The sequence below is a fragment of the Haliotis cracherodii genome, unplaced genomic scaffold (genome assembly GCF_022045235.1).
Source record: "Haliotis cracherodii isolate W230 unplaced genomic scaffold, xgHalCrac1.p SCAF_17, whole genome shotgun sequence".
Taxonomy (NCBI): domain Eukaryota; kingdom Metazoa; phylum Mollusca; class Gastropoda; order Lepetellida; family Haliotidae; genus Haliotis; species Haliotis cracherodii.
Genome location: NW_027266272.1, coordinates 5,687,488 through 5,759,576, shown reverse-complemented (window position 1 = coordinate 5,759,576; position 72,089 = coordinate 5,687,488). Strand labels below are relative to the sequence as shown.

The following is a 72,089-nucleotide window of genomic DNA, read 5'->3' as shown; positions in this document are numbered from 1 at the left end:
TCAAGCGTCGTGATATATTTTTATTTCAAATGCTCTTATCATATTTCCTTAAACAAGCTATTCAAAGTCAAATACAATGGCTTATGGTAGGAAACTACTTAATATTACCTGATTCAACTTGTCATGCAACAAGTATTGCAGGCAGGTTTAGACAAGTGTCACACTCCTCTATATACATTTAGACAAGTGTCTAAATGTATATAGAGGGATGTGATTTTTATTCTTTACGAATATATTATGTCATACACGCGACCATCGAGTTCCTGTGCATTAAGCTGACACGCCGTGATATAACTGGAATACTGTTAACAGCGGCGTGAAACACAACTAATACACTAATACACTTGCTTCATCAGTAATACAGCAAGACGATATCTCCTCCGAGAAGGGGGCACGGGTGGCCCAGTCGTCTAAGGCGCCGCAATTCGCTGTGCACATGCCGAGACCTATGATTGTGGGTTCGAATCCCGGTTCGCCCCAATTATGTTTCTGGATTTGTCAGCACCATACCCATGCTCGTGGGTTTCACCAAAGTGGTGAACGTCTAGGACCTGCATCACATCAGGTTTTCCTCCCACATCAAGCTGATACGACGTGATATAACTGAAATACTGTTAAAAGCGACACCACCCTTGCCAATCCATGAGGGTTGACGAAATCAACTGCACTTTGACGATTTAAAACACTTAGCTCCTGCTTTCTAACCGCAAAATCGTAGTACATCAGTTAGTGTGGCTATAGCCGCATTTATGTCGTTATTGAGTAACAACTTGAATTCTTCTAACATTTCAACAGAGGCATCTGTACCGAGAGCATAATATAAACTGTGTTGCTGTTCCTCAAGTAATTTTTAAGAAATTGTTGTATATAGTGGCTTTTCAAACTTGTGAGGGGCATTATACTCAGTGTGTATAACATTTCTCAAGACACTGATCATATGACTCAGGTGGGCACTTTACCTCAAAGAACTGTGAAGATCCTGGGTAGAATAGGTCTTCAGCAACCCATGCTTGCCGTAAAAGGCGACTAGGCTTGTCGTAAGAGGGGACTATCAGGATCGGGTGGTCAGGCTCGCTGACTTTGTTGATGCATGTTATTGTATCCCAATTACGTGGATCGATGCTCATGATGCCAATCACTGGATTGTCTGGTCCAGACTCGACTATTTGCAGACCGCCATCATATAGCTGGAATATTGCTGAGTGCGGCGTTAAACAACAACCAACTAACCAACCAACCAACTTTACCTCAAAACTGATAATACTGGGAAAGAATTCCGTATCTGCTATAAAGTAATCCACTGTACCGGGTTTGTCAAAAGCAGTTTGAATACTTAAATAAATGTATAACATAACATTTGTGTATAGTGTCATTAGATTGCCGTGGACATGAGAATTCATCAGAATCGGAATAATGACCAACAGGGATATAATCAGATTCGTCATTGATAATATAGTCAGTTCACTCGGCGTTATGGCATTAAAGTCACCAAATAATAGGAACTTGCTTGATTCTCGGTAATCTTAGATTATCTGTAGGGTTCATTTTCAAGAATGTCTACCCGTTGTCATCTTTGGTGGAGTAGTCACGTGACTTGAAGATGTATGCAAAACCCACATATACTTGTTGAAGGGTACAGCGACTTGTAACTTTAAAGAAGATTCAGTTATCCCAATTGCTGTAGAGTCTCTAGAAGCAGGACGTATCTACCAGCATTGTGCCGTCTCTTGGGATTGCATATGAAGTTATCAAAATGAAGGAAATTAGTGTCCAGAAGGCGTTGCGCAATAGGGTGATTGTTTCAATAAAACCTGTAATGCAATGTGACATACGAAATTAAATAAAACATCATTAATTTAGACGTAAGCCCACACACATTCCATCAGTATATATATTCTTAAAAGAAAAAGAAACGCAAAGCCAGATTTGTGTAAGGTAGATAGGAAAAGTCCAAGGTGAAGGTCTGCTACCATCAATAACGCGTATGTCCCCCGCTGGAATCGATAGCGGCCCGACATCCCATGGAAGAGACGAGTAAGCGAATCACATCCTGGGGAATGGTAGCCCACTCGGCCTGCACTGCTAAAGACAGCTGCTGGAACGTCTTGGGTTGTGGTTGACGTCGGCGTAGCCGTCTATGGAATTTATCGCACAGGTGCTCTATCGGGTTCACATCCGGGGATCTGGAGGGCCAGGAAAGAAAACTTCGACGTTGTTGTTGTCTGGACAGGCTCCTGTGATCCGTGCTGTATGCGGCCGAGCGTTGTCCTGCTGAAATACACCGTTGCAATTGGCTGCAATTGGGAGGACTTATGGCAGGTGAATTTTGTTAATGTATCGTTGAGCCGTAAAATTGCCCTGGATATAGACCAAACGTCCTGAAATGTTGAGAGATAGCTGTCCACACCATAACGCTACCCCCAGCAAACCTGTCCACTTCCTGTACAGTTTCCGGAGTAACGTTCTCTCCGACGTCTGCAGACCCATGCTCTTCCATCCCGTCGACGGAGGAGAAATCTTGATTCGTAGCTCAAACCAGACATCTCTCCAACGCAGTTGAGGCCATACCCTGTGTTCACGACACCAAGGCAGTAGTTGTTGACGATGTTGTCGACTCAGTATGACGCATCGATCCCCAGACGTCTTGCTCGTAGACCTGCTGGTCCTGGACGGTTTCGTACGGTCTGGTCAGGGATTCTGCGCAGTCCGGGTATTTGGCATGCGGGTGAGGTGGCTGTGGTCGTCCTTTCGGATGTAGCGATCTTGGGCTGGGGTGGTTACTCTTGGTCGTCCCGACCTCGGACGATCGCGTGTTACATAGCCTTGTGATGGTGCTACATTGAAAACCCTGGCTACAGCTGATCGCGATTCCCCTGCCCATGACGTTGTTTCTTTGCCCTTTTGTTAATCTTGGCATGTTGTTAAACTGTCACTGTACAATTGACGCAGGTGCCAGGCAATCAAAAACCCTGCACTTTAATACCGTATATAGTACTACTGCACGTGCAGTACGTGCAGCTCCATGGCCTTTTTGTTAATGCACTGGGTGCGGTTTTTTTCCGAATCGTACGTGTTTCCCGAATAATGGTTTGCATGTCCTTGTTGTGATCATTTGGATCCGGGAAATGTGTCCTTGACACTATAACACATTAAACCTTTCATTTTGCACCAGGTCCTCTCGGTCCGCTAATTTTGCTTTTATGGCCAAAAATATCCGTATTTTGTTTTAAGAGTATACTTGTGTATCATTTTGTATTTGATGTGGTTAACTTGATATTTTAGAAATTATAGTTGAAATTGATACATTCGGGCAACTGCCATCTTGTTGATCCGAGCTAAGGCAAGACGTGCCAACATGAGGTGTACTCGTACATTGTACCAACATCTGGCAGCTCACCGTCAGAGGGCCTATTTCTGTTCGACCAGTGGAGACGTCGGCCAACTTGACATATGTCATTAGCCCCCCTCATCAATACCATCGCCGTTAATTACAACTTTGTTGTAGGCGGTCTCGTTTTTGTCCCCTGCCTGTTTCATAAATGGGAACAACTGCTGACGAATCCACGTCACTCTCTCAGTAGAACCCTCGGATATTCTGTGATCAGTGTCACCCGTTAAGAGATGCTGAGCTATGTCCACAACGGAAAGTTTATCCTCATAGAATGACCGAACTACCGGATTTCGAATGCAAACGAAGTGCTCTGTCAATGGGAAAAGTTTCCACATTTTTCCAAACTCAGTTTCTTAGATAATAAACGTTCCGACTTTTCTTCCGCGTTATTATGTCGTTACGCGACATAAATATGCATATAAAATATCATTATGAACACACACTGAACAAATGCATAAGTAATTGATAAGTTTATTGATTTCAGTGTGTGCATAATTCAAGGCCGGTGAAACACGAGAAGGTATCACATTTACCCAGGGCATGTGCTCGTTGCCCTGTGACAGGTGTATTGAGTTCTCAACATAACAAAAGACTATGAACTGAAACATAGCATGCAATTGGGCGTGGGACAACAAGCTTTGTTCAGTGTTGTTGGTTTAATCAAGGCAATTCCATACAAGCTTCAAACAACATTCTCGGTGTTTTATCAAAAATCTAGACAAGACTTTGAAACGGACAGTGAAAAGTATGGTATTCGAAAGGTCGTTTTTTGTGGTGCTGATCTGTTTATTGGCCTGCTTTACATTATCGTATGTATTGATAATGAGACCACGAAGTAATGACAACCTAGAAACAACAAGAGAATATGGCGACGTAATGAGGTCAAGATCATATGAAGCTGATGGCTTATGTTTACATGGGAGTGTTTGTAAACGAAAGTCTGGTAGCTTGTTTTTTGAATACCGTAGAGAAAAGACTTTCGAAAGACGATTACGACATGCGCCGAAAGACGTGACACGGGCTGTTCCGAACATTGTTCATTTCACGTGGTTCAAAGGGGAAAAGGCTTACTTCCGGTTTCATCAGCTTCTTTCCATAATGGCGGTCCAACGAGCCATGAACCCAGCTGTGTATTTCTGGTATGACTATATGCCTTTTGGGCAAAACTGGGACAGACTTACCAAACTTTCGCAAAACATATATTTCGTCCACAGAAATTATACCAAAACGAACACTCAACAATCTCTCATTGATCTGGAGTCCAATGCCAGATATGAAGCTCTGCTAGAGTTTGGTGGCCTAGCTGTTGAATATGATATATTCATTATGAAATGTTTGGATCAGTTCTTTGATTTTGAAACAACAATGGGCACTTTCCCATCGAGTGATATCACTAGTGGTATCATTATTGCAAAACCTTGGTCAACCGTTATGAGGAAGTGGTACATGATTCAGACCGATTCACACGCTTATCATGGAACCCCTTCGGAGACTTTGACCAAACTGGCACTAACTGAAGGAAATGGGATACACCTTGAGACGGGAATGGTCCTACCTGACCCTCACAACAGGGCGTATTTGTACAAGGAGGGACTATATTTTGACTGGCGGAAGGACACGTTGTGTGTAAAGCTCTGGATTGAGGATCATGGCAGGGAACACAGCGTAGAGGATATTAAAACATGGAACACGACCGTTGGTGATATATTTCGCTATATCTACTTTGTATAGCGTGTTAATACACCGTCATGAAAATGCGTGCTGTCTTAAAATGGTTTTGCTGGAATTTAATGATACCTCTAAGGGTGATACGTTAGGGTGTGGGGGGGGGGGGGGGGGGGGGGGGGGGGTATTTGTTCCGCTAAGGCAAAACCAGATTGGTTAAATTAAAACTATGAGGCTAAATATTGTTTCAAGGAAAAGACCTTGTATCAATATATTTTTTGCGGCAGACTGTTTCTTTTTTCCAACGGTCTCAAGCATTATTAATTCTTTTTCAAATCATTTTCGGGAAAAAATGTCTTTTTAAATATAAATCCCCAGGCCAGAATATCTAATAGTCGGTCCCTAACTGACTGTTAATCGGTGAAAGATTGTATTGATCAATGGCAATTTAAAGATTGAGTGTATTTTTATTCTGTTCATTTAGATAGGAATCAACAACCGAAGGACAAACTATGAACCCACGTAGCACAGTTCACCCTTATAATTATATTACACAACAAAACATTGTTTTTCTCAATAATAGTTTAATGACAAGTATAAGATAGTCAAGCGATAAATCGCAAAGAACAATGAAGAACCAAGCGTGGTTTATTTCACGATAACACATTGTTCTATCATGAAGTCATTCTATTGAGGGAGCCATCATTATTCTTCCCCGCCCTTAAGGTGGGCAAGTATACGGGAGAGGTTAGTTTTATAGCAAGTAAGTCGACATGTTGTTTTCTTTGAAATTTCAAGCCACACAGTTACCGAAACGAAACATACAAATCATGTGAAATGTGCGTGAAATGTTGATGTTTATCTTTTCCAGCAATAAGAGATACTTCAAAATCGTCTTGCTATTCTGAGACTTAGTCCCTTTTCGTAATCCTGATAACCCATGCAATGTGTTCATTTTGTTTTTAAAAGATCTAAAAATGATCTCATTTCGCTAAAGTTAACCGGTCTATATTTTGTAAGAATAAACTATTGCGCATTGAGCGATTATCTCCTTTAGCTATAGGCGTAGTATAGAAGTGATAAATCACGCACTGACCTTGCGTTGCTGTACATCGTATCTTATTCAAGCTGTATCACTGCGAGTGAGTGATTATCTCCCTTACCCGAACAGTTCAATTGCGCACTACCTTTGCAACGTATCGTATGTTATTCAGGCAGCCATCGAGAAACGTTCAAGAAAGGAATTTAGGCCAAGCCTGTCACACGCACTCTATTTTCACACTGCCATTGCAACATATTGTTCAACACGATTAAATAACTGGATTCTATAAAGTATGACTTTGTTCCATAAACAACACATGTAAAACAACGGCTTTGATATGAGATATATTTTATTAGTTGTCTTCATAATCACATGGATGGCGCTTGCTGTGCATAGTTGAGCACAGCATTGTTTTAAATACTTCACTGTATGTAATGTATGGTACATAGCGTTTCATGCGGCGGTTTACGTTTCTGCATGGTTTATTGCTTTGACCAAAAAAAATTAACTTCCAGCAGAGATCATACACCCGAAATCAACAGGTTGGTCTGTAGTTTGCAATTATTTTCCAAAAGGATAATACGGATGCGTGATATCTTCACGATGTTTGGGTTGAACATAGTGACGTAGCTTGCGTTCGGGCCGTTTTGCCTTGTGTGGGCGTGGTCCCGTTTGTTACGTCACAATAGCCAAGATAGTGGGGGAATTAACTTGGTAGAGCTGATTACTCGGCTATCACCTTAAAACAGAGAGAAGGCTGCTGAGTCCCTTTACGTCTTTATTCGTGGCAGAGTGTAATTTCATATATAGAGAGATATTTAAACAATATTACGTTACAAGAGAGATGCAGTGAATGACTTGTTACATTAAATATATAATTGACAACCATACATGAATTGGTAGCGACTCGTTTAAACTTTCTTAACAGGACTGTTCTAATAAATAAGGTACAAAAACGAATTGTGAATAATAAGCGACTGGGAGGTATTTCATGTTATTCTAGCTACACCATTTCATACAGGAACTGTTAACATTTACTTTTACGGCATTCTTGTGTTACTCATGTATTTACATACAAATGTATTTAACATACTGCATAATTTCAATGCCGTAAATGCTTAACCAAATGATAGACGTAGCATGGCCAATATTCGCATGAGACGGTATTTACGTGAGATTACCCGAGGGTATTTACCACAATGTACTCTTTCTCATGCTATGTAATGTACGGCTTTATCTATCACTTGGCATATCAACAGTTAATGTACAAGTGAATTAATCTACTAACATCTATATAAATACACACATACAATTAACATTCAAGTTACTTTGCGGTATAATGAATGACATATGACTTATTCTTAAATATTACAAACCATGGTAAATATATAGTTGCTTGCACAGGATATCATATAAGTTAAAGGCAAGGGGAATTTAACAAGAAAATAATGTTATCTTACCTTAAAACAGAGAGAAGGCTGCTGAGTCCCTTTACGTCTTTATTCGTGGCAGAGTGAAGTATCTGCCACTGGACTCCGTATATATAGGGACTCAGGCCTTCTATAGAATGCATTAGTTACCTAATATTGAAACTATGATCTAAATCTGCTACATGCGTGCCGTATTAATTACAATTATTCGACAGTTACAGAGCACACTGACCGCGTAATATCCTTTATATTCCACCTATCTGATACTTAAATGACGATGCGTCCGGCCATACACAGCATGTTATAGCCTGAGGCATATCCCTAGCCTGGCCACCTGGCTGAGTTAGATAATCCGGAGTCACTGGTTTGTGACGGTCAGTTACGTGCATGGCAACTGACTAACATTATCGACAGAAATATATTTAGGTTTAGCTAGTTGTAAGATAAAATATTGAGAAAAATACAAAACATATTAAATATGACCACTATAATTATGGGTTAATTATAGTGATTTTAGGACTATGACAATATCCCTCCGCTGTGGGAAGCTTTTGACCGCAAAAGCACAAAATATATGTTACATGGAACTAGTGCAACTGAAAGATACAATATCCATTTGTAATGGTAACAAACATAAATTAGGTATTGAAAAAGGAATACAATATTTGCGCAATAGTCTACCAAACAAAACATGTTGTGACAGAGTATCGTTCTGTTATGAGAACCCAAAAAAGGTACAACATAATGAAGCATAATACATTGTTTTAGCAACATTTGGCTTAATAGAACATGTAGAGTATTGTTCTCAGCAGGAATTCGGCAGTTTGAAAACTTTACTTGATGAAAGAGGTCATATACATGTATATGTATCGGTTTAGTTCATGGATGAGTAACAGTTCATACAACGTTAACTGTTTGTTTTTTATTAAGCTTTAAGTTTTAAATAGTTATGGGATGAAGGTGGACAAATAGTGTCATATTTGGACATAAAGTTTGTTTCGATTTTGAAATATTATTACATTATAACAGCATAATCTATAATAATAGATAAGTGAATCTGACAACTCTGAGAGAAGATCAAGTGGGTTGATTAGTGTTGATAACAGGTTTGAAGAGATGACATTTGCAACTATCATCCTTCTAGCACTTAATAACACAGGAGGCCCTGCAGGTTTGTCGACAACATCTAACTACTCACAATGAAACTAACTGCCAGGTTTTATCAAAGTCAAGGATAACTATATTATTAGAGATTAGACAAAATATTTGTGTGAACGTTTGTGCTTACGACTGCGTCCAGCCTGTGTTTTATGCACGTGGAAGTCTCTGATAAGTCCTTGTCCTATATTATGGTGTGGCTCCCATGTTGGTGTAGGATGCGCAACCCATTTGACAAGAAAATGGCGTATGCCATTGATGTCTTTGTACTTCAACAGTTTTTCAACATCATAGAATTGATCTTGATTGCGATCTTTTGTTTGCTTGTGATTGTGCTCTGATGGCACAGTTTCATCTGCTTTTGCAGTTGGCTTTTCACTAGAGACTGGTGATTCTAGTGGAGGACTGCCTTGCAAAGTTTGTGCAGGAGGATCTGGTAACGGTTCCTGTGCTCTGCTTGAAACCAATGTAGGTGCAGAAGAACCTGATGCGTCAACATGCCGTGCAACATTACCTCTGAGGACATAGGGTTTCAGGCGATTGGCATGGACCAAAGATTTATGTTCTTTGTCATCTGAACATCTGTGAATTTTGAAGGTGTGGTTTGGACCAATGTCTGTGATATAATAAGGACCTGTCCATGATTGGGACAACTTCGGGGAAAGTCCTTGTTTGACTACAGGGCTGTGTAGAAGCACCTGTTGACCTAACATGAATGAAGGTTCTGATGATTTTAGCTCTTGATGCTCCTTGTCTATCTGTTGACTTACAGACATGTTGTCGCGAGCAATAGATTTGACAACCTTCAGATTGTCGATGAGCTGCTGGAGATGTGTCTCTGCATTTTTACCAAGTGTTGGCTTTGGTGTGAGTGTAGTGTCAAATGGAAGACACATTTCCCTGCCAAAGAGCATATGGTGTGGTGAGTAACCAGTTGATTGGCATGGTGTGTTTCGCATTGACATGAGAACACATGGAAGAATATCAGCCCAGTTGGATTGGTCAGGCTTACAGTAAGATTTTAAGGCTTGTGCAATTGTACTATTACGCCGTTCAACCATTCCATTTGTCTGAGGATGGTATGACGATGTGAAGTGATGCTTGACCTCAAAGATTTCACAGATAGCATTGACCAGCTTTGATGTGAACTGGCGACCTCTATCAGTGACTAGAGTTCGAGGTGCACCGTACCTTGTGAAGACCTCATTAAAGAGTTTTGTTGCTACTTCCACAGCATCTTGAGTGTGCAATGGAAATGCTTCAATCCACCTTGAGAATGAATCCACAGCTACAAGAACATACTTATGCCCATCCTTTGTTTGAGGAAGAGGCCCAAGGATGTCAACATGTAACCTGGAAAAGTTGTCTTCAATAGGCATTGGTACCATTGGAGCTGGTTTTGAATGGGCCCAACGTTTGCTTTTTTGACATTCTTCACAAGATTTGATGTATGTTTCAACATCTTGGTACAAGCCTGGCCAATGGTATTTGGTCAAAATGGACTGACGGGTGGCATCACGACCAAAGTGGCACCCACCTGCTTTTGAATCATGGTAAGCATAAAGCAGGGACTTCCTGTCAGAAATAGGAACTGCCAGTTGTGTAACCATTGGGTGACGTCCGTTCTTGTGTCCTCTATGCTTTGGCAGATAGAAATGATACAAGATGCCATCACATAGATCATACTCCTGTGAGAGACCTTGGAGACCTTTGACTTGAGAATCAGTGTAATGAGAGGGAATCTCACCATTCTCTAGAAAGTCAATGATCGGCTTGAAATCTGGTGAACCTTGCTGTCTTTCTGCAAGATTGTTTTCCGGGATATCAGTTCCAATTGTTTGAACTGTTGGTCCTGATGGAATCTCATCTTGATAACAGAATTCAACATACAGATCTATCGACGATGCTGAAGAAGGTGCTATAGCCTTCTGACCAGATAAATGAGGGTTTTCTGAAGTTGAACATTCAGGAGATATACCATAGTCATTATCTGCTGCAGTAAGCTGACTAGCAATCTGGTGATGGGTTGTTGATGATGGGTTTTTGGGTGGTGTTGAAACCACTTCAGCATATGAATGCTGGATTGGATGATGATTTGACTGGGTGGTGGCTGAGGTGTAGCTGATAGAGGGGACTGGTGGGACAGGGAAATCATCAGTGACAGGTTCTATGATCTGTGCAGGATATGGAATGCGAGAGAGAGCATCAGCATTTGTACTGCTCTATTTTCGATCTCATAATCATATCCCTGCAGCATGAGAGACCATCTAGCAAGACGACCTGTTTCCTGTTTGATGTCCTTAAGCCATTTCAGAGCATGATGATCTGTGAAGACTTTAAACTTCTGCGATGTGAGATACACACTGAAAGTTCTAATGCCTTCTAATACAGCCAAACATTCTAGTTGAGTGATGCCCCGTTTCTTCTCAGCAGCATGAACGGCACGGCCACCATAGCAGATGACGTGTTTTTGGCCAGAAGCATCTCGTTGACCTAAGATATACCCTATGGCTGAGGTAGAAGCATCTGTTGTTAGAATGAATGGTTTATTGGGATCAGGATATGTTAAGACAGGGGCTAAAGTTAGACATCCTTTCAATTTGTTAAGTGCCTGATCACACTCGTCTGACCAATCAAATGTGGCATCCTTTTGAAGCAAGTTATACAATGGTGATGCTATGCGGGAAAAATTTGGGACAAATTTGCGGTAGTAACTTGCAAGACCCAAGAAATGTCTGATGTCATGGACATTTTTGGGAGAAGGGATGCTTTTAACAACTTCTACCTTTGATTTGTCAACTTCTACTCCATCTTTGCTGAAGACGTGGCCTAAATACGTTACTCTCTTAGCTGCAAATCTACATTTGCTTGGTTTTAAGGTAAGACCAGCTTCTTTAAGTTTGCCAAAAACACATTTCAGATGATGTAAGTGTTCTTCAAATGTTCTGCTGTAGATTATGATATCATCAACATATATTAAAATGTGTTTCCAATTCATAGCTTGAAGAGCAGAACAAATGGTTTGCTGGAATGCTGCTGGTGCATTTTTGAGACCGAAAGGAAGACGATTGAATTCAAAAATGCCATCTTGCGTGATGAAGGCGGATTTATGTTTTGTTTCTGGGTGAAGTGGTATCTGCCAAAATCCACTTGCACAATCAAGAACAGAGAACATCTGAGCATGTTTTTCACCAATAGCATCTATGACATCTTCCAAGCGTGGAAGAGGGAAAAATATTGGTTTCGTAACCGCATTGAGCTTACGATAATCTACCGCAAATCGATAACTGTTGTCAGATTTCTTGACCATGACTACTGGCGAATGCCATTCAGAATGACTTGGTTCTATTATGCCTGCGTCTAACATTTCTTTAATTTGCTTAGCACATTCTTTTCTAACTAAAGATGACTGGCGGTAGAAGGGGAGTCTTACAGGACGGGTATGCTCTGTTTCAATCTTATGTTGATGCAGATGTGTTTTGCCTAGCTCTGACCATTCTCGTTCGAAAACAGATCTTTGAGACAACAGGAAGCACTAAAGCTGTTGCTTCTGGGTCTCTGTGAGATCTGAGTCACTCAGGTCAAAATTCAGGTTCGCACTTAGTTTTGATGGGCTAGAAGGGACTGCAGTGTTGACTGAAGGATGGTCTAAGATTGGCTCAGATTCCAATGTATGGACAGATGATGGGTCAATGATGGATGCTGTGGCTACTATTCGTTGACAACAAAGTGTGACAGGTTTATCAGTTGGGTTGAGAAACCTCATACATGGTCTACCCTTGGCACTTTGAATGAGACATTTGGCTCCTTGGAGTGGGAGTGCCTCTAGGCCAGGAAATGGTTCCAGTAGCAATACTCTGTTGCTCTCACAACGGGAGATTTTAACAGGAATATCAGCCTGGGAGTGGGGAGGAATCTGAACTGTTTTGCGAGGTCTAGCAAACCCTGCATTGGCATCCACCAAGCTTACGGATATTAAACCATCATGCAGGTGAACAGTGCGGTTTGATAGATCAATTTTGACATGGTTTGACTGGAGAAAGTCTAAACCAAGAATGATGGTATGATGTAATGATTCGAAGACATGAAAATCTTGTGAATAAGAAGCATGGCCTATGTTAAGTTGTAGAGTGACTAAACCTAACACAGGATGGCGTTCTCCTCCTACACCAATAACCTCTGTTAGATGAGATTTCTGAAGGTGAGACTCAGTAAGTCCTATTTTCTTCAGAAATTTCATATGAACACAGCTGATTGTTGCTCCAGTGTCTATCAATGCCGTTGTTTTGACTTGTCTGACCTTAACTTGAATGGTGTTTTTAGATAATGGGGCTACAAGAGATACATGATGTTGTTTAGCGTTAGTAGAGGAAGGGGAAGTAGGGGTAGTATGCCTAGTGGGTGGGTCAGATGGTTTAGGTTGTTTGAATGGGTGCCTGATTCTAGGTGGATCCTTGGAATCAGGCACGCGTCCCTATTTATTATCTATCTTTGACAGAAGAACCTGGTAACATACAGATGTATGGTGACCTTTCTTTCTACAAACATTGCAAATGGTATGCCGATGGGGACAGTAATTACGCTGAGAACAATACCCACCACATCCTGAGCATCTTTCTCTGTTGTTTCTGCTGGATGGTTGGAGTTGCTCTCGTCTGAAGTCACGTGGTCTGTGCTGCGACTGTGGACTGGCATAAAATGACTGATGACTTGGTCTCGAGCTGTAGTCATCAAGTCGAGGTGGTGACTGGAACCTGACTCTTCGCTGACAGTCATCATGGAGCGTCCCATGCTGTGTTGACATTGCTGCTGCCAAAGGCTTCTGTTGGCTCTCCATTAGCGACATCACTAGTGTTGATAGCTTAGTCACCTGGTCTGTGAGACTAGCTTGATCTGGCTGTTGGATGCTGAGGTATGACTTGGCCGCTAGTTCACCTTGTTGACGCACTTCTTCCAATGTTTTGGGTTCTTTGTTATAGACCCATTGTCTGACGGAAGGGCACAGACCATTCACAGCTATGGCAACTAAGATGTCGACTGGTATGGATTTACTAGAGGTGGACTGCTGTAACCTACTGATGTAATCTGATACTGATTCAGCAGGTTGCTGATTGATTGCCAATACTGACAGATCAAATTGTCCTGATGGTTGAAATCTAGTAATGAAAGCTTGTTTCAAGCTATTCCAGTCTGACTTGATATCGTCACTCAAGGCATGATGCCAATGTTTGGCTGGTCCTTCTAAGAGGAAGTTCAACATTAAACATGCTCTGTCTTGGTCAGTACCTTGGAGTTTAACCCAAGTTTCTAGATCTGACCACCAGTTATTTGCATCCTGCTTACCGGAATATTTAGGAAGCTGAATATGTGCCATGGCCATGCTTGTGTTTGAAGCTGTGGAGGAAATACTTTGAGTAGCTGCTGTTGATGATGTTGTTGATAGCGTTGATACGGTTGTTGATACTGACGTAGATGTTGATGTTGACGTTGACGTTGACGTTGGTACATTTGATGTTGACGTTGTGTATGTTGCTAGTGATGTTGGTATTGTCCAGGGTGGTGTCTGTGATATAGAGCTGTTGTTGATGATGACTCTGCCTGGTAACTCAGGGTTACGAGTCAAGACTAAAAGACTGCGGCCTCATCCTGTTCTCTGTGTTCTGCCGTTCATCAGCACCGGAAACTTTGATCTCCATCAACTGACGTAGCTTGCGTTCGGGCCGTTTTGCCTTGTGTGGGCGTGGTCCCGTTTGTTACGTCACAATAGCCAAGATAGTGGGGGAATTAACTTGGTAGAGCTGATTACTCGGCTATCACCTTAAAACAGAGAGAAGGCTGCTGAGTCCCTTTACGTCTTTATTCGTGGCAGAGTGTAATTTCATATATAGAGAGATATTTAAACAATATTACGTTACAAGAGAGATGCAGTGAATGACTTGTTACATTAAATATATAATTGACAACCATACATGAATTGGTAGCGACTCGTTTAAACTTTCTTAACAGGACTGTTCTAATAAATAAGGTACAAAAACGAATTGTGAATAATAAGCGACTGGGAGGTATTTCATGTTATTCTAGCTACACCATTTCATACAGGAACTGTTAACATTTACTTTTACGGCATTCTTGTGTTACTCATGTATTTACATACAAATGTATTTAACATACTGCATAATTTCAATGCCGTAAATGCTTAACCAAATGATAGACGTAGCATGGCCAATATTCGCATGAGACGGTATTTACGTGAGATTACCCGAGGGTATTTACCACAATGTACTCTTTCTCATGCTATGTAATGTACGGCTTTATCTATCACTTGGCATATCAACAGTTAATGTACAAGTGAATTAATCTACTAACATCTATATAAATACACACATACAATTAACATTCAAGTTACTTTGCGGTATAATGAATGACATATGACTTATTCTTAAATATTACAAACCATGGTAAATATATAGTTGCTTGCACAGGATATCATATAAGTTAAAGGCAAGGGGAATTTAACAAGAAAATAATGTTATCTTACCTTAAAACAGAGAGAAGGCTGCTGAGTCCCTTTACGTCTTTATTCGTGGCAGAGTGAAGTATCTGCCACTGGACTCCGTATATATAGGGACTCAGGCCTTCTATAGAATGCATTAGTTACCTAATATTGAAACTATGATCTAAATCTGCTACATGCGTGCCGTATTAATTACAATTATTCGACAGTTACAGAGCACACTGACCGCGTAATATCCTTTATATTCCACCTATCTGATACTTAAATGACGATGCGTCCGGCCATACACAGCATGTTATAGCCTGAGGCATATCCCTAGCCTGGCCACCTGGCTGAGTTAGATAATCCGGAGTCACTGGTTTGTGACGGTCAGTTACGCGCATGGCAACTGACTAACATTATCGACAGAAATATATTTAGGTTTAGCTAGTTGTAAGATAAAATATTGAGAAAAATACAAAACATATTAAATATGACCACTATAATTATGGGTTAATTATAGTGATTTTAGGACTATGACAATAGTAACATTCTTCTAAACTAATTTCAAATCTATGCCGGAGGCAATATCAACACAAACCCAGTTAGCCAAACGGAACCATACACAAGAGTGAGTTAGGTAGTTTGGTTTAACGCCGTCTTGAATAGTATTCCGTGTCAGCTTGATGTGGGAGGAAAGTCTGAAGTGATGCAGGTCTTAGACGTTCACCACTTTGGTGAAACCAACGAGCAAGGGTTTTGTGCTGACAACAAAATTGGGGCGAACCGAGATTCAAACACACTGTCACAGGTTTCTGGCATAGCGAATTGCATAGCGAATTGCAGGGCCTTCGGCGACTGGGCCAACCATGCCCCCGTAAACAACTGTAAGAAACTATTATACAACAAAGATGTTTTAGATGAGATATGTATCACAAACTACAAAATACATGCACAATAAACGACAATTAAAAAACACAGGAACATTCAACATTCAAAGGAGGTACATTATAACAATTTTATTTAAAAAAACAAGTGTATTATAATGATATGGAAACAATATGAGAATTGAGCAAAACTATGGTAATGTTGTACATACATGTACAAGGAATTTGTTTGTAATTGTTGATATGTTAACAGATCTTGGAAGTTGTTTCTGGATAACTGTGGGTAAACTTATTAAGAATCTGTTCCTTTTAACAGAGTGTACCAAATTCTTTATCATGATTGGGGATTATTTGTGATTCTCTTTCTTGGTTGTATTATGTAAGACAGTGCATAATGTTGTTCATCTTCTGAGACATCACATGTTTCACAGAGGCGTTGTTCAAATGGGGTTGGTGTTTTTGTATATCTACAATTGTTTCAATTTTTAGTTTGTGATTACTTAAACGAAGTTTTGAGAAAAGTGACCTATGGCCTCTGTTTTTACAATATGTAAGATAATTCTCAATATTTATAGATAACGTGACCAAACTGTATGTTCCTAACTTGCTGCTAGATAAATGAGAATCCATTAATGATTGCGTGAATTTTTACATTTGAACTGACGTATATTTAGAGTGGATCCATTACATTTTTTGTGTTTACTATTTTAAAAGTTTGCTTTATTTAACCCAACCAACATTTTGACCAGAAATATTGATATTTGCTGCAAAAGCATGCTTTAGAATGACATTTGTTGTGTTATCTATATAGGATTTTTTTTATTGGTACTAATAGTGGGTATATATCAAGTTTTGCCTGACAGGCCCAGTTTTCTTGCCTGGGTTTTCTTTGTGCTGACCAGTTAAAGACACTGTTTCTTTTATTGTGCTTTCCAAAGATAAGTACATTAATAACAACCAATTTGTACTTAACACAAATTCTCTCCTCCCATAGCTTACACTTCCTTCCTCTGCACATAACATTATATTGCGGGGAGCTATTGATGCCCTGCAGCAATCTCTACTTGTTTAAATAGGGGTTAATATAATTCTTAAAGCTTGTGTATATATCAGAAGCCAATGGGTTTGAAAGGTGACCCTGAACTAACATGATTTTGCTCAACGTTTGGTTCTATGACTGACTGCTGAACAATAGTGTCAGTTTTTATTTGTTTATTTGTATTCCCGAGGTCAGTCCCATCTTTGATCACATTTCAACAGTAAAGCATACATGATCAACTGTTCAATGGCCATCCCATAAGCTGGCTCCACAAACACCATGAGAAGTCGGAGTTGGGTGGGGTGAAAATGGGTGCATATAGCGAAGTAGCATGTATCTTTTTAAATCGACGTTTCTCGTTATTTAAAAAACTCGAAATTTCGATTTTAGCTAGAAAGAACTCGAAAATTCGAGAAAATAATTGAAATAACGAGAAATTTCAACCTAGGAAAAATAAAATTCTGCGACACCAAGTGGCACCATCTGGCTATTTCCATTCTTTTACCTATCAGTACTAATTACCCCCGGGACCCGTGAAGATTCCGAGGTAGAATAGGCCTTCAGCAACCCATGCTTGCCGTAAAAGGCGACTAACGGGATAGGGTGGTCAGGCTCGCTGACTTGGTTGATACATGTCATCGATCTCAATTGCGTGGATCGATGCTCATGATATCAATCACTGGATTGTCTGGTCCAGACTCGATTATTTACAGACCGCCGTCATATAGCTGTAATATTGCTGAGTGCGGCGTTAAACAACAATTCAATCCAACCAATTTCCCCCGGCCTCCCGTTTGCCTATTTTCCATTGCCAATTACCAATCAGTGATAATTGAAGTCCTGGCTTCCAGATGTCCATAACTATCAGCGCTGATTACTGTAAAGTGTTGGCTTCCATTGTCTATGCTAATCACCGATCAGCGCCAATCATCTGTTGGCTTCCCTTGTTAAGTTTCCGCCTTTTGTTGTACATGTACATATATATGCTCTCTGTCTCATAGCATTCATTCACATGATGAATGAGTAAGTATATACTCCGAAACGTTGTTTCCTCATAATAAAGAAGTTGACATCCATACATTCTCTTCCTTATGTGTATCACTTCTAAATGCCATTCAAAAACTTAGTAAGTATCCTCTTCCAACGTATGACTCGGTTGGAGATCGAAGCACAGGCGAACCGTTCCCCGGACATGCGCTCTATCCACTGGAGCGCGGATGCGGTCGAATCCGACCTAGAACTGTTGTTTGTTGTTTTAAGCCGCACTCAGCAATATTCCAGCTATGATGGCGGTCTGTAAATAATCGAGTCTGGACCAGACAAACCAGTGACTGACATCGTAAGCATCGATCTACGCAACTGGGATACAATGACATGCATCAACCAAGTCAACGAGTTAGACCTCCCGATCCCGTTAGTCGCCCCTTACAAGCATAGTCGCCATTGACGGCAAGCATGGGTCGCTGAAGACCTGTTCCGTACCGTATGTATAAAGTTTGAACCATATCCGTGACGTATATTTAGTATTCTTTTCCCGTTAATATCCATCAATTTGGTTTCATAAACAAGGATGCGATAGGCAAAAATGTCTCACGTTTCGATCCGTTTGTCACCTTTTACAAGCATGGTATGCTGAAGACAAATTCTAACCCATATCTCCAGGGGGCCAACATGCTTTAAACTAGATAAACCTGAATCCTTGATCAGACAAGCCCCCAGTGAAACTATGAGCTTCAATCATCATCAAGAGCTGCTTGCACATACGTCATTCCTCACGGCAAGAAATGATGAGGGCGTGTGTGGGAGTGCAAACATTTGGTTTCTAGCATGAGTGAGTGAGTATGGTTTTAAGCCGCTTTATTCCAGCAATATCACGGCTTGCAACACCAGAAGTACCTTCACATACTGTACCCATGTGGGTAATCGAACCTCTCTCTTCCGCGTGATGAGCGAACGCATTAACCACGAGGCCGCCCCACCGCCCCTCCTAGCATGAACACACTGGGATATGAGTCAGTCGATGCCACACACTGTATTTAGTATAGTTTTATGTTGCTCTTATTCCAGGACTATCACCAGTGTGTCACCAGCAATATTACCAGTGTGACACCAGAAATGTACCCTTTTACAGGACGGACGGAAAATCGAACCCAGGACGAGTGACAAATTTACGAGGATGCCACCCCTTTTTGGTACTCCTCATAATTTAGAGGGTATTCAAGACGTGGTAGTGTGGTACGTGGTGGTAGGCTCATGAACGCATCACATGTGACGTCATAGAACCATGACTTGAGATGCACCATTTGTCTCGTGCAGGATTTGCGGTATAGTTTGGAAATCACATGCAGCATATCGTGATAAGAACAAAGACACTGTTGTAACACCTGACTGATTAATAGTTTTGTCATTAAGTGGTACACATTGGAAACAGCTCTTCTCAACGTACATACTTCTCTATATGTTTGTATGGTTCGCTTTTCTTATGGTGGTGAGTATCTATTTGTTATTCACACTGAAGCCTTCTCATGACATGCTGCTCGACTTGCACCCAGTAAAGTTTTAATTAAGAGACTATCATACTTCATAATTTCCTCAAATATCCTGAGGTGAGGTGAAATTGGGTTTAACGACGCGTCTAAGATTATTGCACTTATATAGCGACGTGCATGCACGTGTGTGTGTGGCTTCTTGTACTAGTCCGGACTGATGCCGATTTATAGTGCTAGCACAATGAGATACCATGCGCTGGTAGTGTGGTACGTGGGACGCAAATAAAATCGCATTTGGTCCTCAGGTTCAACACCAAACAAAATTGATGGTGCATGTATAAGCTTCCTTCATAATATTTTTTTAATATTATATTTTCTGTAATTTTACTTCAATAGCATCTTTCTCAAAGTTTTTGAGATTGGTGGCAAGTAGTATTTGGAATACATGTGTGAGCAATAGAATAATTTGATGGCATTCATTCAGGAAGGGTGGGGTTGGCACCTAATTTACCCACAACGCGACCACCACACCTCACACTAACCATAGACTTGAAATCCTGTCAGCTCTTATGGCAATGGTCTCATACTTGGGTGGGGAGCAAAAATGTCCTGTTCACATCTTTGGAAGTTTGCTTGTTTGTTGCTTAACCCCATCCCAAAATATTCCATCTATATGATGGCTGTGGCCTGTAGATCCAGATCCAGAGACCAGACAAACCAGTGATTGATATTGTCAGTAACGATCCACATGGTCGGGTACGATGACATGTAATCAACCAAGTCACAACCCGATCCATCTGGTCACCTCTTTAACCTGGAATCACCACTGGGTACATCAGATAAAGCTTTCAGCATTTATGTGATGTCATCAGAATTGTTAAAGGGGAAATTTGGCAGACTACTGAAAACCATTTCCTCCTGGTATACTAACCAACAAAAGAAACGCAAATACCACACGTTGGATAATGTGTGAAGACTTACTCATATTCCAGAGATATTAGATTGGTTCGATGTACAAACGGACATACTGTTATGTTTTGTGAACCGACGCTCATGAACGCATCACATGTGACGTCATAGAACCATGACTTGAGACGCACCATTTGTCTCGTGCAGGATTTGCGGTATAGTTTGGAAATCACATGCAGCATATCGTGATAAGAACAAAGACACTGTTGTAACACCTGACTGATTAATAGTTTTGTCATTAAGTGGTACACATTGGAAACAGCTCTTCTCAACGTACATACTTCTCTATATGTTTGTATGGTTTGCGTTTCTTATGGTGGTGAGTATCTATTTGTTATTCACACTGAAGCCTTCTCATGACATGCTGCTAGACTTTCACCGAGTAAAGTTTTAATTAAGACACCATCATACTTCATAATTTCCTCAAATATCCTGAGGTGAGGTGAAATTGGGTTAAACGTCGCGTCCAAGATTATTGCACTTGTATAGCAACGTGTGTGTGTGGCTTCTTGTACTAGTCCGGACTGATGCCGATTTATAGTGCTAGCACACTGAGATACCATGCCGCAGTTTAACATGAATACCCCACTCAGACACAGTATACTGATTCCGAGCTGGCCAGTCGTTGTTTTAGCCCCTTAATGCCACGCGCCAGACAGGGTAACAACAAGTACCATCTTTTAACGTCTTTTGGTATGACGCCGCTGGGGATCAATCCCCGGACTTTACGTTCTGCCGGCAGACGCTCTACCACTAGACCACGGAGGCGATCAAATATCCTGAGAATAAGACCTATCAATAATAGACTTGTAATAGTGTTCCTAGTATTGATGTTTGTTGTTCACATTTCACTCCGCTACATGATGGTATTCCCACATTCAATGGCAACACACAGTGGCATACAACTTGAAAGCTCAAAACAGACTGAACACACACAAGCACATTCCATAGACCCAAACTTTGGATACACAACCATCGTCAAATAAACATTTCTTGTTTGATTCACTTTATGCTGCAAATCAAACTTTTTTTGCCCGTCAGTTGATTTCATACAAATGTCACAAGTGTTCAATTGTTATTTATTATCCATTTAGTCTAAAAAGATAATAGTTTTGGTTCTCAGGCACCACCTGCATCATCCTAAAGTCTTAATTTCCATTTTAAAAATATATCATACTTCAACACAATGCACACAAAAAAATGAAAATGGGAACAAAAAGGAAACATGAAATGAACTTGATGATCATGAGGGCAGTGCCTGAGAACAAAGACTATTATTTTTTTAGCCTTAGATCACAGTACATCACATCAAATCTAATCCATGAGTTCCAGTTCTCAAAAACAGTACAGAGCTCTCACGATTTCAACTCCCTCAGACAGAGATAATCTAGTGTTGAGTGTCATGAATCAGGTCCACTGACATTGAAAAACACTCGTTGGACATCCGGGTTTTCTTCCATCTTTTAAATGAGCTTCTCCAGGACCTCCTGCTCCTGTGGCTGGGGGGTGACGGTGGTCAGTGGCAGGTAGTCCACCATGAAAGAACGGACGTCTACCTCACCCTCCAGCTTTCCCTTCACAGACATCAAGGTCGTCGGGTCACATATAAACTGAAGCAGAGAGGTTGCTTCAGAGAGTAATCTTTTGAAGATTGGTTTTAAAAGAAATTGATAGTCAAATATTTGTTTTGATTGTTGTTTTATGCCATGGTAGGCAATATTCCAGCTGTATCATGACAGCCTGTAAATAATCAAGTCTGGGTCAGCCAATTCAGTGGTTGATATTATGAGCAACAGCTCATGTCATCAGGGCGGGATGACATGTGACAAAGACACAACGAGTGAGTGAGTGAGTGAGTTGGGTTTAACACCACTTTTAACTGTATTCCAGTTATATCAGGGCGTGTCAGCTTAATGTCAGGGGAAAGCCCGAAGTGATGCAGGTCTCAATACGGTGAAACCCACGAACATGGGTATGCCGCTGACAAAACCTAGAAACATAATAGGGGTGAAACAGGATTCGAACCCACAATCATAGGTTTCTGGCATGCCCAAGGGACGCAACTCTGCACAGCGTATCGCTGCACCTTAGACGACTGGTTACCTCTTATGACAAGCAATAGGAAATCCTACATTCATTGAATTCTTTCTCAATATCCTTCATGTAAATACCAGTATATAAAATTACAAACTTTCAAATGATATTTACCTAAGGATTGCTAAACAAATGAATTTGTGAGGAAAAAAGACACTACTGCCATGAAGATGTGACTGTTACCTGATTCTTAATGCTGCTGTAGGCTAAACAGTATTGGCCATCAATTTATTAAACTGAACTCATGTCATTGGAAAATAATCCTATCCTTGTTTGGAAACTGAAACAGACCATCACTGCCAACTCAGCTTACTTTAAGAAAACTTTCATCCATCTCATCCTTCTCTGTGGTGACATCTTCGGCCCCAGCTTCAATAGCAACATCGACGTACTTGTCCATGTCAACATTCTCCTCCGAAAGAGTTGCCATGATGATACCCTTCTTGTCAAAAGCATGTCTTGCCATGCCTGATTCGCTAATAGAAGCCCTGAAATTGGTTGGTTTGTTGTTTAACGCCACACTCAGCAATATTCCAGCTATATGACGGCGGTCTGTAAATAATCGAGTCTGGACCAGACAATCCAGTGATTGATATCATGAGCATCGATCCACGCAATTGAGATCGATGACATGTATCAACCAAGTCAGCGAGCCTGACCACCCTATCCCGTTAGTCGCCTTTTACGACAAGCATAGTCGCCTTTTACGGCAAGCATGGGTTGCTGAAGACCTATTCTAACCCAGAATCTTCACGGGTAGAAGCCCTGAAATACCAAGAAGAACATCTCATGAAGATCTGGGGTAGAATGGAATAAAAAGCGACTATGCTTGTCATAGGAGATGACTAATGTGATCGGGTGGTCAGGCTCGCTGACTTGGTTGATGCATGTCTTTGTATCCCTATTGAGTGGATCGATGCTCATGATGTCAATCACTGGATTGTCTGGACTGGATTATTTACAGACCACCGTCACATAGCTAGAAAATTGCTGAGTGCGGCGTTAAACAACAAACAAACAAACCTGCTGCAAAGCCATCCTTGAGATACACATTGACATAGTTCTGTGTGATTTTAGTCTGGTACTCAATCCTTGCCTCCATGTTGGGATTCAGGGCACAGTGCTTCAATAGTTAAGAATATATACTACTGTGACAGGATGTTAGTGGATGGAGCCTATGTGTATTAATACCTATTGTAAAATATATTTTTGTGAAATACAGCATTAGAAATTGGCACTAGTCCTGTAGTCCTTACCAAATTGTCCAATAGTTAAGGTATCATAAGGACCAGTAGAAATTTGCCATTTTTAATGGTTTGCTATACGTTATCATTATAAGGACTAGTGGATTATAAATGTTTGGTTTCTACCATTGAAATACATACCCAAACCTCTTGATAATATTTTGAAGGTGGTTCTTTGTTTTTGTGGGCTTGGCAGTAAATGCTTCAATGATGAAGAACGTCCCACAAGGACCACGTCCTTCGAAGAGGACCACGTCCTTCGAAGAAGACCACAGAGGAATTGTCTCGGGCCTTTGCCTGCAAGTAGCAGAAGAATAACTCTGAGAAATCATCAACACAGGCACTGTTGAACCAAAACGTCATCAACGTCCACTCTCAGGTGTTGTATATTAACAAAAACATATCATGCATATTTGTCTGCTATCCAAATGAACACAGGGTAGAACCTTATCCTACAGCAATCATTCAAATACAAGGAAATATGTAATACAACCTAAACAAATCTCTGTAACACCCCCCTCCGCCCCTACAGTAACACACACACACACAAACACACTCACAGTAATACCCTAACCAGGTCCCATGCCACACACAGTACAACCCCACCTACACACACAGCAGCACTCACAGTAACACCCTAACCAGGTCCCATGCCACACACAGTAAAACCCCACCTACACACACAGCAACACTCACAGTAACACCCTAACCAGGTCCCATGCCACACACAGTACAACCCCACCTACACACACAGCAACACTCCCGCACTCACAGTAACACTCACAGTAACACTCACAGTAACACCCTAACCACACACAACCCATCCCCCACACGGTACAACCCCACCTACACACACAGTAACACTCCCGCACTCACAGTAACACCCTAACCAGGTCCGAAGCCACACACAGTACAGCCCCACCTACACACACAGCAACACTCCCACACCCACAGTAACACTCACAGTAACACCCTAACCAGGTCCCATGCCACACACAGTACAACCCCACCTACACACACAGCAACACTCCCGCACTCACAGTAACACCCTAACCAGGTCCCATGCCACACACAGTACAACCCCACCTACACTCACAGCAACACTCCCACACTCACAGTAACTCCCTAACCACACACAAACCATCCCACACACAGTACAACCCTACCTACACACACAGCAACACTCCCGCACTCACAGTAACAGTAACAGTAACACCCTAACCAGGTCCCATCCCACACACAGTACAGCCCCACCTACACACACAGCAACGCTCCCACACCCACAGTAACACTCACAGTAACACCCTAACCAGGTCCCATGCCACACACAGTACAACCCCACCTACACACTCAGCAACACTCCCACACCCACAGTAACACTCACAGTAACACCCTAACCAGGTCCCATGCCACACACAGTACAACCCCACCTACACACACAGCAACACTCCCACACTCACAGTGACACCCTAACCAGGTCCCATCCCACACACAGTACAACCCCACCTACACACACAGCCAGCAACACTCCCGCACTCACAGTAACACCCTAACCAGGTCCCATACCACACACAGTAGAACCCCACCTACACACACAGCAACACTCACAGTAACACCCTAACCAGGTCCCATACCACACACAGTACAACCCCACCTACACACACAGCAACACTCCCGCACTCACAGTAACACTCACAGTGACACCCTAACCACACACAACCCATCCCCCACACGGTACAACCCCACTACACATACAGTAACACTCACAGTAACACTCACAGTAACACCCTAACCAGGTCCCAAGCCACACACAGTACAGCCCCACCTACACACACAGCAACACTCCCACACCCACAGTAACACTCACAGTAACACCCTAACCAGGTCCCATGCCACACACAGTACAACCCCACCTACACACACAGTAACACTCCCGCACTCACAGTAACACTCACAGTAACACTCCCACACTCTCAGTAACACTCACAGTAACACCCTAACCAGGTCCCATGCCACACACACAGTACAACCCCACCTACACTCACAGCAACGCTCCCACACTCACAGTAACTCCCTAACCACACACAAACCATCCCACACACAGTACAACCCTACCTACACACACAGTAACACTCCCACACTCACTGTAACACTCTAACCAGGTACCATCCCACACACACAGTACAACCCCACCTACACACACAGCAACACTCCCACACCCACAGTAACAGTCACAGTAACACCCTAACCAGGTCCCATGCCACACACAGTACAACCCCACCTACACACACAGCAACACTCACAGTAACACCCTAACCAGGTCCCATCCCACACAGTACAACCCCACCTAGACACACAGCAACGATCCCACACTCACAGTAACACTCACAGTAACACTCTAACCAGGTCCCATCCCACACACAGTACAACCCCACCTACACACACAGCAACACTCACAGTAACACCCTAACCAGGTCCCATCCCACACAGTACAACCCCACCTAGACACACAGCAACGATCCCACACTCACAGTAACACTCACAGTAACACTCTAACCCGGTCCCATCCCACACACAGTACAACCCCACCTACACACACAGCAACACTCACAGTAACACCCTAACCAGGTCCCATCCCACACAGTACAACCCCACCTAGACACACAGCAACGATCCCACACTCACAGTAACACTCACAGTAACACTCACAGTAACACTCACAGTAACACTCTAACCAGGTCCCATGCCACACACAGTACAACCCCACCTAGACACACAGCAACGATCCCACACTCACAGTAACACTCACAGTAACACTTTAACCAGGTCCCATCCCACACACAGTACAACCCCACCTACACACACAGCAACACTCACAGTAACACCCTAACCAGGTCCCATCCCACACAGTACAACCCCACCTACACACACAGCAACGATCCCACACTCACAGTAACACTCACAGTAACACTCTAACCAGGTCCCATCCCACACACAGTACAACCCCACCTACACACACAGCAACACTCACAGTAACACCCTAACCAGGTCCCATCCCACACAGTACAACCCCACCTAGACACACAGCAACGATCCCACACTCACAGTAACACTCACAGTAACACTCTAACCAGGTCCCATCCCACACACAGTACAACCCCACCTACACACACAGCAACACTCCCACACTCAAAGTAACACCCTAACCACACACAAACCATCCCACACACAGTACAACCCCACCTACACTCACAGCAACACTCCCACACTCACAGTAACTCCCTAACCACACACAAACCATCCCACACACAGTACAACCCCACCTACACTCACAGCAACACTCCCACACTCACCGTAACTCCCTAACCACACACAAACCATCCCACACACAGTACAACCCCACCTACACTCACAGCAACACTCCCACACTCACAGTAACACCCTAACCACACACAAACCATCCCACACACAGTACAACCCCACCTACACTCACAGCAACACTCCCACACTCACCGTAACTCCCTAACCACACACAAACCATCCCACACACAGTACAACCCCACCTACACTCACAGCAACACTCCCACACTCACAGTAACTCCCTAACCACACACAAACCATCCCACACACAGTACAACCCCACCTACACTCACAGCAACACTCCCACACTCACCGTAACTCCCTAACCACACACAAACCATCCCACACACAGTACAACCCCACCTACACTCACAGCAACACTCCCACACTCACAGTAACACCCTAACCACACACAAACCATCCCACACACAGTACAACCCTACCTACACACACAGTAACACTCCCACACTCACCGTAACACTCTAACCAGGTCCCATCCCACACACAGTACAACCCCACCTACACACACAGTAACACTCCCACACTCACAGTAACACTCTAACCAGGTCCCATCCCACACAAAGTACAACCCCACCTACACACACAGTAACACTCCCACACTCACAGTAACACTCTAACCAGGTCCCATCCCACACACAGTACAACCCCACCTACACACACAGTAACACTCCCACACACAGAAACACTCTAACCAGGTCCCATCCCACACACAGTACAACCCCACCTACACACACAGTAACACTCCCACACTCAAAGTAACACCCTAACCATCCCATCCCACACACAGTAGTACCCCACCTACACACACAGCAACACTCCCACACTCACCGTAACACTCTAACCAGGTCCCATCCCACACACAGTACAACCCCACCTACACACACAGTAACACTCCCACACTCACAGTAACACTCTAACCAGGTCCCATCCCACACACAGTACAACCCCACCTACACACACAGTAACACTCCCACACTCACAGTAACACCCTAACCATCCCATCCCACACACAGTAGTACCCCACCTACACACACAGCAACACTCCCACACTCACAGTAACACCCTAACCATCCCATCCCACACACAGTAGTACCCCACCTACACACACAGCAACACTCCCATACTCACAGTAACACCCACAGTAACACCCTAACCAGGTCCCATCCCACACACACAATACAACCCCACCTACACACAACTACTTACAGCTGCTGCCAATGCAGCATCAATGGTAGCAGAAGGAACATTCTTCATCTTGGCATCAGCTTGTGAGCATTTTGTTTGGGGTTCGACACACCAGTAGCTGGAAAAATTAAGGATGTCTTTATTAAGGGTATTTAGCTTTTTTAAGCTATTTCTAAAATCTTAAAAATCACACTGTCAAAATGAAACAAAACAGGAAGTGAGAGAGTCAAAGAGCGAGCTTTCAAAAGGATTTGAACAGTATTCCAGTTTACCACTACAAGCTACAAGCATGGCTATGATGCTGACAAACCTTGAAGCATCATCAACATTTTCAGGGTTAAGTTTGTCCTTAGAAAGAATTGCTAAAACTTATCATAATCCTGACCATGCCAAGATATAACTGTAATACTGTTAAAAGCGGCGTTAAACCCAACTCACCCACTCACTCATAAGCCTGACAAGTACAGTTTGAAATGGTTCCAGCTCAGTGTGTCTTCCCTGATTCCCACTTTACTAGAGCGAATGAATGCGTCACATTCTAACAATGCACTTATTTTCAGAAACATCACAGCTTGTCAGCTTTTTATCTGCTTATCCTCAAGAGACAAAGTTTATTGACATTTTTGCCAACCCAAAACACTGAGAAAATAAAAACAAAAAACAACAAAAATCAAATAAAAAATATTTTGTCACTCCAATTCAAACAAAGAAATAAAAAAATAATATGGAATCCTGCAACGATGTAACGAAACGACTTCAAAACTTATGTTTCTCACAAATCCTTGTATTTTAAAATGCAATTAAAAGTAATATGCATTATGGAGAGAACACATAAACTATTTGGTTTACATCAGCAATATTTTGCCATCAGACACTTTGTGTGTAAACAAGTGTAAACAAGGTCAGCTGTCAGGGTACAAGCACGTCACCAAAAGACATTAAAATATGGTACTTGTTGTTACCCTGCCTGGCATGGAGCAAATAGGGGATAAAGCAAGAAATGGTCGGCTCGGAATCAGTATACGGTGCCTGAATGGGGTTTCCATGTTAAACTGCGGCATGGTATATCATTATGGTGGATAATACACAGATGCATTGGTGGATCACGATTTTTTACTTCTCGATACAAGTACCTGTCACAGTCGCATGCTAAGTTAAAATTGATTTTAACCTTCAATGTTTCCTTTAATAACTGTTGCACAAACACCATATAGTCGTGAAAGTTTGTATTTTCATCCATGTCATACTCGACACTGCCAACTGTAAATCATCAGTGTGCTAGGTATTTACCATCCTGTCTATCAAAAAGATCGCTTACGAACCACAGATAAGATGTGAGGTGAAATTGGGTTAAACATCGCGTCCAAGAGTATTGCAGTTATGTGTGCATGCACATGTGTCTGTGTGTGGCTGCTTGTACTAGTCCGGACTGATGCCGATTTATAGTGCTAGCTCACTGAGATACCATGCCACAGTCTAACATGAATACCCCACTCAGACACAGTATACTGACTCCGAGCCGACCTGTCCTTGTTTTAGCCCCATAATGCCGAGCGCCAGACAGGGTAACAACAAGTACCATCTTTTAACATCTTTTGGTATGACGCTCTTCCACTAGACCAGAGTAAGATAAGAGCACATGCAAGTATTGTGATACCTATCATATCATGAGCAAGCTATCCTGATATATCTCAGATCGCACAGTTGCTGGATCACACAAGTCATGTAAGTGATCTCAAAATATTATATAATGAGTGTGCAAGTTAGTATAGTTTCACACAGCTTTTAGCAATATTCCAGCAATATATCTGCGGGGACACCAGAAATGGGCTTTTCACACAGTACCCATGTGGGGAACAGAACCCAGTGCTTCGGAGAACGCATTACCCACTAGGCTACCAAATACAAATATCATCTCAAATACAAAAGTAAGTAACATTAGGATTTCATACAACAGATATTTTCACCAAATATCAAGTCACTATACAACTGATTGAATTACTGATTAGAGAAGGAAGAACATATAAATGTAGCAGCTGAATCAGGCTTAATTTGAATCGTTCCTTGCTTCAGTTGCAATGGGAGCCACATTGAAAATAATTTTCTCACTTATTATTGATAATTAATATCTACCATTAATTGGTAGGCCAAAATAGACACTGATGCAAAAAAATCAACTGAAAAGAACCACCTGAACAATCGACTAAAAACTATGTATATTACATTTTGGGGACCTTGCTGGCAATAGCATGGGCGGATACAGAGGGGGGGTGCTGTGGTGCGCACCCCCCTTTTTATTTCGAAAATAAATCTTTATTTCTGTATAAATTACCACCAAAGACAATAAATACTGTAGCTGTAAAAAAAGCTGTATCTACCCATGATTAGTCATGAGTAAAATCATTATCATATTTTTATCATTTATCCTATCTTTAATTAAGATTAACAATAACGGGAAAAACTGCCAAATATATTGGTCAAGTTTAATCATTATTTAAGTAGTTCTATTTGGTTTTGGAACTTTTCAAGGGTCATTGTAAAAATATGTGTATTCCTATTTGAATACTCGTTTGATTGTTATAAAGTTACACAGTATTGCATCTATCGTCTGTTTCTAAATACAGTGGAACCCATCTTTGACTTGTGTGACATAATTGAATCATACCCCAATTGAATCATACCCCAAGTGCATTGTTATGCATCTGCACAGAGTGGTCAAAGTCCTTGTCACACACATAGTTTGCTACAAGGCAGAATCCAATACAGTTGAGACATCAGGTTGTATCCAGAAAAACTGTCTGATAATCTCAAGTATGGTCTTGGTAGGATCAAGGGATGTAGCTAATCCTAAATAAACATTAAACAAATGACATAATCTCTTCTACAGAACACTTGATCAAAGCCTGCCCCACCTTTGATGTTTATCATCTTGTTACGCTCACAACAGCTCATTAGCAAGATGAACTCAATGTCAACTCATGGTGGATTAGGGATTAACAGGGCAATTAGTGTCAGGTGGGTATTATCACTTGCAATTATCTGTTAATTACTTAATTGAGTAGTGACAGCTTAGTTAGTTTCCAACCACACTGACAAGTCAGTTTACAGTTTACTAGTAACATGTTTCTGTGGACCAAGGAAATGTATCTTGCCAGATACTTAAAAAGTTCTACTCATAAGTAATAAAATAATGTCAGTTTTGATATGCAATTCTCCCTTCAAAGACATTTAACATTTGATATACATAAACTGTCTGTTGAAACTATGATGATGCTAATATACAAGTCGCACAAAACAACTAATTCCTATACTGGTACCTAGCCAAACATACATATTTTTTATACGCGTATGCACATGCTTGTACATATATACCTCTACTGGCACATCACACATACAAACAATCATTAGATGGATGTAATGGTTCAAAAATATTTTACATACACAAACAAGTGAACAGATTCTGTAATAGCATGGTTAATATTGGGAGATGTTTAAGCATTTCCATTTTCACAGAATCGAAGGCATATCCTTTCAGGACTCAGATCAGCTTGTAGTGATTTAAATTCACATAAAAATGATTCATGTGAAATGACCTATCCCGCATGTGTGGCACCTGTTATAAAAATACCATTCATTACTTATATGTGTGTGACAAATTATGCTATTATTAGAAATAATAGGTATTATTATTATACAGCATGGATATTAGTGATTTAAATTCACATAAAAATGATTCATGTGAAATGACCTATCCCGCATGTGTGGCACCTGTTATAAAAATACCATTCATTACTTATTTGTGTGTCCAAATTATGCTATTATTAGAAATAATAGGTATTATTATTATACAGCATGGATATAAGAAAGCTTTATATGGAATTGTTGAAAATTATGTACAGGAAAACAATGAAATAAATCAATCAATACATGCATTTATCTCAGAATAGATTTAATCAATATGGACTTCTCCTTCATTACCTAATTATAATCAGATGATTACATTATTGCTCAACTGATAGTTTGCAATAGTATAGAATTAGTATTATATTATTAATTATTTTGTATTTGAGCATCATTTAGATAAGCCAATGAAAAAAATATATGTTTAAAACACATGTAGTAGAACATATTGCAATAGTTAAGACCCGAAAAGAAGTTATGTGTAGGATCCTCAAAATGGTATCCACAAGAGCAGGTTGTAGAATCATGTTGGTGTTTGTTGTTTAACTCTGCACTCAGCCATATTCCAGCTAAATGACGGTGGTCTGTAAATAATCAAGTCTGGACCAGACTATCCAGTGATTGACATCATGAGCATCCATCCACACAATTGGGATACAATGACATGGATCAACCAAGTCAGCGAGCCTGATCAGCCGATCCATTAAGTTATCTCTTACAACTAGCATAGGTTGATCATGTTGATGGGGACTAACTTCAACCTGGAATCCCCATGTGAGTATGTATGCGGCTGTTAGCTTTGTTTGATGTTTAACGCCACACTCAGCAATATCGCAGCTATGTGGCAGGAATCAAACCTGCATGGGTCTTCAGCACGAAGAGTGAACGCTTCAACCACTAGGCTACCCCACCACCCAAAATTCCCCCATGATAAAGTTGTCATCATGGTTATTGTTCAGCTAGTTCAAGTGAAAATGTTCATACCCTTAAAATGTCTTATCTTCCACATCACGATGATCTCTGATGCAAAACTTCCCTGTCATTAAAGCTGTTCTTGATTCTTCACATCTGGAAAAATATGTTGAGGCTATTAATCATCTCACAGAGTAAAGGGAGTATATGAAATAAGACAGTGAGTCACATTAGCATACAAATTATCCAGTTAAAGTAAACATATTTCTTCATTATATACATAAGCAAATACTAACATATGATAGACAGGCTACTTGTTATATAAAAATATAATTATATCCTGATACATTTACTTACATGTTGGCTATGAAAGTTAATGTGTCACATGTGACAGGCTTACATGTGGTAAATTACTTTAATACGTGATCATTGTAATATTCACATATTCCTTACCTTAATGTGTCACTTCAGCTGCCAGCATTACCTCAGCTGCAATCTCAATATTTGGCCAATTTTGACGAAATGACCGATCGTTTTCAGTGTATAAGCTGGGCCTCGTCTTTAATATAACTTGGCGCAAGTTGACGACGCGCATAGAGAGCCGGGAACCAGCTTATGTCGTGTTAAACTGGTTCCGGGCTCCCTATGCGCATCGCCAACTTGCGCCAAACAATATTGTGATATTAGAGACGGGGGCCCAGCTTTGTGTTAACCCGGAACAAGCCAATTTACCCATATTCCCCTGCGGTCCAGGGCGCCATTTTAGAACATGGACGTAAACAAACCTCGTGTATCGATATACACTGTCATGCTTGATTACGATAAGCTTACCTCGTGTATCGATACATTGTTCTCATTCACCTCCACCACGGAAATGCCGGCCGAAGTTCCTCTGAGCCATCCACAACGCGGAAGTCAACAGTATTTGGAAAGGCGATTGGCAGCAAATGCGGATGCCAGGTACGTAGCAGGGCTTCGTGACCTTATGATTTCCGTGCAGAGATCTTATGGAACGGATTGATTTTGATATTTTCCTGCTCTACATACTTTACCGTAAACGCCAAGGGTCCTTTTTTTAGTATTATGGTCAACTGTTTGTTATGACGATAAGGATTTGCATAAGGGGCGTAATGGATTTGTGGTCAAAACAAGATGATCCAAATTAGATCCGCTTTTTATAGATAATGAAGAAATGTACAAAGATCTAGGAACGATTATTAACTCTAAACTTTTGTGGGATGCTAATACAGACTATAATTTACAATAATGGCCACCAAAGACTTTACTTTTTTTACGCTTAACATATTTTTATAATTACACTGTTATGTCCTTGTTTTGTATAAGCTTCATAACTAAATAATTCAATATTTCATTGAATGACTCTGACCTTGGCGAGGATCTTTTTTCCAACAAGTGATTCCCTATGTAAAGTGTATGTTGAATGACCCAATAATTGTTTGACAGTTGTTAAATATGGGATTATGTTTTATCTCTGAATGTTTGGGATGAAATATTTTAATAAGGACAGTTCTAAGTTGGAAACTCAACTGGGGCCTTTTCAATTGAATTCAATGTACAGCATGTACAGTTTGGATAATTCTGTAATGTGAATGCTACTTATTTTTGCAGAATGTCTGGATGAATGAATGAGTCAGTCATCTGCACAGCATCAATGGAAAAAGGGAAGCAATGAGGAACAAGAGAAGAGTAGCAGTGAGTGGTAAATATTTGAAATTATTCTGTTTGGTTCATCATGTTCATGTAGCTATTCTGCAAATATTTTTTCAGTTTGCTTGTTCTTTATCACCTGTTGGCATGGATGGCCTAATTATCAAAGGCACCACAACTTGCTGTGCATAGTTGCATCTCTTGGGCTTGACAGAAACCAATGGTCGTGGGTTTGAATCGAGGGTAGCATCATACACTTGCTTGTGGGTTTCATCAAAGTGGTAAACATGTAAGACCTGCATCACTTCGGGCTCTCTTCCCATTTCACTCATTTAACACCACATCCAACAATAGTTCAGCTAAATGACAAGGATTATAAATAATCAAATCTCAAATCCCAACTAGGCAAACCAGTGAGTAATGTTATGAGCTCGATCCAGACGCACCGATGATGACTGTTATGGACAACATCCCACGTTATTGGGTACGATTACGAGCGATCAATGAGCCCACTTGCTACCTCATCTATTACTTTGGCTTGTATGGGAAGCATTTTTAAGAGATGTCAGTTAATGATTGTTTCAACTCATCAGCATGGAACAATATATATCTCAAATGTTTGGTATATAACAAAACTCAAAGATGATAAATTAAGTGAATTTGCTGCCTTTTATCTGTAAGTACATGTTGCAACAATTCTTTTCTATTGCTACAATCTTTATACATAATTTTGCAGAAACTGAAGTCCAGCTTGAGATACCCGGATGACTGGTTGACAGTCTGGAAGGACCCTTCCAGATATCAGAAGTGATAGGCAGACAGTGATGAGGAGAATCCTGTTATTTCAATGGGGGCCTACCAAGAAGTTATATCCCAATTGACACTGGGACACACTCACAAAGGCTGGTCTGGCTAATGTGAGAAGACCAACCAATGCCAAGTCGGAGTGGGACCCTTCAAGGACGTTGAAGAAATTATTGTCTTTGGCCATGTGGTAATCACTTGAAAGGAATGATGTTTGCGACTACTTGTCTATAAATGTGGACCCAAACACCAAATAGAATGTTCACAATTCTACTAACACAATGCAACAGGGATAGAGCCGATCTGGCCTCCCCTCATCCTGGTTCCTGTTTTTCCATGGCAATATAGAAGGGAAAGGATATTTGAGGGCAAGTAACTCTGAACTGGTGAGCATGGTCTGCTTATGCTTTCAAGCGAACAGTTATCCCACTCTGTTATGAGTATTGAAGAATAGGAGGAAATTGCATACTGCATCAGGAACCATCATGTGAACAATGTTCAGTGTGTGATATAGGCATATAAATAAAAGAAATTGATAATTTGTTTGTTGTTTATGTTTCTTTAGCCAGGTGTGTAAATGGGGATTTTCCAATATTTTGCCTCAGTTTGATAGCCACAGTTATCGGATGAAACCATGCATTGCTTGGACATCTTTGGAATAACACATTGATCTGCTATGTCAAAGGTCAATGTCATAGCCAGACAAAAAAATTGTTAATGGCCAAACTCTTCCTTAGGGCAGGGATAGAAGTTGGCAACAGGTCATACACTTACTTTTTACCCCCCCCCCGGCATATAATACGGGGTGATATAGCGATCAGCCAGTCTGTCTGTCCGTCCGTCCATCCGTAATCATTTCCTTTTCCAGGGGAAGGATTCCCAAACCATTCAGTGTATTTGATCGAAACTTGGCAAATCTATCAGGCACATACTGAAGTGGTGCTTTTTTGGTATTTTGGGATTTTTCTAAAAAAAAAGTTTTTTTTTTTTTATGGAATGACGTTGGACATAGACTCAATTGGCGATGGGGTTCGTTTCCGGGGCAGAATTCAAAAACCATTCAGTGTATTTGATCGAAACTTGGCAAAGCTATCAGGCACATACTGAAGTGTTGCCTTTTGATATTTTGGGATTTTTCTAATTTTTATTTTTTTAAATTTTTATCGAATGAAGTTGGACATAGACTCAATTGGGGATGAGGTTCGTTTCTGGGGCAGAATTCGAAAACCATTCAATGTATTTGATCAAAACTTGGCATTCATATGGATGCGACCATGGTGGATCTTTTGTGGATAAACAATGTATGCTTCTTAAAGAACTTTAAACTGTTGACTCATTACATACAGAAATGCACATTTACTAGTGGTTACTTTACAGACATCTGCCGTGGGGTTATGTCATCTTTCTGATGACTCTTGTTCTCTAATGTGCCTTTTCCTGCAGAAGTCTAAATAACTCTTACTCATATAGTTGTATATCATTGTCATATGTTTGTCAATGTTATACTGAATGAAGCAATTTACAATTGTTTTTGAAATAGTCGCAACTGATATTGAAGGTCAGATTAGCTTTCAATGTCTTTCAGTAAAAATGTTCACAGTAACTGAGGAACAGCTCTCTGTAGTGTGATGAAATCTGGTACATGTCACCCTCAGAGTGAGGCATATTGTGTTTCAAACTTAAATGAAGCTGGTATGCTCGTAACAAGTACTTGTACCTTTACAAATAATCATATTATCATCTCACTAGGACCAAAGGCCCAAGTGAGCACACAGTCGATGAGTTTATACTTTCACTCAGAACAATCTGGAAGTCTGAACATGAAATTTAAGGATATCATCATACACGTATTAGAACTGATGTTTGTTCATTAAACAGCTTAACATCTAAAAAGATTGAAAAAATTGTCTTCTCCAAAAGTACATGCCCATAGATCTCAACTTTAAGGGGATATTTACAACTAAAATGACACAGAATGTTACTACAGCTATCTGATATGCCCAGGCTAACATCATTTACCAGGATTGCATCCGGATACCTGCCGAATTCCTTCAGCAATGTTCAATTTTCATGGCTAGTTTCCAATATATATTTAGGTGTTTCACACTTAATTGAACAAAATGCACCCCCAAATTGTGACACGTTTTTGGAAACTCAGAATGAGGTATCCGGTGCCGGATCCTTGGTATCCGGTGCCGGATCCTTGGACACCCAGATTGAGGTATCCGGTGAGGTATCCGGTGCCGGATACCCGGATTCCAGGTGGCATACTTTCAGGTGAGGTGTCCATGCCGGATACCACGGATCTGGTATCCGGCTTGGTATCTGCCACCGGATACCCGGACGCGTTTTGGGTAAGTGTCCGGTGGTATCCGACAGGTATCCGGATACCGGAAACTGCATTTTTTTTGCTGTGTTTGTGTACTCCAACCCTGCATTGAAGCCTGCAGCAAAGTCATACATGATGTATTGACGTGGTCCCAGCTGGCATAACTTCATCTATTCATCTGAGGCAACAGCTTCTTTTTGGAAACAACTGGGTCATCACTGATCCATGAATATATTCTTACCGCTATTGTCAACGTTGTCAGGAATTTGTTTTGTTGGCAAATCGAAATTGGTTATTCACTAGCATTCTCAAGCATTGATGTTTCATATTTCTATACAGGAGTATTGGTTGATAACAACATTTGGTGTCACATGACACCAAAAGATAAGAGGTATATCTGAAGTCAATAATATTTTATTCAGGAAACAATAGTCAGAGTTAAAAACCCCACCAGATTTTGCATCATGTCCAAATGTCGCATTCTCGCGTGTCGGCTTTTGACAAAAAGTGCTATGTATAAAAAACACGAGAATGCGAGAACGCGAGAACGCGATATTTTGTCAAAATCTCGCGTACTCGCGATTTCGCATTCTCGTGCTTTTGGCATATTTAGTTCGTTTCCAATGGTCGATATCGCGAGACTGCGAGATCGCGAGAATGTCTCTTACAGTATTCCATAGGTAATAATATATGTCATACTTTTGACAAAATGTATTGACTCAGAGCATTATTGTTAATCACAGCGTATAGACTCGGCATGCAGATGAACTCATCAGCGCATTTTTACACTTTATCTATTAATTGGCATGTTAGACTTCTATTTCATAACTCAGTTATATTTGCACGGATCACTATGGAATTTTGGAAGGGACATTGTCGCGTTGTCGTATTGTCGCATTGACGCCCTTGCAAAAACAAGCAAAACGTGTCAAAATTAACCAAAGCGCGACAATTCGACAACACAACATTTTGGCCATTAGTCGCATTGTCGCATTGTCGCTCTTTGAATAATCTTTTTCTATATTTTACAAAAGGGCGACAATGCCTGAACGCGAGATTTTCAAAGTCAAAATATGTCTCTTCGCATTTTTTAGGAACCGATTACACACAGGAGCTTCACTTGGAGCCCCTTGTTTTCTTTAAGTACAGCGATCTGAGACACTATAAAGTGGTATTTAGGTAGACATAATACTTGTCTATAGATGTAAACACATTTGATGTTACATCTGTGCTGTTTAAGTTGATTTTGACAGCCCGGGCCAAGTTGGACCCAACACAAGCCAAACACTTTTGATGGAGACTATGTTGAGAATGTAGATGGAAAAGTGCTACACTTGGAGCCCCTTGTTTTATTTAAATACGATGTACTGTGACATTATAAAGTGGTATACAGGTAGTTAAATATTAAGCTACAGATGTAAACACATTTGATGATACATCTGTGTGTTTAAAGTTGATTTTGACAGCCCCGGCCAAGTCTGACCCAACACAAGCCAAACACTTCTGATAGAGACTATGTTGAGAATGTAGAGTGTAAAGGTTATTATTACCCGCTGGCCCGGCCCGGCCCGACTTTTCTTGGCCCGACTTTTAAGCAACATATGACCGTACATATAATTGGTAAATATATTCGTTTTGACACCCGTGTTTCATGCGCATCCAGGCTCATAAGCAGAATACAGAAAAATGAGGCCCCTTGATCAGTGGAGCGTGAACAACATGGATGCCGCCTTTCGGCCGTACCGAACAGTCAAACTGCGATCTCGGAACTGCTCGCCCGATTGAATCCAATTGCAAGCGGAGACAAGATTTACTTCCCTTACCCAAACATGATCGTTGCCCAGAAATGTTCAAATCTATCTTCAGTAAATCATGAAATTAATGCGAGCATGACATTTATGCGAAAAATGCGATCGTCAATCCCTCTGATTATTTTAATATGTTTCATTTCATCATGATAAAAAAGTTAGTCACTTATAAGGTTACCACGTTGAAAGTGGAAACGGTCGTTAACAAAAACAACAAAATGTATTCTCTCATCACTCAGCCTAACAGTGATATAACTGCAAATTAAACAATCAGGTACGCTAAAGTATTACACCTGGTGGGTGGAGGACCAGGGGCACTTTGAGTTTGACAGGTGTCATCAACTGGTCAAGTAACATCACGGTTTGTATATTCACGTTGATTGGACAGTCTAGACTGGCGCCAACTAATCATGACGGCGTCTTCAGAACAGAACAGAACTTTAATTCTCCCAGGTTTAGGCTTACGTGGATAACGGAAAATTTTGTTTTAGCGATAGCACATTTTTAATTCAATCTAATAAAGTTTCCTTGATTGATTATATGACTGCGGTCGTAGATCCGGATGTATCTAAATATGCTCAGTAAATACACAGGATTTATTGTTATACTATTAGGATTAATAGATACAACTGAGTATTTATACCCTTGATCATAAAGTTAGTAACTACTTTTATTTTCACATGTTCGATGTGTATGATTTGGGATATTGACAAAATAAGAAATCATTCCGTGTATATGTGTATTATATATTGTACCCCAATACGTAATTAAATTGTGTATAAATAAGGACACTAGGTTAATTACTGTAATTGATTATTTGATAAATGTATTCACCTTTAGTTGCGTAATATGTCAAAGAGGTAAAGCTAATTCATAACAACTAAATGTCCCATTTATTTGGCTTCTATCTTTTATATGAAACAAATGCTATAATATGGGGTGATAAACTTCATTGGCAATAGACGTAGCATATAATTGTCCACATGAACAGTCTACTCTGTTCCAGATATGTTTATTCATTTTGTCAGCATTTAAATCGTTGCATTCCTGGCTCAATGATTCATTTGACGAAATCTTGTTCCCTGTTTTGAATTACCGTCCGATAGTTCCAGACGAATTATAAAATTTCCAGTCCTATGTGTTGCGCATAAATCTTGTACGAACACTTACACAGCAAAAAAAATGCAGTTTCCGGTATCCGGATACCTGCCGGATACCACCGGACACTTACCCAAAACGCGTCCGGGTATCCGGTGGCAGATACCAGGCCGGATACCAGATCCGTGGTATCCGGCATGGACACCTCACCTGAAAGTATGCCACCTGGAATCCGGGTATCCGGCACCGGATACCTCACCGGATACCTCAATCTGGGTGTCCAAGGATCCGGCACCGGATACCAAGGATCCGGCACCGGATACCTCATTCTGAGTTTCCAAAAACATGTCACAATTTGGGGGTGCATTTTGTTCAATTAAGTGTGAAACACCTAAATATATATTGGAAACTAACCATGAAAATTGAACATTGCTGAAGGAATCCGGCAGGTATCCGGCAGGTATCCGGATGCAATTTTTCGAGATGTCTTAATCCTGGTAAATGATGTTAGCCTGGGCATATCAGATAGCTGTAGTAACATTCTGTGTCATTTTAGTTGTAAATATCCCCTTAAAGTTGAGATCTATGGGCATGTACTTTTGGAGAAGACAATTTTTTCAATCTTTTTAGATGTTAAGCTGTTTAATGAACAAACATCAGTTCTAATACATGTATGATGATACCCTTAAATTTCATGTTCAGACTTCCAGATTGTTCTGAGTGAAAGTATAAACTCATCGACTGTGTGCTCACTTTGGCCTTTGGTCCTAGTGAGATGATAATATGATTATTTGTAAAGGTACAAGTACTTGTTACGAGCATACCAGCTTCATTTAAGTTTTGAAACACAATATGCCTCACTCTGAGGGTGACATGTACCAGATTTCATCACACTACAGAGAGCTGTTCCTCAGTTACTGTGAACATTTTTACTGAAAGACATTGAAAGCTAATTTGACCTTCAATATCAGTTGCAACTATTTCAAAAACAATTGTAAATTGCTTCATTCAGTATAACATTGACAAACATATGACAATGATATACAACTATATGTATAAGAGTTATTTAGACTTCTGCAGGAAAAGGCACATTAGAGAACAAGAGTCATCAGAAAGATGACATAACCCCCCGGCAGCTGTCTGTAAAGTAACCACTAGTAAATGTGCAATTCTGTATGTAATGAGTCAACAGTTTAAAGTTCTTTAAGAAGCATACATTGTTTATCCACAAAAGATCCACCATGGTCGCATCCATATGAATGCCAAGTTTCGATCAAATACATTGAATGGTTTTCGAATTCTGCCCCAGAAACGAACCTCATCCCCAATTGAATCTATGTCCAACTTCATTCCATAAAAATTTAAAAAAATAAAAATTAGAAAAATCCCAAAATATCAAAAGGCATCACTTCAGTATGTGCCTGATAGCTTTGCCAAGTTTCGATCAAATACACTGAATGGTTTTTGAATTCTGCCCCGGAAACGAACCCCATCCCCAATTGAGTCTATGTCCAACGTCATTCCATAAAAAAAAAAAAACTTTTTTTTTAGAAAAATCCCAAAATATCGAAAGGCACCACTTCAGTATGTGCCTGATAGATTTGCCAAGTTTCGATCAAATACACTGAATGGTTTGGGAATCCTTCCCCTGGAAAAGGAAATGATTACGGATGGACGGACGGACAGACAGACTGGCTGATCGCTACATCACCCCGTATTATATGCCGGGGGGATAAAAAGTAAGTGTATGACCTGTTGCCAACTTCTATCCCTGCCCTAAGGAAGAGTTTGGCCATTAACAATTTTTTTGTCTGGCTATGACATTGACCTTTGACATAGCAGATCAATGTGTTATTCCAAAGATGTCCAAGCAATGCATGGTTTCATCCGATAACTATGGCTATCAAAGTGAGGCAAAATATTGGAAAATCCCCATTTACACACCTGGCTAAAGAAACATAAACAACAAACAAATTATCAATTTCTTTTATTTATATGCCTATATCACACACTGAACATTGTTCACATGATGGTTCCTGATGCAGTATGCAATTTCCTCCTATTCTTCAATACTCATAACAGAGTGGGATAACTGTTCGCTTGAAAGCATAAGCAGACCATGCTCACCAGTTCAGAGTTACTTGCCCTCAAATATCCTTTCCCTTCTATATTGCCATGGAAAAACAGGAACCAGGATGAGGGGAGGCCAGATCGGCTCTATCCCTGTTGCATTGTGTTAGTAGAATTGTGAAAATTCTATTTGGTGTTTGGGTCCACATTTATAGACAAGTAGTCGCAAACATCATTCCTTTCAAGTGATTACCACATGGCCAAAGACAATAATTTCTTCAACGTCCTTGAAGGGTCCCACTCCGACTTGGCATTGGCTGGTCTTCTCACATTAGCCAGACCAGCCTGTGTGAGTGTGTCCCAGTGTCAATTGGGATATAACTTCTTGGTAGGCCCCCATTGAAATAACAGGATTCTCCTCATCACTGTCTGCCTATCACTTCTGATATCTGGAAGGGTCCTTCCAGACTGTCAACCAGTCATCCGGGTATCTCAAGCTGGACTTCAGTTTCTGCAAAATTATGTATAAAGATTGTAGCAATAAAAAAGAATCGTTGCAACATGTACTTACAGATAAAAGGCAGCAAATTCACTTAATTTATCGTCTTTGAGTTTTGTTATATACCAAACATTTGAGATATATATTGTTCCATGCTGATGAGTTGAAACAATCATTAACTGACATCTCTTAAAAATGCTTGCCATACAAGCCAAAGTAATAGATGAGGTAGCAAGTGGGCTCATTGATCGCTCGTAATCGTACCCAATAACGTGGGATGTTGTCCATAACAGTCATCATCGGTGCGTCTTGATCGAGCTCATAACTGGTTTGCCTAGTTGAGATTTGAGATTTGATTATTTATAATCCTTGTCATTTAGCTGAACTATTGTTGGATGTGGTGTTAAATGAGTGAAATGGGAAGAAAGCCCGAAGTGATGCAGGTCTTACATGTTTACCACTTTGATGAAACCCACAAGCAAGTGTATGATGCTACCCTCGATTCAAACCCACGACCATTGGTTTCTGTCAAGCCCAAGAGATGCAACTATGCACAGCAAGTTGTGGTGCCTTTGATAATTAGGCCATCCATGCCAACAGGTGATAAAGAACAAGCAAACTGAAGAAATATTTGCAGAATAGCTACATGAACATGATGAACCAAACAGAATAATTTCAAATATTTACCACTCACTGCTACTCTTCTCTTGTTCCTCATTGCTTCCCTTTTTCCATTGATGCTGTGCAGATGACTGACTCATTCATTTATCCAGACATTCTGCAAAAATAAGTAGCATTCACATTACAGAAATATATTATTTAATTATGAAGCTTATACAAAACAAGGACATAACAGTGTAATTATAAAAATATGTTAAGCGTAAAAAAAGTAAAGTCTTTGGTGGCCATTATTGTAAATTATAGTCTGTATTAGCATCCCACAAAAGTTTAGAGTTAATAATCGTTCCTAGATCTTTGTACATTTCTTCATTATCTATAAAAAGCCGATCTAATTTGGATCATCTTGTTTTGACCACAAATCCATTACGCCCCTTATGCAAATCCTTGTCGTCATAACAAACAGTTGACCATAATACTAAAAAAAGGACCCTTGGCGTTTACAGTAAAGTATGTAGAGCAGGAAAATATCTAAATCAATCCATTCCATAAGATCTCTGCACGGAAATCATAAGGTCACGAAGCCCTGCTACGTACCTGGCATCCGCATTTGCTGCCAATCGCCTTTCCAAATACTGTTGACTTCCGCGTTGTGGATGGCTCAGAGGAACTTCGGCCGGCATTTCCGTGGTGGAGGTGAATGAGAACAATCTATCGATACACGAGGTAAGCTTATCGTAATCAAGCATCACGGTGTATATCTATACACGAGGTTTGTTTACATCCATGTTCTAAAATGGCGCCCTGGACCGCAGGGGAATATGGGTAAATTGGCTTGTTCCGGGTTAACACAAAGCTGGGCCCCCGTCTCTAATATCACAATATTGTTTGGCGCAAGTTGACGACGTGCATAGGGAGCCGGGAACTAGTTTAACACGACATAAGCTGGTTCCCGGCTCTCTATGCGCGTCGTCAACTTGCGCCAAGTTATATTAGAGACGAGGCCCAGCTTATACACTGAACACAATCGGTCATTTCGTCAAAACTGGCCAAATATTGAGATTGCAGCTGAGGTAATGCTGGCAGCTGAAGTGACACATTAAGGTAAGGAATATGTGAATATTACAATGATCACGTATTAAAGTAATTTACCACATGTAAGCCTGTCACATGTGACACTTTAACTTTCATAACCAACATGTAAGTAAATGTATCAGGATATAATTATATTTTTATATAACAAGTAGCCTGTCTATCATATGTTAGTATATGCTTATGTATATAATGAAGAAATATGTTTACTTTAACTGGATAATTTGTATGCTAATGTGACTCACTGTCTTATTTCATATACTCCCTTTACTCTGTGAGATGATTAATAGCCTCAACATATTTTTCCAGATGTGAAGAATCAAGAACAGCTTTAATGACAGGGAAGTTTTGCATCAGAGATCATCGTGAAGTGGAAGATAAGACATTTTAAGGGTATGAACATTTTCACTTGAACTAGCTGAACAATAACCATGATGACAACTTTATCATGGGGGAATTTTGGGTGGTGGGGTAGCCTAGTGGTTGAAGCGTTCACTCTTCGTGCTGAAGACCCATGCAGGTTTGATTCCTGCCACATAGCTGCGATATTGCTGAGTGTGGCGTTAAACATCAAACAAAGCTAACAGCCGCATACATACTCACATGGGGATTCCAGGTTGAAGTTAGTCCCCATCAACATGATCAACCTATGCTAGTTGTAAGAGATAACTTAATGGATCGGCTGATCAGGCTCGCTGACTTGGTTGATCCATGTCATTGTATCCCAATTGTGTGGATGGATGCTCATGATGTCAATCACTGGATAGTCTGGTCCAGACTTGATTATTTACAGACCGCCGTCATTTAGCTGGAATATGGCTGAGTGCAGAGTTAAACAACAAACACCAACATGATTCTACAACCTGCTCTTGTGGATACCATTTTGAGGATCCTACACATAACTTCTTTTCGGGTCTTAACTATTGCAATATGTTCTACTACATGTGTTTTAAACATATATTTATTTCATTGGCTTATCTAAATGATGCTCAAATACAAAATAATTATTAATAAAATACTAATTCTATACTATTGCAAACTATCAGTTGAGCAATAATGTAATCATCTGATTATAATTAGATAATGAAGGAGAAGTCCATATTGATTAAATCTACCAGATTCTGAGATAAATGCACGTATTGATTGATTTATTTCAATGTTTTCCTGTACATAATTTTCAACAATTCCATATAAAGCTTTCTTATATCCATGCTGTATAATAATACCTATTATTTCTAATAATAGCATAATTTGGACACACAAATAAGTAATGAATGGTATTTTTATAACAGGTGCCACACGTGCGGGATAGGTCATTTCACATGAATCATTTTTATGTGAATTTAAATCACTACAAGCTGATCTGAGTCCTGAAAGGATATGCCTTCGATTCTGTGAAAATGGAAATGCTTAAACATCTCCCAATATTAACCATGCTATTACAGAATCTGTTCACTTGTTTGTGTATGTAAAATATTTTTTCAACGATTACATCCATCTAATGATTGTTTGTATGTGTGCTGTGCCAGTAGAGGTATATATGTACAAGCATGTGCATACGCGTATAAAAATTATGTATGTTTGGCTAGGTACCAGTATATGAATTAGTTGTTTTGTGCGACTTGTATATTAGCATCATCATAGTTTCAACAGACAGTTTATGTATATCAAATGTTAAATGTCTTTGTAGGGAGAATTGCATATCAAAACTGTCATTATTTTATTACTTATGAGTAGAACTTTTTAAGTATCTGGCAAGATACATTTCCTTGGTCCACAGAAACATGTTACTAGTAAACTGTAAACTGACTTGTCAGTGTGGTTGGAAACTAACTAAGCCGTCACTACTCAATTAAGTAATTAACAGATAATTGCAAGTGATAATACCCACCTGACACTAATTGCCCTGTTAATCCCTAATCCACCATGAGTTGACATTGAGTTCATCTTGCTAATGAGCTGTTGTGAGCGTAACAAGATGATAAACATCAAAGGTGGGGCAGGCTTTGATCAAGTGTTCTGTAGAAGAGATTATGTCATTTGTTTAATGTTTATTTAGGATTAGCTACAACCCTTGATCCTACCAAGACCATACTTGAGATTATCAGACAGTTTGTCTGGATTGTCCCCAAACACATATCCTTCGGAGCCCACACCAACTTAGAAGTCAAACCCTATATAAAGCAGGTTAAGCAATGTTCAAAGTGCCTCAAATACAACCACACTGCTTCCCAATGCACCTACCCTAAAACTAAATGTAAAAAATGCGCACAAACAGACTGCACAGGCACATGCACACCCTGGTGCATCCACTGCAAATCCACCCAACACACCTCACTTTCAAACCAATGCCCACACAGACACACACTCACCCAGCAGGCCAACAAACACATAAACATAGAAACGGCTAAAATCCAAACACGAAAATTTGCTACACCTGCATCTAAACCACTCCTCCCTACACCACACCCAAACACCATCCCACAAACAAACACCACACCCATAACCGACAGCTCTGTCTGGGACCCCTACCGAGAAACCGCACCCACCTCACACACACAAGCAGCCACTCAACCAACCACGAACCCTCCCAAAACATCAACCCCCGCATGCAAAACAAACCTCAAAATGACCACCACAACACGACCCTCATCCAAGCACCCTACAGCCCATATGGCAACAACGCTCTCCCACAAGCAAGCACAATAACAAAACACAAACACTAAGAAAACATCAGCTACACCCATCCCGCCAACACCTTCACAACCCTCCACATCACATGCCTCCCCCATGGAAACTCAACCAGCTAAACCTAATCCAACCCATGACGAAGATTTCTCCACTACTGAGGAAACAATAGACACTACTCCAACTAAAACAAACCAAACTTCCCAACCAGCCAACACCCCAAACCTAAATAACCTCACCTTACTCCTAGCATATATGCATAGTCAAAACTCACCAAAAGCTAGTATGGAATCCTTCCACAAAGTAGCTTTCAATCTAAAATTAACCGATCTTCCCTTCTTCCTCTTTAACCTCCATCTAAAAGAACTCACCGAATAAAATAAAAACTAAAAACTAAATCACCAATCACCCGAAACCAATAATGGAAGGACTAAATATTTTTCAGTGGAACGCCAACGGACTCACCTCCCATGGCCATGAACTAAAAACTAAATTTAAACTAAATAAAGGCCCTCACATTGCTTGTATACAGGAAACCAAATTCTCAAAAAAATCGAAATTCACACTACCTAACTACAACTCAGTTAGAACTGACAGAGCTAAACCGAAAACAAGAAGAGCCGCAGGAGGACTAATCATATTTATCAGGGAAGATATAAATTACGAAGAAATAAAAATAGACACGCCAAACCTAGAAGCCAACGGCATTAAAATCACATTAAATAACCGAAACATAAACATCATAAATATTTACCACTGGGCGGAACAAAAAGTCCAACCTGAGGATCTAAACAAACTACTCAAAATAAGCGATAAATCTACTATATTCCTAGGAGACTTTAACGCTCACCATCCTACATGGAGCATAGATGATAAAATAGATAATCATGGCAAATTAATCTCCGAATGGATAGAAACAAACGACCTAGTACTCCTTAATAGCAACCAACCCACGAGGTACGATAAGATAAACAAAAAAATGTCGGCTATCGACCTAACCATATGCACCGCAGATCTAGCCCAAAGCACTCAATGGGAAGTACACGACGTCCCGCTAGGTAGCGACCACTTCCCCATAAACATAACCATAGGAAATACAAACGTACCAATCCAAACAGAAAACCAAGAACCAAAATTCCATTACAACAAAGCTAACTGGGACCAATTCCAAGATATCTGCAACGAAGCTAACTTAAACGAAATAGAAAATAATGATCCAGAAACCTATTGTAAAAACCTAACAGACTATATAATAAACGCAGCCAAAACCTCCATCCCCTTCAAAACATCTAAGACAGGCAAACCGACGGTACCATGGTGGAATGAGGAAATAGAACAGACTAGACGAAAACGTAAATCAGCCTTCAATAAAGCAAAACGCGACTACAAATATTTAAACATAGCCCACGAACTAAACCACCAGGTTCAAAAACTAGTCCAAATAGCCAAAAGTAGAGACTGGAAAAAATTCTGCGAAGGTATAAATAACCGTACAGATGCCAGAACGGTCTGGCGCAAAATCCACGCCATTAGAGGCTTAAAACGACATAAAAAAAACCCTAACATTAACAACTCAACCAACCCCGCCCAAAAAGCAAATAATCTCGCCAACCACTTTTCGGCCGTTAGCAGTAACAGCAACTTCAGCCAAAAATTCCAAGATAAACTTAAAACAGAAAACAAACCCACAAAAGAACCAAACAATAACAATCTAGAAATAAATCAACCCTACACAATGGAGGAGCTCCTCTACGTAATCCAAAACAGGAAAAAGGGCACAGCCCCAGGATTAGACCTAACCTCTTACCAAATAATTAAAAAACTCCCCCTAAAACTGCTCCAGGCACTACTCAAACTATACAATCTCATCTACCTAAACGGACAGGTTCCTACTCCCTGGAAACAGGCCCTAGTCATACCAATCCCTAAACCTAATAAACCAGCTAATCAAGCTAACTCATATAGACCAATATCCCTAACTTCAAACTTATGTAAAGTAATGGAATCAATGGCTAAAAATAGATTACAACATTACTTAACCCAAAATAACACCATAAACCCAGATCAAAGCGGTTTCACTCCTGGCCGCTCAACCCTAGATAACCTCGCCCGACTAGAACAAGATATTAAGACAGGACAACTAAATAAACAATATACCACAGGCATCTTCTTAGACTTCTCTAAAGCTTTCGACATGGTATGGCACGATGGGCTAATACAAAAACTTAAAAAAATAGGACTCAAAGGTCAGATAATAAACTACATCCAGGACTTCCTAAACAATCGTAAAATAACCGTGGGTATAGACCAAACTCTATCGGACCAATGTCCCCTAGAAAATGGCACTCCACAGGGCAGTATCCTCAGCCCCACCCTCTTCAATATAATGATAAACGATCTATTCGAGGGTCTATCCCCTAAAGTAAACACATCAAAATTCGCGGATGATGGAGCCATCTGGATCCGCACTAAAAGCATGAAAATGGCCAAAAATCTACTCCAAAAATCTCTTAATAAAATACAACAATGGGCTGACAAATGGGGCTTCTCCCTTAACTCAGAAAAAACAACAGGAATAGTATTCAAACATAAAAACATGAAACCCGCCTCCCCAATCCTCCAGCTAAACAATCAAACAATCAAATTTCAAAAACAAACCAAATTCTTAGGACTTATTTTCGATGAACATCTCACCTGGGATGCTCACATCCAAAACCTAACAACTAAATGCAGTAAAGACCTAAACACCCTAAGATGCCTAACTGGCTCTAACTGGGGAGCCTCCAAAGATACTCTCCTCTCTCTCTACATATCCCTAATTAGATCAAAACTAGACTACGGCTGCGCCATATACAACACCCTAAACAACTCTCTATCTAAAAAACTTGACTCAATACAATATCAGGCTCTCAAACTCATTACACGCACCCAACATGGCACCTCCTACACCTCACTTCAGGCCTTAACAGGAGAAATGCCACTAAGTCTACGCAGGGAACAGCTAAGCTTAAATTTCTGGGCCGCGTCCCAATCAAACCCTCTCATCCAAAACTTAATAAACCAAAACATCAGCCCTAAAAACCAAGCTCTAGCTCGTAAACACCCCTTACTTACCCCAATATCCCAAAGAATAACAAACTACCTAAATGAACACCAAATTAAAAATCTTAAACAAAACTGCAAACAATCAAATATCTTCACCCCTAAACTTAAAATACCCAAAATAGACACAACACTAGCTAGCCAAATAAATAAACAAACCGACCCAAACATAGCTAAAACTACCACACTAGCATACATACACAAAAATTGGCCAAATTGGTGTCACATTTACACGGACGGATCCTCAGATCCGACCTCCAAACACACGGGTTTCGGAGTCCATACCACACAACCAACTAAAACCACACAATCCTTCCGACTCCCAAATAACCAATCAATATTCACGGCCGAACTAATGGGCATGGCCTCAGCCCTCCACAATCAAGAATCCAAAAACAACCAAAAAATCCTAATACTTACTGACTCCCTAAGTGGACTACAAGCCCTCCAAAACAAAAATACCAAAAACCGACCTAAATTAATAAATCAAATACTTAAAAGCTCCAACGACCTAACAAAAGCAGGCAAACAAATAACCTTCTTGTGGATACCCGCCCACGTAGGAATATACGGTAATGAAAACGCCGATAAAGCAGCTAAACTATCCCTCAAAATCCCAGAAATAAGCTTAAACTTACCCATCTCAAAATCAGAAATTAAAAGTGTAAACAAGCAAAAAATCACAAAAAAATGGCATAACCTATATCTAAACTCAAATAGCCAAATCAAAAGAGTGCTCAGCAAACCACTAACCAAACCAAAAATTCTCCATCCATCCAAAAAAATCGACAGAGTAATCACTAAACTCCAAACAGAACACACCAACCTAAATAACCACCTAAAAAAATTTAAAAAACACACTACAGGTAACTGCCCACACTGCAAACAACCAGAAACCCCAGAACACGCACTCATCCACTGCACACACTACCTAACACATCGAACCGCATTACAAACCACCCTCAATATAAACAAGGCTCTCACTCTAGAAGCAATACTAAACCCACAAAATAAACTAGAAAACTTCAAGGCCTTAGGCGTATTCTTAATAAAAACGGAACTAATAAAACGCATCTAAAACCATAATAACCTACCAAATCAAAATCACAAAAACAAACAATCATCCACCATACCCAGCTCCCTTAGTTCTCCTCCCCAACCCCATCGGCATCTATTCCAAATCTCAAAATTCCCAAATTCTATATAAGCAACCCCTAAAGCCCCCTCTTGGGTTGCACAGACCACCCTCGCCCCTTTCGGAAACACATTAAATGGCCTGGCCGGGCCCGTGTGCGAAATACGCGTCAGTCGGAAAGCGCACGTTAAATCTCCAAAGTAAGTAAGTAAGTTGTCTGGATACAACCTGATGTCTCAACTGTACTTATTGGATTCTGCCTTGTAGCAAACTATGTGTGTGACAAGGACTTTGACCACTCTGTGCAGATGCATAACAATGCACTTGGGGTATGATTCAATTATGTCACACAAGTCAAAGATGGGTTCCACTGTATTTAGAAACAGACGATAGATGCAATACTGTGTAACTTTATAACAATCAAACGAGTATTCAAATAGGAATACACATATATTTACAATGACCCTTGAAAAGTTCCAAAACCAAATAGAACTACTTAAATTATGATTACACTTGACCAATATATTTGGCAGCTTTTCCCGTTATTGTTAATCTTAATTAAAGATAGGATAAATGATAAAAATATGATAATGATTTTACTCATGACTAATCATGGGCGGATACAGCTTTTTTACAGCTATTTATTGTCTTTGGTGGAAATTTATACAGAAATAAAGATTTATTTTCGAAATAAAAAGTGGGGTGCGCACCACAGCAACCCCCCCTCTGTATCCGCCCATGCTATTGCCAGCAGCCGAAATAAGGTCCCCCAAATGTAATATACATAGTTTTTAGTCGATTGTTCAGGTGGTTCTTTTCAGTTGATTTTTTGTATCAGTGTCTATTTTGGCCTACCAATTAATGGTAGATATTAATCATCAATAATAAGTGAGATAATTATTTTCAATGTGGCTCCCATTGCAACTGAAGCAAGGAACGATTCAAATTAAGCCTGATTCAGCTGCTACATTTATATGTCCTTGCTTCTCTAATCAGTAATTCAATCAGTTGTATAGTGACTTGATATTTGGAGAAAATATCTGTTGTATGAAATCCTAATGTTACTTACTTTTGTATTTGAGATGATATTTGTATTTGGTAGCCTAGTGGGTAATGCGTTCTCCGAAGCACTGGGTTCTGTTCCCCACATGGGTACTGTGTGAAAAGCCCATTTCTGGTGTCCCCGCAGATATATTGCTGGAATATTGCTAAAAGCTGTGTGGAACTATACTAACTTGCACACTCATTATATAATATTTTGAGATCACTTACATTACTTGTGTGATTGAAAGTTTTGATAATTATGAATACCGTATTCGACAGAATAAGCGCCCAGGGCGCTCTCAAAATTTCCTGCTTTATGCTGGCAGCCTGAAATGTTAATGTACGACAAATATATTTTTCCAGAATGAAATTCCCCATAATTAAGGGTGCATATCACACACGAATGAGTATTATATGCAAATAAATAAGTCTTGTATACATTGATCAATTGGAAAGGGTGCTATTTGGGATTGTTAACGAGACAATATATTAGCAAATATTCCCATGGGCGCTTATTAGAGCGAGGCGCTTATTACATCAAATACGGTAGTTCTGTTTTATGTATAAGAACCTATTTTATGCAATTTGCATTGCCTTGTTTAACCTTCCTTATGTTTTGATGTAATGCAAACATTTGAGAAAAAATCAGGTGAGCCTGCCTTATGGCACTACAGGAATTGTTTTCAGAAGATCAATTACAATTTTGTATTTTCTGTAAAATTTACTGTTTGCTATGGCTTTTTTACATTGATTAACATGGTTTGGTTAACAGTTGCTTGATAAACTGTCATTACCTTACTCATTGAGAAACCAACTTTTTACCCTTTGTCAATATATGTGTGTTTCTTATATTTTTAATAACAAGATCTTAAAGATGTTATAAATTGTTTCAGGCACCTGGATTTCACAATGACACCAGATCAGACAAGTCATACAAAGGACTCTCAGGGTGATGAATAATCCTCCCCAGAACAACTAGCAGGTTCACCTCAGAAAGTGATGATTCTGAATGACTAATGCCACATCAGTGTGATTCTGTAGGTTGTTTTATTACGACATTAATCAAGTCTAAAGGAATTAATACCACAGCAGTGAGACTATGTTTATGTGGTGTACACTGACGCTGACTATACAAATCTGAATGACTTTTGTGGTTTACTGCACAAACATAATTGACTTTAGATATTCTTCTACCTTGAAATTCTTCTGAGATTTGACCGATTTGTTTATTTAGAAAATGGCATTGAAGCATCTGTTTCTGTTTTTGAATGTTCTTGCAAACACCTTTGGTTACTGAACCAATGAAATGTCATAAAATCAATAAATATGATTTGTTATCTTAACAAATTTTTTTGTTTTGCTTCTTTAAAGAAATATGATATTGATCATTCATAACATAGGTGCTAACATATATCAAATATACTAATGCCCTGAATGTTTTCCAACAATTAATACAGCTCACTGAATGAAGTTTTTAGTTCCATGTCAGTAGAAAAATTACATTGATGTTTTTATGTACCGGTACTTTATTAGGTGTTTTCTGTGGATGCACCCATTTGGGTTAATGATATTCTGTTTCAAACTTCAATGAAACTCGTCTGTCAAGATGTAACAAGTACTGATACAGTTCCAAAATAATCTTTTAATCTCACCAGGAACAAAGGCCCAAGTGAGCACATAGCCAATGACTTTCATTTGTTTTGTCAGAGTGAATATGGTGTCATGTCACTTTATGAGCAAAATTCCAACAATATCATGATGGGTGACACCAAGCAATGTACCGATGTGGTGAATCGAGCGCTTCAACCACGAGAAGCTAGAACAAACTGGGAATATGAAGATGAAATGTAAGGATACCATCATACCAGGACTGAATGCTTTTCATTTAATACGCTGAACATCTAAAATGAAATATATATGAATTTGAAAAATGTTTTCACCAAAAGTACCTGCCCATAGATCTCAACTTTAAGGGGATATTTACAACCAAAATAACACAGAATATTACTACAGCTATCTGCTATGCCCAGGCTAACATTATTTACTAGGAGAAAGACATCTCGAAAAATTGCATCCGGATACCTGCCGGATACCTGCCGGATACCTTCAGCAATGTTCAATTTTCATGGTTAGTTTCCAATATATTTTTAGGTGTTTCACACTTAATTGAACAAAATGCACCCCCCAAATTGTGACATGTTTTTGGAAACTCAGAATGAGGTATCCGGTGCCGGATCCCTGGACACCCAGAATGAGGTATCCGGTGAGGTATCCGGTGCCGGATACCCGGATTCCAGGTGGCATACTTTCAGGTGAGGTGTCCATGCCGGATACCACGGATCTGGTATCCGGCAAGGTTTCTGCCACCGGATACCCGGACGCGTTTTGGGTAAGTGTCCGGTGGTATCCGGCAGGTATCCGGATACCGGAAACTGCATTTTTTTTGCTGTGTTATCACAATTCATATATACCTAGTACTATTATGTACATATGTAAATTAGTTCAAATTATAATAATGAGGCCCTCTAATCTCGAAACGGTCTTTGTTCTACGACAACCGTAAGTCGGTATGGGAAAACAAAATATTTGTTTAAGTGTTCAAAGTTCATAGTCAATGTCATATGATTATAGACAAGGAAAATAAGAAATTAAATATAAAGAGTAGCCACTTTAAATGACAGAAATTCTTTTAGTTAAATTTGCTCATGATTTTGTCTTTTCGTGGTAAATAGTGCCAAAATACTCTTAATTATTTACTTTCATGTCATTACTAATCTCACATAAGGTCAAAAGTTGTACAACGTTTAACAGATATGATAATGACATGTAGTATCCAAACATATCCAAACATTTCCAAACAAATCCAAGTTTGGAAATATGACCTTGACAAATTTTGGAATGGTCATATTTCCATTTGGAATGGTGGTATTTCCAAGTTTTGGATTGTTTGGAATGGATGATATTTTGTCCAGTGCATGTACGTGTGTGTGTTTGTGTGGCTGCTTGTACTAGTCCGGACTGATGCCGATTTATAGTGCTAACTCACTGAGATACCACGCCGCAGTTTAACATGAATACCCTCTGGATGCCGAGTTTTTTTTCTGACGCATATTTTCCTAAAATCGGAAAAGTGAAGGTTGTGCGAGAATTGCGCTCACACGGCACTGGATCTACCTCTGGCTATACAATTACGCAGAGGTGGAGAATAGGGTACAGAGAAATGGGGGCATAACTCCGCTAAGCTTAGCACTAGTTTATTGTTACTCGGGTCACTTGGTGAGAATTAGCTGTGGGTAAGAAAAATATATTTTTGTGGTGTTTTGTTCACGAGGAACCAAACTATTCCAACACAAATATCGATAAAGAAAAGTATACGTTTAGTTATAAAAAAACAAAAAACACACGATGAATCGTACTTCATGAAAAAGAGGTAATAAAGAAATGGGTGGCCCTAACTAACCTATAACTTAGTCCTTAGATTCCAACATTCTCTTAAAAGTGTAAGTGTATTTTGACTAATGTTACACCATTATTAATGGAGCACTAGCCTTATCATCAAATGTAATGAAATACCCAAAAAATGACACCATTCTATTTGACGTCATGACTGGTTTTATGTCTTTGATAACGTCGGAGAAAGACGACACTGGTATTTTATGATATATATAATATATTTACACTGGATATATATTAATATATATCTCCCCTAATTTTCGTTCATGTTATGGAAAATCTTGATGTGCAAAACGGAATTTGACGCTTTTTCTACACAACATAAAATGACTGCTTTTCCCAAGTAATTACAGTAGACATCCATAAATTCTCTTCCTTATGAGATATTTGTTGTACTTAATTTACATGTTTAGTTGTGAACAGTAATAATTTTTGGATTCATAAGTCTTTAGAATAAAAGATCATATATGAATTTTAATTTGTTGTATATTTTACCAATGAAAGTTAATTGATGGGAAGTTGGTTGGTTGGTTGGTTTGTTGTTTAACGTCGCACTCAGCAATGTTCCGGCTATATGACGGCGGTCTGTAAATAATCGAGTCTGGACCAGACAATCCAGTGATTGATATCATGAGCGTCGATCCACGCAATTGAGATCGATGGCATGCATCAACCAAGCCAGCGAGCCTGACCACCCGATCTCGTTAGTCGCCTTTTACGACAAGCATAGTCACCTTTTACAGCAAGCATGGGTTGCTGAAGACCTATTCTACCCCGAATCTTCACGGGTCTGATGTGAAGTACTGCAGGACGTGTCTTCGGATACTTCTGCCATTGCAGGTTTCCCTTTTCTGGAACATGGATCCTACTGATTTGCCATAACCATGGCAGTTACAGGTGCTCATGTTATCTTGGATCCTCTCAATGTTTTCCACTGTTCTCACATACATATATACCTAATTACTAGGGCTGCAACGAATACACTATGAGGCGATTCATATCACGAATATAGGGTAACGAATACGAATATTAATTCACAATTACAATAACAAGTCAGCAGTTTATGTAGTATTTATTATATTCAGTGAAACAATAGCATCATAATTTATTTGACATGGTTTGTTAATTATTAATAAATTATACATTTATATACTGCACTTATCCAGGTACTAGTATCTGCTCAAATGCGACAATGACCAGTGAAAACAATACTATTAAATATTTAAATTAAATATTATTAGAGTGTCGTCATTGAAAGAAATCTCTGCATATAATATGTTGTTATGGATATTTTCAGGTACAGGGTATGTAAATATACATGATAGCATATTCATAAATATTTGATTCCAGTGGCCATGAATAACGAATTCAATTCATGAATGGTTACGGTTCAATTCACCGAATACACGAGTGAATCGTAACAGCCCTACTAATTGCTGGCTGTTTATTAAGTCTAATATTCTGCAAGTTTTACCAGGCATTTTTATCTAAATTTAAAACATATGCCCTATGCAAAAAGATTGGGGTAAAAACTAATCAGGTATAATTTCCTTACATTATTTTAGGATGGCATAGATATGTTAAAACTTTTAAAGATGGGCAGTTAACTGAATATCAGCCTCTGAGCAGGTCCAGATTTATCCCTGGTGACATGCCCGACTCCATGTTCCAGATGCCTAAATAAAATGTATGTTATGATTCATTTATTACATAATAAAACTAATGTAGCGGTGAATTGCTTGAATTTTGTCAACTATTCTTTTATGTTTATTCATTAAAAGGACCCACTAACTCTATCTCTTTCAGGTTATATTGGTTTTACTTAGAGCACCAGACAAAAGACGTGGATCTATTTATAGATATCCACATGATTTGAAACTTGTTCTGTGTTTACGGTTTCCAGTACTTTCCATACACTTAAATTACGACGGAAAGTAAAAACAAATTTTAGTTAATCCACTCTTCGATGAATAATATATTACTGACATGCTGTAAATTGACAATATAGTATGCTGTGCCTGATATGAGTGCTACGAAGTAGTGCACGCTTCTAACTTTCAGCCATGGTGACTTCCTCATTGACCAATACACCATTACATCGGACTTGTGACTCACTCTCACGCCCTGCATTCAAGTTTCGCCGGCTGTGACGCCATAGCGAATAGCCAGTGTTTGCCTCTCTTAATAAAAGATGCGAAGAAAGCTCTATTGCTATAGAATTATCAGGATAATCGTTTTAGGTTGAACCAACGGTGTACCTGGCATGGATTTTATTTTTATACATTTTACAATTCCTGGAGAAATGAAGAAAACAGTTTAATATCCTGTGATCACAATACTGAAAAAAAGAATGAACCCATTGATTATATATTGCAAAACGAGAGGAATCATTCTTAAATTGTTTGTGACTAACGCGCACCTGGCGAATCGTTAGATATCATAGTTCTGTGTATCAAACGACATGAAAAACAATTCCAAGACCAAGACAATTCTTTCAGAAATGTGTGCATATATTTTAACGAAAAATATTATTCATTTTGTTAAAGAATTATATATTCAGTTTTAGTTGGTTATTGGTTGGTTATATGAACATATAATATTGACTATTACACACCCCAAGAAATACGTATACGTACATGCGGAAGTTAAATTTCACTTCATCTTGTAACACTTGTCCAAACGAAAGAAATATCGTATTCGACACTAAAAAACTATCAATAGTTATGTAAACAATGTTCAAACAAACAGGAGATTATCAAAGGTTCGTCCATACATGTTGTGGCCTATATTTATGTATGAGACAAATATCCAAAGTGAAATTAATTGTGTGAACAAATGTGAAAAAGATATGCAAAATCTACATCATAACTGAAACTGTAAAACGCATGGTACAATGAGCATTTGCACTCTCATCAAAGGATCTTCACCTCAAAGAAATTAACAAATATGTACAACAATGTTAACGTAAAACATCACTGCCTGTGACCGACTTTTACAAAATGGCGTGTTCACTGTCAACAGTACGCGGGATTTTACGAGGGGACTTTCGTTGATTCAGGGATCGTATATACATAAATGTGACATGTAAGTAATCAGAAACATTCTGACAATCTATGTACTGTTATTTGTTGTTATAATTTTCATTGAAACAAACCGAAATAGTCAGAAGTTCCGATAAATACCGTTGTCGTTGTGCGTGATTTTGCGTCAGTCATGGCGTCACAAAGGACGGTAACTTTGACAATTTCTGTCATATCAAATCATTGCAATGTAGCTATTCTAAATTTCCTAATTCTTCCAACGATTCTGACCGCCTCCGTGGTCTAGTTGTAGAGCGGACTAGCACAAGCAGACACACACACGTGCATGCACGTCGCTATATAAATGCAATAGTCTTGGACGCGGTGCCCCCCGTCGTGATATTGCTGGAATGTTGCTAGAAGCGGCGTAAAACCATACTCATTCACTCCCTTTGTGGCCTAATATTGTATGTATTTTATGCAAGTGTTTTATGTCTAATGTGTACGCATACAACATGTGACACTTAAATAAAATATTTTCTTCTCACGGGTTACAAAAAAATATTTAGCAGTCGCTTTTTATAAGTTTTCCCAAAATAAGAAATATGTTTAACAACATGCTTACCTTCTCTGAGTATGCCACCATCTGGGGTTGTCATAACATTCCGAAATAGCAAGTTCTGTCACGACATTCCGAAACAACAGCTACATATCTGTTCTGTCATAACTGCGACGTATAATACACCAACATATCATGCTGTGAACGCGCTCTTGACATTTGACCCCGTAGTCCCAATCATTTGAATGATAGCATTGCATGACAGCGTGGAAACAGAACACTACGGCATCACGTCTTTTGTTTCCTGCTGCAAGTAACAAAGGCCGCGAGTTTGATAAAATCTTGACTCTCTAGTAGTTTAGATATGATTTATTGTTCGAATACATTTGCCTACAATAGATTGTATGAGGCTTGCAAAGACTTCATAACTGTTTACGTTAATGTGGTATAAGCGTACACAACCAGTGCGTATACTTTAAAATATTTTAAGTCCATTCTTATAACTAAACACGTCAATAATAACTTCCAAGGCTGCTTATTTATTAATCATTAACACGCACAAACAAACAAACAGCAATACGAAATCAGCGACTTCGTTCACCACAAAAATGTAAAACAAGCCCCACTTATTCTATTATCAGATCAGAAGTCCGTTGGGTGAAGGGACTACTGGTAGTCCAGGTTACGTTGATCCAACTCACAAAACGCATTTGAGACAAGTATGCAAAGCACAGAATCTGGGGAAAATATTTGTTTTGTTTACAGGTAGAGAGGGCGTACGTATGTTGTGCACGTGCAGGTCACGACGATGAAATTGACACCACTCTCGTTGACACATCACATCAGCACGTACCATTATAAGCTACAGAACTCGTCGTCAGCCGAGACAGGACACACACATATCCATTGTAGTGAGTGAGTGAGATGGGTTTAACGCCGCTTTTAACAATATTCCAGTTATATCACGGCGTGTCAGCTTGATGTGGGAGGAAAGCCCGAAGTGATGCAGGTCTTAGACGTTTACCACTTCGGTGGAACCCACGAGCACGGGTATGGTGCTGACAAACCTAGAAACATAGTCGGGGCGAACCGGGATTCGAACCCACAATCCTAGGTTTCTGGCGGGCCCAAGGGACGCAACTCTGCACAGCGAATCGCGGCACCTTAGACGACTGGGCCCCCCGTGCCCCCCTGAGATACAGTGATGTAAGCATCCTCTACAATTAACAATACATATATACATATATGTATAATAAAATACAAAACGCTCTGTCGTTTTTTTTGTGGAAGTCATTCGATCAAGTAAAAATGACTGCGTGACAAGACGAATCAACTATTTATACCCGATAAAAGAAAATTTCTGAAAAGCAGATACATTAGAGACAGTGACTAGACTACATGTACGTAATCCGTATCAATCAATGGTGTAAAAAAACTGAAAATCAAATCTGTCGGAGACCTACCAAATTACCAAGTTTTATCATTACTATATTTATTACAATGCAAATTCTTTAATGATACACTTTTCAGAGGAGAGGGCATACACACAAATATATTTCTTCCATGTGTGAATGCAGGTTGTACTTGGTATCTCAGTTCTCAGTTTCATACCAGTTATATATCTGAATTTGTATATGGAACCATGCGTACAGCATGACAATTACTTGCTATTCGTCAGTTTACAACACACATAACACAGTCAAACAATTTTGGACACAGCTCTTGCAAGTTATTTAGTACAATAATGTTTTATTAAAATCTATTTCAATTTGTTTTCACCATTTTCCCTATTCCATGCATGTTTATGTTGCTACATCCAGAGACCATATACCGATATATGGTCTCTGCTACATCTTATTGCTCATGTTCTCAAGTATTATAAAACACTTTAATGTTTCTCCATCCTAATCTAACGTTATAACATTTCAGGTCATTACCATCATCTAATACACAAGAGATGATACCAAGACATATTTTATTCGGTTTCATGGTCTATGCGGTCTTACAATTGATTTTATTAGTCTTTAAATCTTATGTCTAGTAAATATTTTCACAAACAGGGCTGTTAGCTGATATAAGGAAGGTAACATCCAGTTCAATTCCCAGTTGACGTACTTACTTTTTTTTAATCAAATATGAGGACTGTATACGACATACGTTAGTCTGTTAACGACGTTTCTACTGTTAATATTTTGAATAAGCCGTTAATATGCCAGTTGTGACAGAGATGATGGTATGGTAGCTGTAGCAGACAGGTTGACAGTCGTTGTTACGTGCGTCACTAGGTAATTAGTACGGCATTGACTTTGTTGATTGTTACTATACTTTGAGGATTTCTGTGGCCAGTGGCGGACGTAATTCAAACTCCTTCCACACTGACACCGCATTAAATATATTTGTGTACCGGTTACATAACTATTATGGACAGGGTGGGGTGGTAGTTCACCGGACGACACTGTGTATATTGGGCGTCTCCTTTGATATTTCCTCCAAACATACCTTTATTGAATGACCCCATGCATTAAACGATGATACACATCTCGATGAATATTTCAAGGCAATAATTCATCTTTCTGTTTGTTACTCTGTGTGACGGACAGGCTGTTTCTGAGTGTGTGTGTGTGTGTGTGTGTGTTGACTGAATTCAGACGTCAAGCGTTCCCGTTGTATGAAAACTGCGAGATCTTTCATTTGCGTGTTAGTCACTCTTTAATTCAAAGTGAAAGACATTTTAACTGAAACTCTGTTGCTACCATGTTAAATCTTTAAGTTACATTTGTTGTTTCTCGACACTTTTTGTACGATGGGCACAATTGAAAATAGTTAAGGGTCTATCGCAGTAATCAGATATCTTACATATGTATGCGCATGCGAGAAAGTGAGAAACAGGGCGATTTTCTGGCTCCAACAAATCTGTTGATTTTCAACTGCAAGTGCCTTATTTGTGTGTCTTTCGTCAATTAGACTGTTCAGAAATGGATATTAATTCATCTCAGAAGCGAAAGCTGGAAAGTTCATTCTCAGAAGATTCGAAAAAAGCTCGAGAAGACACCCACGACGATGCAAGCTTTGTCAACACAGTAATGGCGCCCAGTACAAACGCCGTGGCGAGACCTGTCACATGTGTGGAAGATACGGACTTTTGTAGCATCTCAACAAACGGTGAGCCCTGTAATATTGCTATTAGCAAGAATGACAACCCATGTTCACCAGATATGGCCCATGTAATGTTGGACGCTATGTCAAAGCTCACGAAACAGATGAGTGATATGAACACTGACATGACAACACGCATGAATGCCCTTGAAATGTCACTAGAATCAAAGATTTGTGTTAAATTTCGTGAGATCGCTGAATCTGTGATATCGGAAGAAATCAAGTCTGTACGATTAGAATTTAACAGCAAGTGTGAAACTTTGAGTAAACAAATAAAAAGACTGGAAAGTGGTTGTGAAACGTTGAAGGCCAGTTTTGCTGATGTCACTAAGACTGGTTTACCAAATGTAAACATTGTGATTAAAAACCTGCCTAAAATCATCATGCGAAGATGACGACGTGAATGTGACCCTGCATAAGGTAAACACATTGTTACTTGACGGTCTCGGTCTGCATGACGCACGTGCTTCAGCTGCTTCACGGAAAGTCGGCCATGACGACCGGCCTGGTGTTGTAATAGCAACCCTTGACAACAGTAACATGCTAGCAAAAGTGATGAAGGCGAAACGAAAACTGAAACATAGCAAGCAGTATGACCGTGTGTATATCGAAAAAGAGTTGCCCTTTGAAGCCCGGAATACCCAAGCATCGCTCAGAACAATTTTGAAACAGATCGGAAAGGACAGTGACTACTATGTGCGCGGCACTAAACTTGTGGCCAAAGGAAAACGACCAGATGCAGCTAACAACTAGGGGGCACTGCGGTTAGGGTTTTGGAACACGGGGGGTTGGTCACAGAGTGTGAATAGTAATAGTCAGTTCAGACAGTCTGTTGTGTCAGACTTAAACTGTGACATTTTTGGTGTCTGTGAAACATTTCTTAGAGGTCAAGAGAGTTTGGAGATAAAAGATTATACATGGATTGGAAATAATCGCCGCAACCAGAATAAGCGTGCCAAACGAGGGTCTGGAGGATGCGGTGCTTTTTTTAAGGATAGATTATTAGAACAATTTTGTGTTGACATTTTAGATAGGGAATCCAATGATGTCATTTGGTTTAGGTTAACTTCGAAATGTGATTTTAACTTTAAAATTATTTTGTGTGTCTGTTATCTCCCTCCTGTTAGTTCTAGCCGTGTGAATGATGGAGAAAGATTCTTTGAAACATTATTAGAAAACAATTATATGTATCAAAATGAAGGAATCATCTGCTTGTGTGGAGACTTCAATGCGAGAATGGGAAAGGAACAGGATTTCATTGAGGGTGTGGACTGTATACCGGAAAGAGTGACTATTGATAGTGGTGAGAATTCTTATGGGGCGTTGTTTTTGGATTTTTTGACTGAAAGCAATTTGTGTGTATTGAACGGGCGTAAGGGTGACCAGGATTTCACGTATGTAAAGAATGGTGCGTCAGTGGTTGACTATGTTGTAGCTGCGCATGAACAATTGTCGTATTTTCAGAGTTTTGATGTTATTCGTATGTCATCCTTGATTAACCCCACAAACGTCCCCGACGCTGTCCCAGATCATTCTGTCTTAACTTGGCAAATATCACTGCCCTCCACTGTCAGTCCGGTTAACAACCCCCCCGATACAGTCGAGTTACCAGCTCAGCCCCGAAGATACAGGCAGGATAGGATACCAGAATATTTTCTACGCCATCCCGACTCACTCGATAGACTTAATGAGGCAATAAAGAATATTGAGACTGAACTGTCCAATAAAAACAACGTTAATGCAGCTTATTATGAATTTGTAACTTTCATGCATCACGAACTTGATAAAACGGTTGGTCGGTCGGTCCTTCAAGTAAAGTGTAGAAACAGTAAGGGTAAATCGTTTTACAAGCCTTATTGGTGTCAAGAACTCCAAGAGCTGTGGGACGTGTCGTGCGCAGCTGAACGCCATTTGTTGAGATGTAAATCGCCTGTTCGAAAAAAAGACTTGAAAAAATCATTTGTAGCAGCGCGAAAATCTTTTGACCGAACACTACGGAAACTTAAGCGCTCTTACCGGGCTACCGAACAACAGCGACTACTTGATAAGTACAACAGTAAAAATTCAAGGGATTTCTGGAGAACTATTGGGAAGATTGGAGTGGCAAACGACAGGGACACCAGCATTCCATGGGAAGTTCATTCTGGAGATAGCATATCTACAGACAAGCATGTTGTGTTAAATACGTGGAAGGTCAACTACAGTGAGCTGTTTGTAGCCGACACAAACTCTAAGTTTGATGAAAGACATTTCAAGAACATTTCTGAAGAACTGTTTCATAATAACGTAGTCATCGATGCTGTCTTCGACAAATCCAGTTTGAACGCCCCGATTACATCTGTAGAAGTCGAGAATGCAGTGTCAAGAACAAAATTCGGAAAAGCCACTGGTTGTGACTCCATACCAGCCGAAGCTCTTAAAAATGGAAGTTGCATCGAGATTCTTCTGAAGCTATTCAGGTACTGTTTTGAAAATAGAACCTGTCCTGACCTGTGGAAGCGTAGTATAATTCAGCCGTTGAAGAAACCGAATAACGATCCCAGGGATCCGTTAGGCTACCGAGGTATTTTGCTTTTGTCGGTACCATGCAAGATCTACGCTGATATACTTAACAATCGACTTTCCAGTTGGTTAGAAGAAAACAACGTCTTGGCAGGAAACAGAATGGCTTCCGTAAAAAGAGAGGTACTCAAGAGCATTTATTAACGCTGTATTCAACCTTGCATAACAGAAAACTGTCCAAACAATCCACATTCGTCTGTTTTATAGATGCCATGAAAGCGTTCGACAAAGTGAACAGAGACTGCCTATGGTACAAACTCCGTAAACTAGGAATAGACGGAAAATTCTATGAAGCTGTTACGTCCATGTATGAAAACACTACAGGACAAATCCGCGTCAATGGATATTTAACAGACCTGTTTAATGTTAACACCGGGGTGAGACAAGGTTGTGTCCTGTCACCTACGCTTTTTGCAGTTTTTATTAACGACCTGGCCAGTGCAATTAACTCTCTTCAGTGTGGCGTCAGTGTTGGCGACTCGATGCTAAGTATACTCCTCTACGCAGACGATATTGCTTTGATTGCTCCAAACGAAGCCAGTTTACAACGTTTGATGGACGTCGTCGCAAGGTGGTGCTCTAAGTGGCGTCTGCTGATAAACATCGACAAGACAAAGGTGGTTCACTTCCGACCAACAGGTGTGGAAAAGTCGAGCGCGTTGTTTATTATTGGCACGGAAAAGATCAGCTTTGCCCACGCTTATAAATATTTGGGATTGTGGTTTCAAGAACTCTTGGATCTGAATTATTGTGCTAAGGAACTTGCGAAGTCGGCTAATAGAGCTTTGGGAGTTCTCATTTGTAAATTCAAAGCGGTAGGAGGCATGGCGTATGATGTCTTCAACACATTGTACAGTAATTTGGTGCAACCAATTTTATCTTACGGCTCTGCGATCTGGGGTTTAAGAGAATTTAGATGCATTAATAATGTTTTACACCGCGCCTGCAGATTTTTCTTGGGCGTCGGAAATAAAACTCCCAACCTAGCTGTTCGTGGCGAAATGGGCTGGCTTTTGTCGATAACACTTCAAAACTTAGAAACATTACGACTGTGGAAGAAAATAATATCTTTTGAATCTGATCGAAAGATTACTGTGATAGTGAACTGGTCTAAACGCTTCCGGAAATCATGGGTAAATTCTGCTGTGTCTTTGTTGAAAAGGTTTGATTCAAGTAATCTGGACATGTATAATATTGCTGAAAATGATTTCAAAGTTCTTAGGGACCGTATCATTGACGCCGACGCTGACTCTTGGTGGATGGATCTATGGAATGACAGGGGATTAGCCAATGGGAACAAACTGCGGACCTACAGGCTATTCAAGGCATCCGCACACGTCGAGTCTTATGTCCGGAATATTCTGAACAGACAAGAGCGTAGTGTTCTTGCAAAATTGAGATGTGCGACTTTACCTTTAGAAATTGAGCTCGGCAGATTCCGGCGACCGATTACCCCACTTAATGACCGTATATGTCAGTTCTGTGATGAACTTCAAGTTGAAGACGAGACCCATTTCCTGATCAACTGTACCCTCTTCTCGGATATCCGTTACGACCTATGGAGGAAAGCCTGCACTGCCAATTCACAGTTTCTGAGTTTCCACCCTTGTGATCAACTTCGCTTCCTTATGCAGTGTGTCAGCTTGTGTAAACCTCTCGCCGCAACAGTGACGTCAATGTTTCTCCGGCGACAACGTGCCGGGCAGTGATGTATATAATGTGTATGTTTTTGTGAGTGATAGATGAGTATGTGGGTAGTGTTTGTATGTGATGTATGCGCACGTGATATTGAGTGGATTGAAAATGAAATGTGTGTAATATTTATGGGTGTGTGTGTGTGTGTGTGTGTGTGTGTGTGTGTTCGTGCGTGCGTGCGTGCGTGCGTGGGTGTGTGTGTACTTTCGATTATGTTCGTGTATTATTCTTGCCAATTTATATAATGGATAATTTAATGAGTTTAAGTGCCTCATAGATCCTTCATGGGTCGGCTGATGTTTTTATATATCATACGTATGTATACGTGTAATGTTTTTTACTGTTTTTAAACACCAGGTGGCACTATAATAAAATAATTTTCTTCTTTCTTCTTTTCTTCTTACATTGTCTGCTTCTGCTTCCTTCTGCGTGAACAGAGAGGAACAGAATCACACAAAGTCACGTGCCGAAACAATGGCGAGAACGTTTAACCCACAACGCACGGAGACGGTGATACTGACACTGTTGTCAAGCGTCGTGATATATTTTTATTTCAAATGCTCTTATCATATTTCCTTAAACAAGCTATTCAAAGTCAAATACAATGGCTTATGGTAGGAAACTACTTAATATTACCTGATTCAACTTGTCATGCAACAAGTATTGCAGGCAGGTTTAGACAAGTGTCACACTCCTCTATATACATTTAGACAAGTGTCTAAATGTATATAGAGGGATGTGATTTTTATTCTTTACGAATATATTATGTCATACACGCGACCATCGAGTTCCTGTGCATTAAGCTGACACGCCGTGATATAACTGGAATACTGTTAACAGCGGCCTGAAACACAACTAATACACTAATACACTTGCTTCATCAGTAATACAGCAAGACGATATCTCCTCCGAGAAGGGGGCACGGGTGGCCCAGTCGTCTAAGGCGCCGCAATTCGCTGTGCACATGCCGAGACCTATGATTGTGGGTTCGAATCCCGGTTCGCCCCAATTATGTTTCTGGATTTGTCAGCACCATACCCATGCTCGTGGGTTTCACCAAAGTGGTGAACGTCTAGGACCTGCATCACATCAGGTTTTCCTCCCACATCAAGCTGATACGACGTGATATAACTGAAATACTGTTAAAAGCGACACCACCCTTGCCAATCCATGAGGGTTGACGAAATCAACTGCACTTTGACGATTTAAAACACTTAGCTCCTGCTTTCTAACCGCAAAATCGTAGTACATCAGTTAGTGTGGCTATAGCCGCATTTATGTCGTTATTGAGTAACAACTTGAATTCTTCTAACATTTCAACAGAGGCATCTGTACCGAGAGCATAATATAAACTGTGTTGCTGTTCCTCAAGTAATTTTTAAGAAAGTGTTGTATATAGTGGCTTTTCAAACTTGTGAGGGGCATTATACTCAGTGTGTATAACATTTCTCAAGACACTGATCATATGACTCAGGTGGGCACTTTACCTCAAAGAACTGTGAAGATCCTGGGTAGAATAGGTCTTCAGCAACCCATGCTTGCCGTAAAAGGCGACTAGGCTTGTCGTAAGAGGGGACTATCAGGATCGGGTGGTCAGGCTCGCTGACTTTGTTGATGCATGTTATTGTATCCCAATTACGTGGATCGATGCTCATGATGCCAATCACTGGATTGTCTGGTCCAGACTCGACTATTTGCAGACCGCCATCATATAGCTGGAATATTGCTGAGTGCGGCGTTAAACAACAACCAACTAACCAACCAACCAACTTTACCTCAAAACTGATAATACTGGGAAAGAATTCCGTATCTGCTATAAAGTAATCCACTGTACCGGGTTTGTCAAAAGCAGTTTGAATACTTAAATAAATGTATAACATAACATTTGTGTATAGTGTCATTAGATTGCCGTGGACATGAGAATTCATCAGAATCGGAATAATGACCAACAGGGATATAATCAGATTCGTCATTGATAATATAGTCAGTTCACTCGGCGTTATGGCATTAAAGTCACCAAATAATAGGAACTTGCTTGATTCTCGGTAATCTTAGATTATCTGTAGGGTTCATTTTCAAGAATGTCTACCCGTTGTCATCTTTGGTGGAGTAGTCACGTGACTTGAAGATGTATGCAAAACCCTATATATACTTGTTGAAGGGTACAGCGACTTGTAACTTTAAAGAAGATTCAGTTATCCCAATTGCTGTAGAGTCTCTAGAAGCAGGACGTATCTACCAGCATTGTGCCGTCTCTTGGGATTGCATATGAAGTTATCAAAATGAAGGAAATTAGTGTCCAGAAGGCGTTGCGCAATAGGGTGATTGTTTCAATAAAACCTGTAATGCAATGTGACATACGAAATTAAATAAAACATCATTAATTTAGACGTAAGCCCACACACATTCCATCAGTATATATATTCTTAAAAGAAAAAGAAACGCAAAGCCAGATTTGTGTAAGGTAGATAGGAAAAGTCCAAGGTGAAGGTCTGCTACCATCAATAACGCGTATGTCCCCCGCTGGAATCGATAGCGGCCCGACATCCCATGGAAGAGACGAGTAAGCGAATCACATCCTGGGGAATGGTAGCCCACTCGGCCTGCACTGCTAAAGACAGCTGCTGGAACGTCTTGGGTTGTGGTTGACGTCGGCGTAGCCGTCTATGGAATTTATCGCACAGGTGCTCTATCGGGTTCACATCCGGGGATCTGGAGGGCCAGGAAAGAAAACTTCGACGTTGTTGTTGTCTGGACAGGCTCCTGTGATCCGTGCTGTATGCGGCCGAGCGTTGTCCTGCTGAAATACACCGTTGCAATTGGCTGCAATTGGGAGGACTTATGGCAGGTGAATTTTGTTAATGTATCGTTGAGCCGTAAAATTGCCCTGGATATAGACCAAACGTCCTGAAATGTTGAGAGATAGCTGTCCACACCATAACGCTACCCCCAGCAAACCTGTCCACTTCCTGTACAGTTTCCGGAGTAACGTTCTCTCCGACGTCTGCAGACCCATGCTCTTCCATCCCGTCGACGGAGGAGAAATCTTGATTCGTAGCTCAAACCAGACATCTCTCCAACGCAGTTGAGGCCATACCCTGTGTTCACGACACCAAGGCAGTAGTTGTTGACGATGTTGTCGACTCAGTATGACGCATCGATCCCCAGACGTCTTGCTCGTAGACCTGCTGGTCCTGGACGGTTTCGTACGGTCTGGTCAGGGATTCTGCGCAGTCCGGGTATTTGGCATGCGGGTGAGGTGGCTGTGGTCGTCCTTTCGGATGTAGCGATCTTGGGCTGGGGTGGTTACTCTTGGTCGTCCCGACCTCGGACGATCGCGTGTTACATAGCCTTGTGATGGTGCTACATTGAAAACCCTGGCTACAGCTGATCGCGATTCCCCTGCCCATGACGTTGTTTCTTTGCCCTTTTGTTAATCTTGGCATGTTGTTAAACTGTCACTGTACAATTGACGCAGGTGCCAGGCAATCAAAAACCCTGCACTTTAATACCGTATATAGTACTACTGCACGTGCAGTACGTGCAGCTCCATGGCCTTTTTGTTAATGCACTGGGTGCGGTTTTTTTCCGAATCGTACGTGTTTCCCGAATAATGGTTTGCATGTCCTTGTTGTGATCATTTGGATCCGGGAAATGTGTCCTTGACACTATAACACATTAAACCTTTCATTTTGCACCAGGTCCTCTCGGTCCGCTAATTTTGCTTTTATGGCCAAAAATATCCGTATTTTGTTTTAAGAGTATACTTGTGTATCATTTTGTATTTGATGTGGTTAACTTGATATTTTAGAAATTATAGTTGAAATTGATACATTCGGGCAACTGCCATCTTGTTGATCCGAGCTAAGGCAAGACGTGCCAACATGAGGTGTACTCGTACATTGTACCAACATCTGGCAGCTCACCGTCAGAGGGCCTATTTCTGTTCGACCAGTGGAGACGTTGGCCAACTTGACATATGTCATTAGCCCCCCTCATCAATACCATCGCCGTTAATTACAACTTTGTTGTAGGCGGTCTCGTTTTTGTCCCCTGCCTGTTTCATAAATGGGAACAACTGCTGACGAATCCACGTCACTCTCTCAGTAGAACCCTCGGATATTCTGTGATCAGTGTCACCCGTTAAGAGATGCTGAGCTATGTCCACAACGGAAAGTTTATCCTCATAGAATGACCGAACTACCGGATTTCGAATGCAAACGAAGTGCTCTGTCAATGGGAAAAGTTTCCACATTTTTCCAAACTCAGTTTCTTAGATAATAAACGTTCCGACTTTTCTTCCGCGTTATTATGTCGTTACGCGACATAAATATGCATATAAAATATCATTATGAACACACACTGAACAAATGCATAAGTAATTGATAAGTTTATTGATTTCAGTGTGTGCATAATTCAAGGCCGGTGAAACACGAGAAGGTATCACATTTACCCAGGGCATGTGCTCGTTGCCCTGTGACAGGTGTATTGAGTTCTCAACATAACAAAAGACTATGAACTGAAACATAGCATGCAATTGGGCGTGGGACAACAAGCTTTGTTCAGTGTTGTTGGTTTAATCAAGGCAATTCCATACAAGCTTCAAACAACATTCTCGGTGTTTTATCA

At 40.2% G+C, this 72,089-nt stretch overlaps 1 protein-coding gene and 3 long non-coding RNA genes across 5 annotated transcripts; 2 read left to right on the top strand and 2 right to left on the bottom strand.

Annotated features, from left to right (window-relative positions):
• Window positions 1-21,636: 21,636 nt before the first annotated feature.
• On the bottom strand, window positions 21,637-33,635 carry LOC139464277 (translational activator of cytochrome c oxidase 1-like). The gene is made up of 6 exons (XM_071245799.1): window positions 33,514-33,635; window positions 33,133-33,216; window positions 28,489-28,585; window positions 24,043-24,198; window positions 22,971-23,145; window positions 21,637-22,173 (listed from the first exon to the last, which is right to left on the bottom strand). Exons 3-6 carry the CDS (start codon window positions 28,527-28,529, stop codon window positions 22,027-22,029), a joined length of 519 nt encoding a protein of 172 aa, XP_071101900.1. The 5' UTR covers window positions 28,530-28,585; window positions 33,133-33,216; window positions 33,514-33,635; the 3' UTR covers window positions 21,637-22,026.
• Window positions 33,636-33,686: 51 nt separating this feature from the next.
• Window positions 33,687-36,120, top strand: LOC139464278 (uncharacterized). The gene is made up of 3 exons (XR_011653100.1): window positions 33,687-34,020; window positions 34,690-34,780; window positions 35,465-36,120. It is a non-coding gene; the product is annotated as an uncharacterized lncRNA (long non-coding RNA).
• A 6,256-nt stretch (window positions 36,121-42,376) lies between these two features.
• Window positions 42,377-47,059, bottom strand: LOC139464855 (uncharacterized). Of its 2 annotated transcripts, XR_011653126.1 has the most exons (4): window positions 46,938-47,059; window positions 44,552-44,665; window positions 44,024-44,114; window positions 42,377-43,348 (listed from the first exon to the last, which is right to left on the bottom strand). It is a non-coding gene; the product is annotated as an uncharacterized lncRNA (long non-coding RNA). The 2 variants fall into 2 exon arrangements; XR_011653125.1 differs by lacking the exon at window positions 46,938-47,059 and having other exon boundaries at window positions 44,552-44,780.
• LOC139464853 (uncharacterized) lies at window positions 44,923-54,343 on the top strand. The gene is made up of 3 exons (XR_011653124.1): window positions 44,923-45,058; window positions 45,356-45,439; window positions 53,909-54,343. It is a non-coding gene; the product is annotated as an uncharacterized lncRNA (long non-coding RNA).
• The last annotated feature ends 17,746 nt before the right edge of the window (window positions 54,344-72,089 follow it).

Excerpts from the sequence above, each read along its gene's own strand:
- LOC139464277 (XM_071245799.1), bottom strand. The coding sequence starts at position 28,529 with ATGTTCCTTCTGCTACCATTGATGCTGCATTGGCAGCAGCT. Across the intron at positions 24,199-28,488 it reads ATGCTGCATTGGCAGCAGCT|GCAAAGGCCCGAGACAATTC; the intron begins GTAAGTAGTTGT and ends TGCTACTTGCAG. Across the intron at positions 23,146-24,042 it reads AATATTATCAAGAGGTTTGG|GGCTTCTATTAGCGAATCAG; the intron begins GTATGTATTTCA and ends AACCAATTTCAG.